The sequence below is a fragment of the Dryobates pubescens genome, chromosome 2 (assembly GCF_014839835.1).
Source record: "Dryobates pubescens isolate bDryPub1 chromosome 2, bDryPub1.pri, whole genome shotgun sequence".
NCBI lineage: Eukaryota > Metazoa > Chordata > Aves > Piciformes > Picidae > Dryobates > Dryobates pubescens.
This window is the reverse complement of record NC_071613.1, coordinates 20,564,278-20,636,366: the sequence shown is the minus strand read 5'-3', so window position 1 is coordinate 20,636,366 and position 72,089 is coordinate 20,564,278.

The following is a 72,089-nucleotide window of genomic DNA, read 5'->3' as shown; positions in this document are numbered from 1 at the left end:
CTTTTGTTTCATTTTAAGACCAAAAAGATGCTCCAGTGGCATCTTACAGGTCTTTCTCAGTTCTAATCACAGAATCACAGAATGTTAGGGGTTGGAAGAGACCTTGAAAGATCATGCAGTCCAACCCCCCTGACAGAGCAGGATCACCTAGGGCAGGTCACACAGGAACACAGCCACATGGGTTTGGAATGTCTCCAGAGAAGGCAACTCCACAACCTCTCTGGGCAGCCTGGTCCAGGGCTCTGTCACCTTCACACTGAACAGGTTTTTCCTTATGTTCACATGGAACCACCTCAGCTCCAGCTTGCACCCATTGCCCCTTGTCCGGTCACTGGACATCACTGAGCAGAGCCTGGCTCCAACCTCCTGACACTGCCCTTCCCATCTTTATAAACACTTTTATTCCTGCATGTTCATTGCAGTGTTGATACTTGAAGTCAGACTTCTAAAGCAGAAAAAGTAGCATCAGAAATGACATTTACAACTATGGGCAAATGAAGCCACAAAGGCCAATTCCTCTTTTGTATGCATCAGGACAGCAACTGAAGAGATGCTCTGTTTGAATGCAGTGATTATCTGCATGAGCACGATGTCAATTGATTTGTTGATGTATATCTATCTTTTATGTGTCAGTACACGCTGCTGGAATTGGCTACATGATCCTTTTTGTCCTAGTGATGGAGTTTGAACTTTTGGTTATAAAAGGCATAATTCTGTAACTGTAAGCAGTAGTCAGCGATATGGACAGTGATTTGTCAGTGCCGTGGACAGTGGGATTGAGGCACTCTCAGCAGGTTTCTGGGTGACACCAAGTTGTGTGGTCCAGAGACACATTGGAGAGAAGGGATGCCATCCAGAGGGACTTGGACTGGCTGGAGAAGAAAGGCAAAGTTTACTTTGTGAAGTTCAACAAGGCCAAGTACAAGGTGCTGCTCCTGGGACTGAGTAATCCCAAATGCAAATCCAGGCTGGGCAAGGAGTGACTTGAGAGCAGTGTGGAGGAGAAGGACTTGGGGGTGTCAGCTGATGAAAAACTCACCATGAGCCAACAACAGTCACTGGCAGCCCAGAAGGCAGCGATGTCCTGGGCTGCATCCAAAGCAGTGAGAGCAGCAGGACAGGGAGGGAATTCTGCCCCTCTGTTCTGCTCTGCTGAGACCCCGGAGTACGTTGTCCAGTTCTGTTGACCTCCAGCATAAGAGGGACATGGTGCTTCTGGACAGAGTCCAGAGGTGGGCCACAAAAATGATCAAAGGTCTGGAGAACCTCTTCTACGGAGACAGGCTGAGGGAGTTGGGGCTCTTCAGCCTGAGAAGAGAAGGCTCTGGGAAGACCTTAGAGCATCCTTCCAGTACCTACAAGAAGGGGCCTACAAGAAAGCAGGGAAGGGACTTCTAACAAGGGTTCGTAGTGATAGGATAAAATGGAATGGATTGAAGCTTGAGGAGGGCAGATTGAGACTGGAGATTAGGAACAAATTCTTTCCAGTGATAGTGGTGAGACACTGGAGCAGGTTACCCAGGGAGGTGGTGGATGCTGTTTCCTTGGCATTGTTCAAGGCCAAGTTGGTCTAGTGGAAGATGTCCCTACCCATGGTAGGCAAGTTGGAACTAGATGATCTTTCAGGTCTCTGCCAACCTAAACCATCCTTTGAATCTATGAATCTCTATTCCAACATACCATATATTAGGGTATCTTCTACTCTCCATACTCTGTCACACACATTATAATCACTGAAGAGGCAGCCATTTTAAAACAAGGTCTGTAGTAAACTTTCTTAGGAAAAGTTAGGTGAGGGGATACTTTTAATTCCTTCTTTACTGTGTTCTCAGGAAGAGATATGCAAACAAATCCTTTAATTAGCTCTACTGCTTATTTTTGATATTTGCAGCAGTCTCTCTGAGTGTTATGCAAATTTCTGCTGAGTGAGCCAGTCTACAAATAATCCAATTACAACACATTATCTATTTATTATGTCAGAATTTAGATTTATTATGCCCTGCTTGCCAACTGCTTCAATAGTATGCAAATAGAAGCTACAACCAAACCCTAACTCAATCATTCCTTTTTTTTTAATTCTTTTTTCTTCCCCAGGCAACAGAAAGATCATTAAGTGATAATAAAAGATAGATATAATATTAATGCACTACACAAGTACAATAATCAGTAAGAGAATTATTTCTCTATGTAAGAGCAAAACCAACATCACTGATTCATTGCTTTTCTGTGTAAACCACAGGAAAGCCTGGGGTTCCTGAGGAAAAAAAAAGAGGTTTCCATGTTCCATTTGATGATTTCTGTGGCTTTGTGCTACCTTGCCTAGGTCAGGGGGTGAAAGGAGGGCTGGAAGGAGCAAATGATGATTTGAACAGTGCAGGAAGGTTTAGGACTTCATTTGTGCTCCTATTTTAGGAGCCTTACTTGCACATATTACAGAGTGCATCATACCAGGACCAAGCTTAAATCCCTTCTTAGAAAGAACACAGTATTCTTTCCATGTGCATCACTGCCATACAATACACTTCACAGAATCATAGAATGCTGGGTGTTGAAAGAGACCTCTGAAGATCTTTTAGTCCAACTGCCCTGCTAGAGCAGTATCAGGCAGGCCTTGAAGGCCTTCAAGGAAGGATATTTTACAGCCTCTCTAGGCAGCCTGTTCCCATGCTCTGCCACCCTCTAAGTGAAGATTTCTTTCCTTATGTTTACATGGAATGTCCAGTGTTCTAGTTTGTGTCCACTGCTACTTGTCCTGTCACTGGATACCACCAAGAAGAGTCTGGCTCCATTCTCCCGACAATCACCTTTTAGATACTGATAAGCATTAATAAGATTCTCCTTCAGTCTCCTGTAATTTCACTGTAGTTTACCTACTCAGACAAAAAAACCCTCTGACAAATAACCAATTTAATGTTTCTTAGAACACACTTAGCTGACATCTTTTAGCTGGATATACTCCCAACTTGGGGCACAGTGAATTAACCACCGTGCAGAATGACTGCCTTGCAGTGCTTCTCTCAAAAACTGATCTCATTTCAAAGTACCAAACAGAATCATAGAATCTTTTTGGTTGGAAAAGCCCTTTAAAATCATCAACTCCAACTATTCTCTGATTCTACCAAGCCTGGTGCTAAACCATGTCCCTCAGCACCACATCTCAGCCTCTTTGAAACACCTTCAGGGATGGGGATTCAATGACCTCCCTGGGTAGCCTGTTCCAGTGTTTGAGAACCCTTTCAGGGAAGAAGTTTCTTCTAATGTTCATCCTAAACCTCCCTCGATGTCCTATCACTTATTACTAGAGAGAAAAGACTGACCCTCATCTCACTCCATTCTCCTTTCAGGTAGTTCCAGAGAGACTTCCTAATGAAAAGTGAAAACCAACAACAAAAACTCCTTAAACAAACAACAACAAAAACTCAAACAAACAAAAAACAACCAAAAAGCGCCACAATGGGAAGCCCAGCACTGGACCCAGTACTCCAGAAGTGACCTCACTAGGGCAGAGTAGAGGGAAGGAGAAGCTCCCTTGACCTGCTGGTGACACTTTCCGTAATGCACCCTGGAATGCCGTTGACTTTCTGGGCCATGAGTCATTCTTGGCTCATGGGGAACTTGTCCATCAGCTCTCCAAGATCCTTGTCTGAGCTGCTTTCCAGCAGGTCAGCCCCTCACCTGCACCGGTGCAAGAGGTTCTTCCTCCCCAGGTGCAGAACTCTAGACTTGCCCATGCCCACAGAATTGTGGGGATCCAGTTCCACATCATCCAGCACATAGCCTAAGCTCATACTCATTTAATTTTTGGTGTTCTCCCTGGAGGTTAGGTCATCTCAATGCTTACTGGCAAGCCCTTCTTTAACTGGGAAGCTCAGGCTGGCATTACATTATGTGGCCATGATTAAAATTCCTGTGTTGAGTCCAATCACAAGAAATTTAAGTAGGGAAGTGAAGTCTTGACAGGTTTAATGGTCATCTGAAGCTACTGTGATTTATTAGCTTGTCCCCTGAAATAAAAGGTTTAAGTTGATTGTACCATTCAATAACAGAGCAAGTGACATAGTCTGTCTCAAATTTACTGAAGTGGCAGTCAGAGCAGGACCTTCTTAAGACCCTGTATACGTGCTGTCTACTGAACACTGGTGGAGCAGAGCTTGGGACCAAAGTTTTCTGGTCTCAGGAAGAAATGCAAGGCAATACCTGCCTAGACAGGACAAGCTTCAGCTAGAGTATGGCTGTCTGGTGAGGGGCTGCTGTGGAGTTATGCAGATAGGCTCAGCACCTCTGATACAAAGGAAAAAAGAAGGATTTTCACCAATAAAGAAAAAAAAAGGCAAAGATTAATTTTTGAAAGCTGTCAACCAATCTTATCCCAGAGTTATCTGTAAATGGATCTCCATTGGGTGTTACTTTTATTTGAATAGTTTTATTTTAGCCTACATGTTGTGCTCATGATTTGCAGTGTGGCACTTGCTTTGTGAATGTGGCTAAGTGCTCCCTGTTCTTTGGACAAGTCCCCAGGTAGAGGTTTTCAGGAAATACTTGTGAAGGCTTCTTGTTCATTAAAGTCTTTGTCACTGTATATTAAGGTATTAATTAAGTTATCCCAAGCACAAATCCAGGCTGGGCAAGGAATGGCTCAAGAGCAGTCTGGAAGAGAGACTTGGGGGCGTCAGTTGATGACAAACTCAGCAGGAGCCAGCAATCACTGGCAGCTGTGTGCTGGGCTGCATCCAAAGCAGTGTGAGCAGCACACACAGGGAGGGGATTCTGCCCCTCTGTTCTGCTCTGCTGAGACCCCACCTGGAGCACCACATCTAGTTCTGGTGCCCCCAGCATAAGAGGGACATTCTGGAGAGAGTCCAGATGTGGGCCACAAAAATCATCAGAGGGCTGGAGAACCTCCCCTCCAAGCAAGCAGGGATGTGACTTTTTACAAGGGCTTGTAGTGATAGGATGATAGGGAATGGATTGAAGCTTGAGGAGGGCAGATTTAGACTGGAAATTAGAAAGATGTTCTTTCCAGTGAGGGTGGTGAGACACTGGGGCAGGTTGCTCAGGGAGGTTGTGGAGGTGTTCAGGGCCAGGCTAGATGAGGCCTTGAACAAGCTGGTCTAGTGGAAGGTGTCCCCGTCCATGGCAGGGGGGGTTGGAATGGAACTAAGTGATCTTTAAGGTACCTTGCAACCTAAACCATTTTTTGAATCTATGAATCTGTACCTTCATATAGTTCAGAAGTAACTGCCTGCTTGAGCAATCACTTAAAACGAATTAAATGAGCTAGAGATTCACTAACTCACAAGCTATTTACATACCTTTGTCAAAATAGCTTGAGAAATGTACTAGGAACGCCACTTCCTCATGTCTGTTTCATAGTTCAGTCTCAGTTGGTGCTCTGATTTCAATGAATCCTTTGCATGGCTGCTCAGAATTGTAGTGAACTCCTTTTCAGAGCTTACTCACACTCAGCCTCCCCTTTCCTCATTTTATTTCAGTAATTTTTATGCACCACAGTAAATAATTGTTACCTCTTGCATTAATGCCCCTTGACTACTCTGAGGGTTGTTATGGTTTTTGCTTGGTAATCACTTTGCTTAATCTCTGTTTTGTTAATTGCACACTTTGATTCTTTCACTGATTTTATCTTTTACAACATTTCTTTTTGTTAAACTCCATTTTTTAACTTGCTTTCTGGAGATGTATTGTTCTACACTGTAAAGAGGAATTCACCACAGCATTTCCATGTCCTTGCTTCAGCTCGTCTGCTCCCAAAAAAGGTGTCTAAAGCACCTTTTGTTTTCCCTGGCTGTATCATTAATTCATGCCTGCATATGTTATTCCTTTCTATCTTTCACTATCATATCCTGGATTCTCCTCTTTCAGTTGCTTTCCTCTCACAGTTTGTTTGCATTCTTTGATGCTCTTCCTTTCATTATTTTCTGGAAAATTTAATCTTGGGTACCTGTTGTGTTGTCTCTTTTCTCATGTGGTGTTCCAGATTTTTAATTTAGCATCACCTGTGCATTGCATTAGAGCACTGAGAGGTTTATATCTGTTATATAATGCTGTTATGAGAGCTTTGTACTTTCAGTGACTAGTGGATTTAAGTTTTCACTCTGAGCTGTAATTCAGTGGAGTCACTGTAGCTGGACTCTGGCAGCTGTAATATAAAACCCTATTCTGGCCATAAAAGTCTGCTGCTGAACCCAGCTAGGTGCAGAGTTTCAGCCTGGGATTTTGCCTTTTGCATGGGTGTAAACTCACTCTTGGCAGATCAATGAATACAGATGAATGACCATGCCAAGGGGATTTCAGCAGGAAGCCTCTGAGACTGGCAATTGCACCCAAACTGGTTGCTGCTTCCTTTATTTGATCTTGGTAAAGCTCTTAGAGGTTCCTGGTTTCATAATGAGAGCTTATGGAAAAAAAGAAATTATGAAAAGAAGGAGAGGGGAGAAGGGGAGAAGGGGAGAGGGGAGAAGGGAGGGGAGAGGGGAGAGGAGAGGGGAGGGGAGGGGAGGGGAGGGGAGGGGAGGGGAGGGGAGGGGAGGGGAGGGGAGGGGAGGGGAGAGGAGAGGAGAGGAGAGGAGAGGAGAGGAGAGGAGAGGAGAGGAGAGGAGAGGAGAGGAGAGGAGAGGAGAGGAGAGGAGAGGAGAGGAGAGGAGAGGAGAGGAGAGGAGAGGAGAGGAGAGGAGAGGAGAGGAGAGGAGAGGAGAGGAGAGGAGAGGAGAGGAGAGGGGAGGGGAGGGGAGGGGAGGGGAGGGGAGGGGAGGAGAGGGGAGGGGAGGGGAGGGGAGGGGAGGGGAGGGGAGGGGAGGGGAGGGGAGGGGAGGGGGAGGGGTTGAATTTTATATTGGATGTAAGGAACAAGTTCTGTACCATGAGGGTGCTGGAACACAGCAGCAGGTTGCCCAGGGAAGTAATTGAGTCCCCATCCCTGGAGACAGTCAAGGTCAGGCTGGACAAGGCTCTGAGCAACCTGATCTAGTGGATGTCCCTGCTGACAGGAGGGGGGTTGGACTAGTTGACCATTGGTGGTGCCTTCCAACCCAAACCATTCCATGATTCTGTCTCATGGGTTTTGGGTCCTGAATGGGAAGTAGAAATGTGGACTTTTGAAATCTGCCCTTTTCTGGTTGGTGAATTCTGTTTTACATCTATTTGTTGAGGAAGAGTGTTGAAGGTTGGCCATTAAAGATGTTGTGGTACAAGGGGTGATAGTCACAAACAACCGAATCAGTTTAAACGGCAGCTGCAGTTGTCAGGATGGTTTTTAATATTAGTTTTTCAGTCAGTCTGTTTTCTTTTAAAACCCTGAAGATATCTGTCCTGTCATTGAAAACTAAGATAGGGAAGATTAAGAAAGTTTAAGGCTTGCTCTGAAAGAACCAGAAGCTGTCCAAAGACAGCACAGCATACTGCCCTCTGTGTGAACAGAGAAACAAGGCAATGAAAATGGTTCCTTATTGTCAATTCTTACCACTCTATTTAAGCTAATTCCATTTGATACTGCACAACCAAGACAGTATTTCTGCAGCTGTCAGACCAGAACATGTGAGTGAAGTCGTACTGACAGTGAGTCAGAAACCTCCATTCTAGCACTTTGTATTTGATTAAAGGTTTGAGCTTTTAAAGCTAAAGTGCATGTTTTATCTAACACAGTGGGGGCCCCATTGTCAAATGGTCTGGGGAACTGTGAATCGACAGCTATCATCAAAACAGCACAAATCCACCAGCAAGAGCTCCTAAAAGACTTGGTCCTGTTATTAGAGCACCTAGTGGAGTATAACTTGTTATTTCTTCTTACATTTTTGGCATTTTTCTTACAGCCATCAGCCCCTTGGAAACAAAGGCTCTGGAGAAAGGAAGCACAGGGAGGTTTTCTAGGGCATGAAAGGCCTGGTCAGAGAACCTTCTTAACTGTTTCTTGTGCAAAGTAAGAGTGGAGACAAATTTATCCTGTTAGCCTAGCTCAGTAGCTTGCACACAGCAGTTTTTAGTATGTGTATAGAATCATAGAATTGTTTAGGCTGGAAAAGCCCTTCAAGATCATTAATCCAGCCACTAACCCAACACTACCAAGTCTGCTCTAAATCATGTTCCTGAGCACCATATCTACATGTCTTTTAAACACTTCCAGGAAGGGGACATCTACAACCACTCTGGGAAACCTGTTTCAGAGTCTCACCACCCTCATACTGAAGGACTTCTTCCTAAGATCCAGTCTAAATCTACTCTCCCTCAGATTAAAATCATTCTCCTTATCCTGTCTCTAGACACCCCTATGAAAAGTCCCTCTTCAGCCTTCCCGTAGGATCCCTTCAGGTATTGGAAGGCAGCTCTAAGGTGCCCCCAGAGTCTTCTCCAGGCTGCACAACCCCAGCTCCCTCAGCCTATCCTCACAGCAGAGATGCTCCAGCCCTTGGATCATGCTTGTCACCCTCTTTGGGACTTGCTCCAATATCTCTGTGTCCTTCTTAATGCTGGGGCCACCAGAACTGGACACAGAATTCAAGGTGGGGGTCTCACCAGATCAGAGTAAAGGGTTCACAAAGCAATAATGGAATAATAAAATGATTCACAGAGCAATTTCTTCTGTGGGTTTTCTTTGTCTCTGCTTTCTAGCCCTCTTTGGCAGTCTGGGTAATTAGGAAATATTTCCTGCTTTGTCAGTCCAGATTTATTTGTTCTCTGCTGGTATTACCCCACATGGCTGGAATACAAATCATCCACCAGAAAAAAATGAGAAGTGATGAAGAGGAGGGTGATTAATGACCTAACATTTTATTCCACCAGATAAAACAAGAGAGGTTTCACTCCGTTTGCCTTCAGATGGTGTTTCGTATTCATTTCGCAACAGTTAGAACTCAATCGTATCAAAAGTGGAAATTCATAAACCTACAGCAGTTTGTGAATGTGAATGATTGATTGCATACAGCCAGAAAACTGTTGAAAAGATAAACTAATTCTGTGATGAACAACGCATTTCAGACTCAATTAATTATACAGTACATTTCGTTGCAAAATATTAAATGCCTCCAACAGTCTTCTGCCTGAGAGCATCTGGGCTTTGTAATGAGACAAAAGTCTTGGGCTCAATCAGCTGTCTGCAGGAGAGTTTAGAATGACTTATGTCTGAATTAAAGAGAGGTTTAGGGCAGTGATTTCCTGGCAGGAAATTAATAATGAGCTAAATTAGAACATGCCTAGAGAAGATTTAAACAACTTATCTAGCAGTGTCTGTGACAGGCTGTCATTTCCACCCCCCACCCCCAGTTCTACTATTGTCTTGTAAATAACTGAAATTATTAGGAGGTTGCTAGTGCTCTGTGACTCATTTGGCAAAACCAGGCTCATTCATGCCACCGTCCAAGCAAAAACAAAACCAAAACAAATCCAAAAGGAAGTAGGCAGTAATCCTTGAACAGAAGATGGAAAATCTGGAGAGCATGTTCTGGTAGGGCACAGGGTGTCGTGGTTGAGCATGGCAAAACACAGGCCTGAGGCAGCTTTTCCTGTTGCTTTGTGTTTCGTTCAATCAGTCCTCATATCAGAGCAGATGTGTATCCTCTTCAGGCTGCAGAGGATGAGAAGATTGAACCAGAGGGAAATAGCTGATGTCTCTGGCTCCTTCAAAAATAGTGTTGTACTCAGTCACCTTTGGTATGGAGATTCACAGGGAGTGAAAAAGAATTAAAATAGAAAGAGAGCTGAGGAGAGAACCTAAAGGTTCAACATCCAAATGTCTCAGCTGGGGTAATGAGTGCTTTCCACAAGCACATTGTCATGAGGTTCTGTCTGCCTGCGCAGGCTGTGTCATAGATTCATAGAATGGTTTGGGTTGGAAGGGACCTTAAAGATCACCTAGTTCCAAACCCCTGCCAGGTTGTTCAAGGCCTTGCCCAACCTGGCCTTGGACACCTCCAGGGAGGGGACATCCACAACCTCTCTGGGCAACCTGTTCCAGTGTCTCATCACCCTCACTGCAAAGAATTTCTTCCTAATCTCCAGTCTAAATCTGCTCTTCTCAAGATTCAATCCCTTCCCTCTCATCCTATCACTGCAAGCTCTTTTGCAAATTCCCTTCCTGGCTTTCTTGTAGGCCTCCTTCAGGTACTGGAAGGCTGCTCTAAGATCTCCCCAGAGACCATGTCATGCCAAGATGAATTCTTTCTGAGCTTTCTCTTATTTCAGGTCACGTTACTCTCCAATTCTTAACATTTAATCTCAGTTTTACACCTTTGGGGAATGAATTGGAGAGAGTGTGAGTTGTTAAATGATGGCCAGTGACACTTAACTGCCTGCTGCCTGCTGACAGGTCCCCTTCAATTAAAGGGATAAAACAATACAAGCTCTTATTATTCAACAACATAAAAAAACCTTAACCAAACTTCCCACTATAAGCAATTTCCCCAGGGAGGCAGAGTGAAAAGGGAAATTCTTCATATCAGCTTCACAGTGGAACAGGAACTGTATAACCCTGCCTCAGAAGTTCCTAAGACACTAAAATCACAGAATCTCAGAATATATCTGGTTGGAAGAGACCTCAAAGATCATCCAGTCCAAACCTTGACCCTGCACTGATGTCCCGTTTTCTGCTCCCAAAGACTGAGTTAACTTCTAACTGGAGCAGCTTCATGGAACATTTGGTCTTCCGAAGTGTTGTAGCCTTGGACAGACTGGACAGATGGGAAAAGATGATCCTAATGTTCATCAAGGATAAGTGTAGAGTCCTGTACTTGGGAAGGAAGAACCCCCTGCATCAGCACAGGTTAGGAGCTGACCTGCTGGAGAGTAGATCTGCAGAGAAGGACCTTGGAGTCCTGGTTGGTATTAAATTATCCATGGCACAGCAATGTGCCCTTGTGGCCAAGAAGGCAAACTAGTGTACTTGGGTGCATTAAGAAGAGTGTGTCCAGGAAGTTGAGGGAGGTTTCCTCCCCTGCTACTCAGCCCTAGTTAGACAGTGTCTGGAATATAGTGCACAGTTCTGGGCTCCTGAGTTCAAGAGGGACATGGAACTACTGGAAAGAGTCCAACAAAGAACTACAAGGATGAATAAAGGCCTTGAGCATCTCTTATGAGGAAAGGTTGAGAGATCTGGGGCTGTTTAGCCTGGGGAAGAGGAGGCTGAGAGGGGATCTTATCAATGTCAACAAATATCTGAGGGGTGGCTGTCAGGAGGAGGGAGCCAGGCTGTTTTCAGTGATGCCCAGTGACAGGACGAGGAGCAATGGACATGAACTCAATCACATTGAATTCCATCTTGACATGAGAAAAAAATTCTTTGCTATGATGGTGCCTGAGCCTTGGAGCAGGCTGCCCAGAGAGGTTGTGGAGTCTCCTTCTCTAGAGGTCTTCAAAACCCACCTGGATGTGTTCTTGTGTGACCTGCCCTAGGTGGTCCTGCTTTGCAGGGGTGTTGGACTTGATGATGTCCAGAAGGCCTTTCCAACCCCTAACATTCTGTGATTCTGTGTTGGTGTGATTCCCCTGCACTGCTGTGTCCTTGTGCTGGAGTAGAACTAACTCCCAGGGGAAAGCCAGAATTGTGGCAGCAGGCAGGAGCATGCCCAAAGAAGAAAGGTTCCCTAAAGCCTCTGCCTGGCAGGTTGTGCTCACAACCCATTTATTTAGAACTGAATTTCAATCCCCAGGGCTGCTTGCATTTTGTACACAAATGGATCCCATAGGAGTTAAGAAGAAAAACTTTTGCATCCCAGAGGAATACACAACACACTGTAATACCAGTCACTTTACTTCAGGAAAAATAGATTGGCTAAATATATCAATGCCGATACCCTGCAAAAAGTAGTTTTGCTTTCAGGGTGTTCCAGAGAAACAAAATAGATCTTGTACAGTGTGGATCTTTCAGGCCTATTCGTAGCAATTTAGATTGCAGGAGCTAATTTTCCAAGCATCAGCATCTTTCAAAGGATGAGGAAGACAAGTAGGTGTTGGGGAAAAGTTACTGGAAGGAGACAAAAAATGTTGATGTTGCTACAGCCCTCTCTGTAGTCCAGACATGTTTAATTCAGTGCTGTAATAACTGAGTAGTCCATTCATGGAGAACTAGCGGAACAGTAGATAAAAGTAATGGATCTGTAAACATCAAAGCTCTGTTTGAAAACTGGGCTGGAAGTTGTCATTCACAGATTCACAGATTGCATTGGGTTGGAAGGGACCCTTAAATGTCATCTTGGCCAACTCCCCTGAGTCAGGAGGGACACCTTCAACTAAATCAGGCTGCCCAGGGCCACATCAAATCTGATCTTGAATGTCTCCAGGGATGGGGCCTCAACCACATCCCTGGGCAGCCTGTTCCAGTATTTCACCACTCTCATTGTAAAGAACTTCCTCCCCAATGTCCAATCTAAATCTGCCCTGCTCCAGTTTCAAAATATTGCCCCTTGTCCTGTCACCACAAGCCCTTCTAAACAGTCCTTCTGTAGGTCCCCTTCACATACTGAAATGCAGCTCTAAGGTCTCCCTGGAGCTTTCTCTTCTTCAGGCTGAACAGCTCCAACTGTCTCAGCCTGTCTTCATAGGAGAGGTGCTCCAGCCCTCTTTGTGGCCCTCCTTTGGACATGCTCCAGCAGGTCTCTCTTGTGGAGAATTAGGGATGCAATATAATAGTAATGGAGATAGTAATGGAGAATTAGAGCCAGAACCAAGGTACAGGAGTGCTTGCATTGTCTATTTCACTGGTGTTCAGTGGTATCTAAACAGGCTTGGTGCACTTAGAGTATTATTTACAGTCTTTACTGTATTGTAAAGTTAAGTGAAGGTTACTTAAAATATGACTGACTTCTTCAGGATTCTAGAAATGCAAATAAAATGAAGTAAATGCTTCTTGTTTGTTTATTTGTTGGGGTTTTTTTTCCTCTTCTCAGGGTTATGCAGACTTGTTTTGATACTTAATCTTTCTCAGAAACGTTTGCTTTCCTCTTAGCAGATAATTAAAAGTATTTCTACTCTGTTTTCTTTGTGGGAGAAAACAACAATAAATATCTCTTATAAAGTGCTTCAAAGGCAGGCAGTAGCACAGCAGTTGTATGGTGAATGCGGCTACAATTACTAGATTCAAAGCTCCCAAACCCTTTGCTGCCATGTTCCTGCCCCTTTCTAAAGGGGAAAGAAACTAACTGCATGCATTGCATGGTGTTGGAATAAAGGATAGAGCAGAGGGACATAGAGATTAAAGGACACTTTTCCATGTGAGCTGGATCCAGTAGTTTTTGGATGCTGTGTTTGAAGACTCTGCTCCCATACTGGGTGGTTTCATCAAGACAATGTTTCAGACAAGCAAAGTCTAAAAGTAAGTGACATGAATAGGTTGGGGACTGACCTGTCAGAGAGCAGCATTGGGGAAAGGGACCTGAGGGGTCCTGGTGGACAGAAGGATGACCATGATCCAGCAATGTGTCCATGTGTCCATGTGTCCATGGCATCCTGGGGTGCATTAGAAGAGGTGTGCTTAGTGGGTCCACAGAGGTTCTCCTCACCTTCTACTCTGCCCTGGTGAGGCCACATCTGGAATATTGTGTCCAGAGTTCAGGCATCATCTACAAAAAGTAGTTTGATACCATGAAATTTGAAAGAAGGTAATAAACATTCTGAGTACTTTCAGACTCATAGAATTGTTTTGATTGGAAAAGACCTTTAAGATCATTGAGTCCAACGGTTCTCTAAGTCTGATGTTAAACCATGAAACCATGTCCCTCAGCACGACATCTCTGCCTCTTTGAAACACTTCCATTGATAGGGATTGTACCACCTGCCCAGAAAGCCTGTTCCAGTGTTTGAGAACCCTTTCAGTGCAACCTGAGGCCATTTTCTTTCTTTGTATCATCTGAAACTAGGAAGAAGAGACCAACTCCCACCTCACTCCAACCTCCTGTCAGAGATTGTAGAAAGCAATGAGGTCTCCCCTCAGCCTTCTCTTCTCCAGCATGGGTTAGTTGTTTAGGTGGTGTTGGATTGGTTGGTGGGTTGGACGCTATGATCTTGAAGGTCTCTTCCAACCTGGTTTATTCTATGTATGTATGTAAACAATCCCAGCTCTTTCAGCCTGTCCTCACCAGACCTCTTCTCCAGACCCATCACCAGCTTTGTTGCCCTTCTCTGGACACACTCCAGCACCTCAATGTTCTTCTTGGGGAGCCCAAAACTGAACCTAGTACTCAAGGTGCCACCTCCCCAGTGTTGAGTCCAGAGGTACAATCTCTTCCCTCCTCCTGCAGGCCTCTCAATTGCTGATCCAGGCCAGGATGCCTTTGATCTTCTCAGCTACCTGAGCACACTGCTGGCTCATATTAAGCTGGATGGTGAATGACACTCCCAGGGTGTTTCTCTGCTCAGCAGCTTCATAGGGTTCTTGTGACCCAAATGCACTTCTTGGATGTCTGCTAAATAACTCCTCTCTTTTTTGGAAGTTGTCTATTTAGTTGGCTTATCTTAATACAAAGCTTTGGTGTTTGGTCTGTTTACAGGTTTTGTTTGGTGTTTCTTTGTGCATCTTAAGATCTTCTTTGTACCACCCAGTTTTCAGGAGCAATAATGATTGCTTTTAAATCACCATCCCCCAAGCAAGTGAAGAGGAAGGTTGTTTGCTTTCTCTTCTACTGCCCTGTTATGTAGTTAAGCTAAAGACGGCATTGAAGAGTTGAAACATTTAGATCATTATAGCAAGTCTGAAATTACAAAAGCTTACTAGAATTTATTGCTCCCCAAATACTTTTGGTTTTGTGTTTGTTTGCTTGTTCCAAACTGAACTTTGTCTTTAGTGACCGTGTAAAAATGCTATCCTGGTCATAGTGGTACAGTTTACCTAAACTGAAATATTTATGTAGTTTAAGATCTTTAATTGCTGTGATCTTATTAGTGTTATGATGTTAACATGCCAGTGTTTGATTTGCAATGTGAGTTGTAACTGAGATGTGCACAGCTTCAGAGCATCTCAGTGACCTCATGCTTCTAGTCTGGCCATACCAGTTGGCAGCAGGTTTTGTCCCCTTTCAGGAGCTCTGTAACCTCTCCTATTTAGGGCAGCCTGCACAGTCACTAGAAAGCTGGTTTTCAATTACCTTCCTAACACTGCTATAGATTGAAAACATGGATTAGCTAGACAAATGATTCCAAGCTAATTAGTTAAAAATAGATTCTCTTTTTCCAGATACTCTTGTAGTTCCCTTCAGCTATTTAGCACTTTATAATGAGCAGTATTACACTAGTGGGCCACCTTTTAAATACATTGTCTCCTTAAAAATCAATAAAGACCTTTTAAAAAAATTCAATAGTCAACACCCATGACTTTCACAGGTGACTAATTCAATACCATCAACATACCAACTGATTTTAATTCTACAAGTGAAAGCAAATTGTTGCTGTTTGCTAGAGCACTTCTATTAAAAGTGCATCCATGAAAATTAGGGACTGTCATTATAATTTTTAGTTTTGCTTATGCAAACCTTTTAGAGAATGCTTTCTGCATTTACTAGAACAGGCCCTGTTAGAATACAAATTACTCTTGAAAATGAAATAAATCATTCCCAAAGTAAATCTTCAGCAGCACCATAAATTTCTGTCGATACAGCAGCACGGTTACAAGAGAATCAGCTGTGCAACAAGATACATACAGAACTGGTGTGCATCCAAGTAATGCTATAAACTAGGGCCAGCCCCAGGCACAAATCCAGGCTGGGTGCAGAGTAGGTTGAGAGCAGCCCTGAAAAAAAAAGCCTTGGAGGTGCTGATTGAGAAAGAAGCTCAACAGGAGCTGGCAGTGCGCTCGTGCAGCCCAGAAGTAGGCAAATTGTGTGCTGGTCTGCATCAAGAGGAGTGTGGCCAGCAGGGTAAGAGAGGGGATTCTGCCTCTTTACTATGCTCTGATGAGACCCCACCTCAAGTACTGCATCCAGTTTTTGTGTCCCCAGCATAAGAAGGACATGGAACTGTTGAAGCAACTGCAGAGGAGGGCTACAAGGATGATCCAAGGGCTGGAGCACCTCTGCTGTGAGGAGCTGGGGTTGTTCAACCTGGAGAAGACTCTGGGGGCACCTTAGAGCTGCCTTCCAATACTTGAAGGGATCCTACAGGAAGTCTCGAGAGGGACTTTTCATAGGGGTGTCTACTGACAGGACAAGGGGGAATGGTTTGAATCTGAGGGAGAATAGATTTAAACTGGATCTTATGAAGAAGTTCTTCAGTATGAGGGTGGTAAGACTCTGGAATATTTCCCAGAGTGGTTGTGGATGCCCCCTCCCAGGAGGTGTTTAAGGGCATACTCTATGACACATCAGTCAACCAAGTCTAGTTGAGAGGAATCCCTGCCTGTGGCAGGGTGGCTGAAGTAGATGATCTATGAGGTCCCTTCCAACCTAAGCCATTCTATGATTATATGATATAAACTTAGCAAGCAATGATATGTTAAATGATTCCTCCTGTATGTAGACTGGGAGCAACACTTGGGGACTAAGTCCACTATTAGTAAGTTTGCATATGACACCAAGTTGGGAGCAGGTGTTGATCTGTTACAGGGTAGAAGGGCTCTCGAGAGGGACCCTGACTGGCTGGACAGATGGGCAGAGTCCAACATGATGGCATTCAACAAGTCCAAGTGCCAGGTGCTGCACTTTGGCCACGGCAACCCCATGCAGAGCTACAGGCTGGGGTCAGAGTGGCTGGAGAGCTGCCAAACAGAGAGGGACCTGGGGGTACTGATTGACAGCCACCTAAACATTAGCCAGCAGTGTGCCCAGGTGGCCAAGAGGGCCAATGGCATCTTGGCCTGCATTAGGAATAGTGTGGCCAGCAGGAGCAGGGAGGTCATTGTGCCCCTGTACTCTGCATTGGTTAGGCCACACCTTGAGTACTGTGTCCAGTTCTGGGCCCCTCAGTTTAGGAAGGACACTGAGAGACTTGAACGTGTCCAGAGAAGGGCAACAAGGCTGGGGAGAGGCCTTGAGCACAAGCCCTGTGAGGAGAGGCTGAGGGAGCTGGGATTGTTTAGCCTGGAGAAGATGAGGCTCAGGGGAGACCTTATTGCTCTCTACAACTACCTCAAAGGAGGTTGTAGACAGGTAGGAGTTGGTCTCTTCTTCCAGGCAACTAGCACCAGAACAAGGGGACACAGTCTTAAGCTGTGCCAGGGGAGATTTAGGCTCAAGGTGAGGAGAAAGTTCTTCACAGAAAGAGTTATTTGCCATTGAAATGTGCTGCCCAGGGAGGTGGTGGAGTCAGCCTCCCTAGAGGTGTTAAAAAAGGGATTGAACATGGCACTTGAAGCCATGGTGTAGTTAGTCATGAGGTGTTGGTTGATAGGTTGGACTTGATGATCTCTGAGGTCTTTTCCAACCTTACTGATTCTATAATTTTATGATACTATAGCCAGACTTGATCTAGTCCCCCAGATAGTAGAGAAATAATAGCATTAAACCAGAAAACATTGAAGTTATAGTGTATCAAAGAGATGTGGCCCTTGAACTGAAATTCATGTTTCTGAGAGTGGTTTGAGGAAGTTTAGACCTGTATGAGTGTCACCACTTGTAGACCGAGAGAATGACAGGAGCTGTTAGCTAGCACTGTTGATGTCCTGTGATCCCAGCAAGGTCACTCAGCCTAATTTTTGCAAGGACTGCTGTGGAAATATTGCTCCATTTTGAGGACTGAAATCAGATGGTAGAATGCTTGGGGTAAGAGGGGACTTTTGGGCAGACACTGTAATAACTTGGCACAAGCAAGTATTGATGTTCCTGTTTCTAGTAAAGCTGTGGGGACAGAAGCTACTTCCTTGGAATTTACAGGAGGTGCTCTGCTTTGTCTTTAACTGGAGCAAAGGCTGTTTCCCCTCATGTTCCTAAGGAAAAGGCTCTGAAATCTACAAAGTAACTAGGCCTGGTTGGTTTTGTAGTGAGAGTTTGAATTTCTACACACTTAGGTTTATTAGATGCAATACATCACTGTGTCCTATTATCTTACCTACCGAACATCTGCTTATTGTTGAAATAAGTTTTTCCAGTTCTCTTATTGGCCTTCTCTTAATACATGATTTTCAGTTGATGATCTTACTGAAGTCCTCTTACTGAAGTAACAGCATGCTATGCTGAAATAAAAGGATGAGGAAGGGGATACTGCCCTTCCATTCTGCTCTGGTGAGACTTCCCTTGGAGCACTGGGTCTAGTTCTGGTGTCCCCAGAATAAGAGGGACATGGAGCTGTTGGAGCAGAAGAGACCATGAAAATTATCAGAGAGCTGGAGCAACTCCCCTGTGGAGACAGGCTGAGAGAATTGGGGCTGTTCAGCCTGGAGAAAAGAAAGCTGTGGGGAAACCTTAGAGCAGCCTTCCAGTACCCAGCTACAGGAGAGCTGGGGAGAGGCTTTTACGAAGGGCTTGTAGTGATAGGATGAAAGGTAATGGATTGAAGCTTGAGGAGGGCAGATTTAGACTGGAGATTAGGAAGAAATTCTTTACAGTGAGGGTGGTGAGACACTGGATTAGGTTTCCCATGGAGGTTGTGGATGTTCTCTCCCTGGAGGTGTTCAAGACCAGGCTGGAAGAGGCCTTAAGCAAGCTGGTCTAGTGGAACGTGTGGGTGGAACCAGATGATCTTCAAGGCCCCTTCTGACCTAAACCATTCTATGAATCTATGGAAGGAAAATCATAATTCCCATATAATCAAAGGAATGCTTTCTGTAAAATATTTACACAGATCACAGAAATTTCTGGTAACTATGGGTGTAACAGACCTGGCAAGTACAATATTTTTGTTTGTTGCTTAATCATATTTCATTTCCGTTAAAGGGTGTCTGAAAAGTACCCCAGGATTGTAGAGATAGGGCAAGGGGCAATGGTTTGAAACTGGAGCAGGGTAGATTTAGGTTGGACATCAGGAGGAAGTTCTTCATAGTGGGAGTAGTGAAATACTGGAACAGGTTGTCCACAGACATGGTTGAGACCTGGTCCCTGGAGGCATTCAAGATCTGACTTGCTGTGCCCTGGGCAGCCTGATCTAGTTGGAGGTGTCCCTGCTATGTGCAGGGGGGTTGGCCAAGATGACCTTTGAGGGTCCCTTCCAATCCAATGCAATCTGTGAATCTGTGATTGCAACAAGATTCAAATTTAGAATTTGTCAGGAAGATGGATTAGATTTGTTGTACCATTCACTATTCTCACTACAATTATCATCACCAGAATGAATTCATAATATGCCGTTTCCTATTCATTACAGATGTTGTCATTGTGGAACGTACAAGGAGCATTGAGATGCCATTCACATCCCACACACCATGACAGTACTGTAAATCAAACCATCTTGACCTTTCCAGTGCTCACTTATTTGATATGTTGGTCAGCCTTGTTCCCTGTTTACTTGCAACTGGTTGAAGGTGCTATTGGAAAAGCTTTGCCTTCATTTAAGATACTGAACTTACAATAGGCCTAAAGGGGAGTTAAGGTGGCAAGGGCTGGCAGACCACATGGGAAAATCTTTATTGAGTCATGTGTATAATATTTGTTCAACTGACCCCTAATTTTGGGTGCAAAACTTGAAAGCACCAGGGGAAATTAAAGACTGAGCAGATAAAGATGAAATTTCTGGGTTACTGGATATTCTCCAGCTTATTGTTTCAACTGGATGATAAAAACATTTGAAATGTAGAGGCAAACCAAAAATGTGGAAAACATTGCTCATAGCCTTTTTTTCGCCCTTTTTTTTTTTTTTAATATCTCTGAAAGCAGTCTAAGTGAAAGTATCTGTAGTGCTTTGAGCCTTAGCTGGGAGTTAAAAGCCCAGATGGGGAAAAGACTGAGAATCTCTCGCCCACTCCCCTCTGGTCCCCCCAAACAGAGAGGGGAAAAAAAAGGGTAAGGAGCAAATCCACTAAACAATAATCTGGAGTCGTCTTGGAAGTAGAGAGGTGAAGAATTTTCTTTAAACAATATATATATATAACACAATAACAGGAAAGGTTCACAAGGGGCAAGGAACAAGGATGGATGGGAGGGGGACAAGAAAGAATAATACAAAATCAGTCTTTCTCTGAGGAGGTGTGGAGGCAACAGGGAGAAGGATCAGGTCCGGCCACATGGCTGAGGAGCAGGAGGGCAGCTGCAGCAGCTCTCATCCAGCAGAGGCAGGAGCCACAAGGAGGGCCAACAGCTACGATGTCCTGCTTTTTATACCCTAGCTGGGCAGGGAGGGGGGAGTGGAACAGACTCAGCTTCCTAGGGGAAAACGCCCTGCAGGGAGGGTAAAGTACCTGCAAGCCCTCCACCCTGCTTTGGTTTTTTTTTTGTTTTCAGAAAAGGGCATTAACCCACCACAGTATTTCAGATACTTTCTTATTCAGGAACTGACACATTCATGTTTATAAAGATGTGAAGGGGGAGTGTCAGGAGCCAGGCTCTGCTCAGTGATGTTCAGTGATAGGACAAGGGGCAAAGGGTGCAAGCTGGAGCAGAGGAGGTTCCACATGAACACGAGGATAAACTTTCCAATTGTGAGGGTGACAGAGCCATTGAGCAGGCTGCCCAGAGAGGATGTGGAGACTCCTCTGGAGATATTCCAAACCCACCTGGACATGTTCCTGTGTGAACTGCCCTAGGTGATCCTGCTCTGTCAGGGGGGTTGGGCCTGATGAACTTTCAAGGTCTATTCCAATCCCTAACATTCTGTGATTCTATGATAATTAATTGTCCTAAAGAACCTAATTTCCCACCACAATCTCGCTGAGGTTTGCTTTTAATTTAGAAGCTGTTATGCTGCAAGTAATTCTCAGCCTTCATTTTGCTCACATTCTTAATGATAACTATTTAAGTCCAGTATCTCTCCAGCACGTGGAAAAAAAACCACTGCACTTCAACACTTTCACTTTACACAAGTACAAATCAGACTGAAAAAGCTTTCACAGAGTTTAGGTTTAGCTAACTTACCAACATTGGTTGTAAATTATCTAATTAGGTGGTTCTCAGTTGAAATGATGCACTAAGTTGATCATACAGGAATTGGGCTCACTCACTGGGCAGATGACTGAATCACTGTTCTTAACACCAGCTACCTTCAGATTTGTGGATACAGAATGTGAGTCAATCCTCCTGGAGTAATGAGGCTGAGAGAGAAAAATGCCTCACAGCTTAGTAACGCAGAATATTTGGAAGAGGTCAAAATAAACACATCCTGCTTTTAGTCAAAGTGAGTCCTTCCAGGAATTATATGTGCTCTTCATGTAGCAGTGGCAAGTTCAAACCATGCATCTTTGGTTCTTGAAGAACTGAGGTACAGGAGAACCCTCCAAAAAAAACCTAAAATTACTTTTAATCATAGAATGGCATTGCTTGGAAGGGACCTCAGAGATCATCTACTTCAACCTCCCTGACATGAGCAGGGACACCTCTCAAGTAGACTTGACTGGCCAAGACCTCATTCAATCTGCCCTTAAACACCTTCAGGGAGAAGACATCCATAACCTCCCTGGGCAAGCTATTCCAGAGCTTGTCCTCATAGCAGAGGTGCTCCAGCCCTTGGACCATCTTTCTGGCCCTTTTCTGGACTCACTCTAACACCTCTGTGTCTTTCTGATGCTGGGGACACCAAAACTGGATGCAGTATTTGAGGCAGGGGTCTCATCAGAACAGAGTAAAGGGTCAGAATCCCCTCTTCTGCCCTACTGGCACACTCCTCTTGCTGCAGTCCAGCACATATCTGCCTTCTGGGCTGCATGAGTGCACTGCTGGCTGATAGTGAGCTAAGACCCAAGTCTTTTTCTCCAGGGCTACTCTCAACCCACTCTGCATCCAATCTGGATTTGTGCCTGCAGCTGGCCCAGCCCAAGTGCACTTTGACTTGTTGAAACTCATGCTGTTTGCACAGGTCCACTACTTAAGCCTGTCAAGATCCTTCTGTGTGATGGTATAGTGTATAGTGTGTGGTGAGAGGATGCTCAGCCACATAAGAGATGCAGGCAAAGAGGTGATGGAGCGGAAGGAACCTTTTTAAGCAAGGAGACAGGGGATTCAGAAATTAATAACTGTTGAACACAAGTTTGTCAGAGTAATTCCTCTGCATCTTAGCAGACCTACTCCCTTCTTGAGGGCTTTCCCTGAGCTTTCTACTGATGAGAGTGCTGCATTGCCATTACAAGCCACGCTGAAAGGGCAGAGGAGCAAACTGAGGAGGTGACAAGTCATTACCCTTATTCTAGGAGATAATTCATTTCAGTAGTGACAGTTTTAGTATGCACAGATATGGGAAGATCCCCCCTCTCCCCCCATTTAATCAGTGTTTTCTTCTTAAATGGTGACATATTTCTAACATTCAAAGAGTAAAGAGTTATCTACTTGCAGAAAACAAATCATAGCTGCTGTCAGAGGCCTCTCCCTCAGATGGCTTTGTATCAGCTACACTCAGCACTCCAGTGCATGACATGACATCAACCTTTGATGTGCACTGAATTGTACTGGAACAAAAAGGCTTTGCATGGGAAAGGGAATCTGGGGTCATACTTCATAGGTGCTCTTCTCTCCGTACCTTTGGGATATCTGGATTGATGGGCTGACATGATCTGTGTGAGTTTTAACAAGGCCAAGTGCCAGGTCCTGCACTTGGGTCACAACAACCCCATGAACACAGGGCAGAGTGGCTGGAAACTGCCTGGCAGAAAAGGTCCCGGGCGTGCTGGTGGACAGGCAGTTGAATGTGAATCAGCCCAGGTGGCCAAGAAGGCCAACAGCATCGTGGCCTGGATCAAAAATTGTGTGTTTAGCAGCAGTAGGGACATCGTCGTGTCCCAGTACTTGGCATTGGTCAGGCCACAGCTTGAGTACTTCGTTCAGTTTTGAGCTCCATAATGTAAGAAGGACATTGAGGAGCTAGAGCTTGTCCAGAGAAGACAATGAGGATGGTGAAGGAGTGGCTGAGGGAGCAGGGGTTGCTTAGTCTGGAGAAAAGGAGCTGAGGGGAGAACTTCTCACTCCACTAGTTCTTGGAAGGAGGCTGTAGCCAGGTGGACATTGGTCTCTTCTCTCCAGCAACTAGCAGTAGGGCAAGAGGAAATGGCTTCAAATTGCACGAGGGGAAGTTTAGGTAGGCTATTAGGAAAAAAAATTCCCCTCCCTGTGCTGCTGCTCACACTTCTTTGGGTGCAGCCCAGCACACAGCTGCCCTCCGGGCTGCCAGCAACCATTGCTTGCTCATGTTGAGTCTTTCATCAGCTGACACCCCCAGGTCCTTCTCCTCCAGGCTGCTCTTGAACCACTCTTCATCCAGCCTATTTCTTCTTGCTGCTGCCTTTTCCTAGAACTCCCAATCATTACTGCACAGCTTCACAACATCACATTCAAAAATAATAGCTAAGAATACTTTGTTCTGAGATTAGGCAAGGTCCTGGGGTGAACATGAACTTGCATACAAAATGGACCTGCAAATCATGTGGACAAATCATGGAGCAAACCAGGTTAAGCATCCAAAGCCTCCTTTTATTTTATTTATAACTCAGAAGCCTTCAGCCAGGCTAGGTTAATTATGTAAATGGTACAACAAGATGACTTGGCTTCTGGTTAATTTTCCTCCATGTTTCAGGTCAGTAAATAGGTTTGGGTTTGATATTTTTTTCTTTAATGCATTATTATCTTCAATTTACTTATTGTTTCCTGAGGTCTGACAGTTACTTTAGTGGGTCTAAACAGACTGCACCTGTGTTGTGCTTTTTCTTAGCTAAATTGCTGTGGTATAGCAAATTGCTAGTAAAAAAATTGTGTCATGTATGACCAAAGCTTCCAAGAGGGCTGGAAGGAGAGGAAAAGCTTGCAGTTCACTTCTCATTTTTCTTGAAGTGGGAAGGGATGCCATCCAGAGGAACTTGGACAGGCTTGACAGGTAGGCCTGTGCTCTTTCTCGATTCCATGGGTGGTGGTGCATGGCCGTTCTTAGTTGGTGGAGCGATTTGTCTGGTTAATTCTATGTTAGAGCAGCCTTCCAGTACCTGGTATGGGACTGCAAGAAAGAAAGCTGGGAAAGGACTTTTGACAAGGGCTTGTAGTGATCAGGTGAGAGGGAATGGATTGGAGCTTGAGGAGGGCAGATTTAAACTGGAGATTAGGAAGAAATTCTTTCCAGTCAGAATGGTGAGACACTGGATCAGGTCACCCAGGGAGTTTGTGGATGCCCCCTCCCTGCAGGTGTTCATGGCCACATCTGATGAGGCCGTGAGCAAGCTGGACTAGTTGAAGTGTCCCTGCCCATGGCAGAGGTTTGGAACTAGATGATCTTTAAGGTCCTTTCAAACCCAAACCATTCTATGAATGTATGAATCTTCCTCTGTAATGGATGTACCTGATCTTTCCCCAGAGGCAGATTTCTTCACTGCCTCCTGTCTAGGATGCTATAGAAACTGCTTCTGTCTTTGTCACACCGTGTTAGTGTACACATACATTTGAGTGCATAGCATCAAATAATACAGCAAGACCTATCAGTAACAGCAACTGTTTCAGGGAGGGCCCTCTTCTCCTGGGTCATGTTCTGTCTGCTTAGATAGCAGCTGCTGCATTAGCAGTGGGAAGCAGTGTAGTGAGTGACTGTGCTCTAACCAGCTTCATTTACTCTCTACAACTTCCTGAAAGGAGGTTGCAGCAAGGTGAGAGTCAGGCACTTCGCCCAGGTAACAAATGACAAGATGAGAGGGAAGAGTCTCAGTTTGTACCTGGGGAGGTTTAGGTTGGATAATAGGAAAAATTTCTTTACTGAAATAGTGGGTAAGCCCTGGAACAGGCTGCCCAGAGAGGCTGGGGAATCTCCTTCTCCAGACTTTTAAAACCTGCCTGCAAGTGCTCCTGTGCAACGTGCTGCAGGTGATCCTGCTTTAACAGGGTGGGTGGACTAGGACCTTCAGAGGTCCTTTCCTACTCCAGCCATTCTGTGATTCTGTGACTTGGTGGTTTAGAAAAGGACAACTGAGGCTTGTTGTCTTTGTCAGCTGGAAGCTCCTTTAATGTATCTTCTTGAGTTTGGCTTGCCAGTTCAGAATTCTCTTTTTTTTTCCCCTTGGAGATCTCCACTGTTGTTCAGCATTGTCACTGCTGAACGGGAGCAGCCTGCTCACTGCTCTGTGAACACTGAGCAGTGCAGCTCTGAATACCTGTGGTTGTATGTGTGAACATACCTACATCCTCCACAGTAGGTAGTGTGATAAAAAAGTCCAAGCTGAGGTGGATCAGCTGAACATGAGCCTGCAGTGTGCCCAGGCAGCTAAAAGGGCCAATAGCATCCTGGCCTGCATTAGGAACACTGTGACCAGCAGGAGCAGGGAGGTCATTCTGCCCCTGTACACTGCACTGGTTAGGCCGCACCTCGAGTACTGTGTCCAGTTCTGGGCCCTCAGTTTAGGAAAGATGTTGACTTGCTGGAACGAGTCCAGAGAAGAGCAACAAAGTTGGTGAGGGGTTTGGAACACAAGCCCTGTGAGGAGAGGCTGAGGGAGCTGGGGTTGCTTAACCTGGAGAAGAGGAGACTCAGGGGTGACCTTATTATTCTCTACAACTGCCTGAGGGGAGGTTGTGGTCAGACAGACGTTGGTCTCTTCTCCCAGGCAGCCAGTACCAGAACAAGAGGACACAGTCTCAGGCTGTACCAGGGGAGGTTCAGGCTAGATGTTAGGAAAATGTTCTATACAGAAAGAGTGATTTCCCATTGGAATGGGCTGCCTGGGGAGGCGGTAGAGTCTCCATCACTGGAGGTTTTCAGGAGAAGACTTGATGGGGTGCTTGGTGCCATGGGTTAGTTGTTTAGGTGGTGTTGGATTGGTTGATGGGTTGGATGCGATGATCCTGAAAGTCTCTTCCAACCTGGTTTATTCTATTCTATTCTATTCTATTCTATTCTATTCTATTCTATTCTATTCTATTCTATGAATCCCTGAAGCTCAGTTAAGACCACTGTGCTACTTAATCTGGAGGGGCAGAGGAGCAGAGATAGAGCAGTGATTAAAGTCACATATCTTAATTTGAAGCTGAGAAAGAAAGTTCTTGAACTTGATGGAAAATCTTTTTCTCCTTATTACCCAACCCCTTTGGGATAGCCTATTACCTTAAAACCCCTGAATTTAGATTGCTGCTGGAGCCCTTTCAACCTGTCTTGCAGCAGGGTTCAGCAGGGAGATGGAGAGCTGGAATATTATCTGTGTAATGAACATGAAATTAAATTATAGAAGAAGAAATAAAAATGTTGGGTTCTCTAATTGGTGGGGGAAGGATCTATTTCTGCTAATGATACAATCTCCTGCAGAATGTGGATGCTTAAAGAATTTGTTGAAGAAATCAAGCTCACAATTCTATAACACTGTAAAGTTTTCTACACACAGTGTGTGGGTTTTGCTATATTTTTCCCTTATTAAAGATCATATTAAATCAGATTAATGCTGATTTGTTTTATTTCATAGGACTGTTCACTTGACAGTTGGTAGAAGTCAGCATATTTTTAAAGCAGTTCAGGGAATTGTTTAATTCTCTACTTTAGTCTCTATAATTTATTCTCTGTTTCAGTCTCTATACTTCATTTTCTGCAATTGTCTAATTCTCTGTCTTCAAAATAAAAAGGCATTTTTTAGGAGTCATTGATGAGAACAGAGACTATCAGACTGTGATTTAGCAGGCTTTTGATTACTACCTTTCTTATCAAGAGTCAGTCTTCTGGTTTGTTGGATTTTGGTGTTTGTTTTTTAAGGAACACCATCTAGTGTGTTCCAAATTAGTGATGAACAAGATAATTAAACCCCCCAGGCTCCAAGAGCCCTTTTTGTTTGATGTTACCTACCCATCAGTCAAGAGCAGCAATTGTGTTCATCTGCTCTCATGTTACACCAATTCTTTTTATCATAGTTATCTGTGTAAAAAGCTGTTGAAATAAAAACCTGAATGCTTGATTTGGGCAGAATGTGTACAGCTTTGTTTAACCTATTTATCATGGCCTGTTGATGCATCACTGTACTAAGCAAGGCATAAAATACCAAAGGAAATGCTAAATGAGGGTCTTTTAATAACTAAGTTTTTAAATTTCTTGAATTAAACATGGCAACATTTCTTCCCTGGATGAATTAATGCTTATCCATGCAGAAAATGTTGAATGTAACATTATTGAAGCAATTTAAAAGTGGAATTAAAGATTCCTCATTGTGTCAGGTATCTGACTTGAGGCTAACATTTTAATCTCAATGGTTGTTACAGTGTTTGCCATTCAGAAACTCCCAGAGATAAAGCTGAAGGTTAATTCATGCAGAATCAGGACTTGGTTCCTTGTTGATAAGTGTGGTTTGGTATCAGGGAACTGCAAAAGATGCTAATGGAGTTACTGTTTGCCTTAGCATATTAGGCATCAGTTACACTTGTTGGAGTCAATGTTTCCAGCTTTCGCATTTCAGATTTAGTTCTGGTTTGATGTTGTTTTCAGAGCTGCCATACTGACCACAGAAGTGTTTTGGAGTTAGGTTTGTTTTGGTTGGTTTTGGTAGTTTTTTGGTTGGTTTTGGTTTGGGTTTTTTCCTCTTGTAAGCAGACTCACAGATTTTATTAGAACCATAAGCAAATATTTTTATACCAACTGATTGACAAACTGGGTCCTGGGGAGAGCTTCCTTAAGAAAACAATGGATTTCACTCTTCAATTTTTTGTAGCAGACCTGATTCATCTCCTAATTAAATAGGAGCAATTGCTTCAGGGATATGGAGCTGCTGGAGTGGGTCCAGAGGAGGCCATCAGAGGGCTGGAGAGCCTCCCCTACAGGGATAGGCTGAGAGAGTTGGGGCTGTTCAGCCTGGAGAAGAGAAGGCTCTGGGGAAACCTAGAGCAGCCTTCCAGTACCTGAAGGGGCTGCAAAAAACGCCAGGAAAGGATTTTTGACAAGGGATTGTAGTGATAGGAGAGGGAATGGAGCAGGGTAGGTTTAGGTTGGACATCAGGAGGATGTTCTTCACAATGAGAGTAGTGAAATACTGGAACAAGCTGCCCAGGGATGTGGTTGAGGCCCTGTCCCTGGAGATATTCAAAGGACTCACTCTGGCCCTGGGCAGCCTGCTCTAGCTGGAGGTGTCCCTGCTGAGTGCAGGGAGGTTGGCCAAGATGACTTTTGAGGGTCCCTTCCAACCCAATGCAATCTCTCACCACTCAACCCCCTCATCCAGATTGTCAGTGAAGATATTAAAGAGGATGGGGCCCAGCACTGATCCCTGGGGGACACCACTGGTGACTGGCCGCCAGCTGGATGTGGCACCATTCACCACCACTCTCTGGGCTCAGCCCTCCAGCCAGTTCCCAACCCAGCACAGAGTGTTGCTGTCCAAGCCACGAGCTGACAGCTTAGGCAGCAGTTTGCTGTGGGGGACGGTGTCAAAGGCCTTGCTGAAGTCCAGGTAGAGCACATCCACAGGCCTCCCCACATCCACCAGATGGGTCACCTGATCATAGAAGGAGATCAGGTTGGAGAGGCAGGATCTGTCCTTCCTAAATCCATGTTGGCTGGACCTGAGCCCTTGGCCATCCTTCAGGTTGCCTCCAGGATAATCTGTTCCATCACTTTCCCTGGCACTGAGGTCAGGCTGACTGGCCTGGAGTTTCCAGGTTCCTCCATCCGACCCTTCTTGTGCATGGGGACCACACTGGCCAGTTTCCAGTCATCTGGGACCTCTCCAGTGAGCCAGGACTGGAGGAAAATGATGGAGAGGGGCTTGGCCAGCTCATCTGCCAGCTCTCTCAGCATCCTAGGATGGATCCCATCCAGTCTCATGGACTTGTGAGTGTCCAAGTGGCTCAGCAGGTCCCGAACTAATTCCTCATGGATTTCTGGGGCATTACACTGCTCCCTGACAGAAAAGAAACCTCATCATGTGATTATGAAAGGGCTATAAATATGCTAAAAATCTGTATTTAATTTTTTTGGTAATGGAATATTTATTAGAAAGTGGCTGAATTTCAGCAGATGGAGGATTGCACGGAGCAGCAGCGCCAGGGCTGATCAGTAATTACACATTCTGACAAAACACTTTCAGATTCCCAGTGTTAGTTTCTTGCATTCAAATCATCTTATTTTAATCTCCTTGAACAAAACGTTGAACAATAATGAAGGAGCAAAAACTCACAACCTTTTACAAAGGTCTGAGCTTTAATTTGAGTTAATGTTTGGCTATAGTTATAGCAAAGCTTTAATTACTGATTGCTCAAACTACATAGAACTGGCAAGGAGAAAGGTCATGGAAGGTTTCCTACTCTCTTGAGTGTTTCTCTATAGAAGTCTTAACTCAGAGGGGAATGTAAGCAGTTGTTCTCCATATTTACTCTTCTGACCTCACTCAAAATGAGTGCTGTATGCTTCTAGTCTGTCTGAAAGTAGACTTAGAATGACTTATTTCCAGGATTGGAAAGACCGTGCTCCAGGTAATCTCTTCTGGAAGGCTAGAGGGTGAGTTATCTCCATTTCAGTGAAGTCTTTTGCTTCTTCCAGAAACTATAGGAACTCTTAGTTAAGAATATAGGAGAGAAGAGTACAATTATATAAGATAAAATGAGGGGCAATCATTTGAAACTGGAGAAGGGTAGATTTGGGTTGGACATCAGGAAGAAGTTCTTTACAATGAGAATGGTGAGACACTGAAACAGGCTGCCTGGGCATGTGGTTGAGGCCCTGTCTCTGGAGATATTCAAGGTGAGACTCAGTGTGGCCCTAGGCAGCCTGCTCTAGTTGGAGGTATCCCTGCTGAATGCAGAGAGTCTGGACAAGATGACCTTCAAGGGTCTCTTCCAACCCAGTGCCATCTGTGAATCTGTATCATTTGTAGCTGTGACAGCACAATCAGTCTTGATTGACATTCAAATCACAAGAAAATTTCAGTTCCAAAGAGGCAGGAACCAGCAGCAAGACCTGATGACACAGGTAAGGTACTAACAATTGTAGCAGCTTTTTGTGGTTTTATTTCATGAGACAATAAAAATATTTTAGAGATACCTAAACAGGTGGTTAGACAATAAAAGTGATGCATGTTTGGAATAGTTACTTAAACACAAAACAGATTTAATAGAAAAACTGAATGGAGTTTTTTCCTCCCTAAACCTAGAAAATCTAGGGAATGAGTAACTTGCACAGGGGATGGGAATCAGCATGTAGACATAGTATGATACACTAAGCAAATATCTGAGTCTGGCCACTGAACTCATACAGAAGTGCATAAATAAATTCCAATTGATTCAGAAAGTATTCATAAAAATAGATCTTGGAAGGGAAGATAATCTAAAATGAAACTGGTTTAGGATGTTAAAGGCAGGCAAAAGGACTAGACTGACTGGAGAAGGGATGATGTTATCCTGCCAGTGTTACCTGATCTAGGTCAGAGATTCACAGAATGGTTTAGGTTGGAAGGAACCTTGTAGATCACCTAATTCCAATCCCCCTGCCATAGACAGGGACACCTTCCACTAGACCAAGGTTGCTCAAAACCACATCTAACCTGGCCTTCAAAATCTCCAGAGAGGGGTCATCCACAACATCCCTAGACAACCTGTTCCAGTGTCTCACCACCCTCACTGGAAAGAATTTCTTCCTAATCTCTAGTATAAATCTGTCCTCTTCCAGCTTCAAATCATTCCCCCCCATCCTATCACTTACAAGCCCTTGTAAAAAGTCCCTTCCTGGCTTTCCCGCAGTCCCATACCAGGTACTGGAGGGCTGCTCTAAGGCTGCTGTAAGTTCATTCAACAAATTATATTGTCATAGATGAAGACAAACCAGTGGAGCATGCAAATGCTTGTCTCACAGCGTCTTATAACAAGTGTGAGAGACTAAATCTTGTCTCTCTTGATGTGACTCAAAAAATATAAAATCATCTTTGCTGCTTGCCTAGACAATAGCTGATATGTATTGGGCAGACACCACTGGAATGACTCTCTGGAAGGTGCATAGGTTTGCTCACCAGACTGCAGCTGTCCTGGAAATGGGCAGAGGCTAATCGATACTCTCTGGAATATAAATACCTAAAAACTGTATAAAAGAACTGAGCAACTACTGGCTCAGGAGAAGGAAAACACAGAGAAGGAAAACACAGAACGAAGAGACCTCGACATTGCCACTGAGAAGGAAAACACAAGAGAAGGAAAAGACCAGGGCAATGCTGCTCTGAAGAAAAATGGAGAGAATACCAGGACAGAGACATCACCATGTAGCCTGGAAGAAGCAGACCAAGAGGAACCCTCTCTCTGTGTCCTAAGTTCTGCCTGCTGCAGCTCATGGAGCTGAAAAGGCTGCTCGGAGCACAGCAATGACCTCTCCTCTACAGCCAAAGCTGCAGCACCCTTCCTTCACAGACCCAAACTGTCTTGGGGGGTGAGGGGTGAGGGGTGTGGTAATATAATTCCTTTCCTCCTCTCTCCCTCTTCTTTCTCTCACTCTCTATTCTCTCTCTCTCTCCTGATCCATTCACTTTATTCTGTTAATAAATAGCCTCACTGTTGATATTTTGGCCTCGTTTGTGCCTCTAATTTCCTAACACGGGAATATTCAAAAGAACTGAGTCTCTTTCCCTCTCTAGACCGACACAAGAAGTCATAAATCAGACATTTCACCATACATTTGTGTTGACTTGTGCTTTTTTGGCAGCTCTTCACCTCTGCCCTGCTGAACAGTATTTACTGCTGTCACAAGCCTTTGGAAGTTCAGATGTAATTCCAAACTGAATCTTCACTTAATCACGGATATGGAATGTTTCTTTTAGATTTGTTTAAAAAAATCAGATTAATATCTGCTACTAAACATAGCAGGGCTATCTAGAAGGACTTCCTTTCTTATAAATCTGAATCTTAGGCATCTGCCATGAATTTAAGCTGGTTCTGAAAGAAGATTAAATTCATTTTTATCACAAATACGACTTTTTTCCAGCACCTTTGGGAGCAGAAAGGCAGATGAAAAAGTGAACGTGATGCAAGCACTGAAAAGACAAGAGGCACACACACACAAAAAAGGGAGATGCTGAATTTACTGTCTGGCTGTAATGAGGTATTGCTTAACAATTAAGTTAAATTATGCAGCTGTTTCCTAGTATATTGTGCTACTGCATCTGAGAAATTATAATTTTCTGATTGGAGAATGTTATGTGGAGGAAACTGTAGCATTCCCCGTTCCTGCAACAATTCATTTTGTGATTAAAAAAGGAAGCCAGTATTTTTGCAGCTGGCAGGAATGGGCAATAAAGGATGACAATCCAAGGAGGCCTGTTAGTCACTGACACCATAAAATGATCCCAAACAAAAGCTGCAGAAGAAAAAAAAGAAAAAAAACAAACCACAAAAAAACAACTTGAAAAGGTACCAGTGACACAGAGCTGCAGCTTATGGGTTTCTGTGGAGAAGTGACTTTATAGCCCACGAGTAGCAGAAACAGGTTTGAATGTTTCAAAGTGAAATGCTGTCATGTGTTACTTCAAAGAGAAGTACTCAGGATTTCGGGGAACTGTTAACTCAGTGCTTTAAAACAAAAATTGTGCATGCTTCAGGGATATAAATCAGCTTGAAAAACCAAAACAGCCCTGAATTTGCTAACCAGGAAGTCTGAGTAATATTTAACTTCTTAAAAATGTAGCTGGAATGGAGATTATTCATTATTATAACATGGAACTTTTGGAGTGGGTCTGGAGGAAGCTATGAAGATGATCAGAGAGCTGCAGAACCTCCCCTGTGGGGACAGGCTGAGAGAGTTGGGGCTGTTCAGCCGGGAGAAGAGAAGGCTCTGGGGAGACCTTAGAGCAGCCTTCCAGTACCTGAAAGGGGCCTGCAAAGGAAAGCCTGGAAAGGACTTTTTACAAAGGCTTGTAGTGGTAAGATGAGAGGGAATGGATTGAAACTTTGAGAAGGGCAGAATTAGACTGGAGATTAGGAAGGAATTCTCATCAGTGAGGGTGGTGAGACACTGGAACAGGTTGCCCAGGGAGGTTGTGGATGTCCCCTCCCTGGAGGTGCTGAAGGCCGAGTTGGATAGGCCTTGAGCAAGCTGATCACTTTAAGGTCCCTTCCAACCCAAACCATTCTAGGCTTCTATGATTAAGTGAAAATTGAAGGTTTGGAAAAACTAAATAGTGCTGGAAAGTAAATCAAAGGAGATGTGGAATGGGCTCATGAGGGATATGGCTACATAAAGCAAAGAGGAAATTAGGCTTGCTAATGGGAGCAGGTGGCTGCGTTTTAATTATTTCATTTTTGGCCATCTTGAATTCTTGAGACTGTTTAAAATTCCGGTGTAACAAATTCATAAATAAATCTCTATTAGCTATTGTCTCAACTTATTTATGCAAAAACATGACAAAAACAGCAACCCAAGATGAAAACACATAATAGCTGTTGAGGAAAAAAAAAAAAAAGAAAGCTTTTCAATTAGAATCCCTACTTCAGATGATCCTTTTATTCTGATCATCTGGTTTGCGTGATCCTTTTGTTTTAGTCAGCATTTCCTTTTAGAAAAGGTTGAATTGGGGGAAAGTATAATTTTATTTCACATTTTATGAGTCTGAATAAGATAAAATGAGATTGTGCCATACTTCATGACCGTGCATATTTAAACATTTGCTATAAATACATTGACTTATTTTGTTTTAATCTTGTGACAAAGCACTGCCTCGAAATGATAACGAAGAAATGAAAGAAAATACCATTTTGAATCATTTTTGCTCTTGTTTCTACCAGTTGTTCCATACAGCCAGAGCAGATTTGGCCTTCTAATTTCTTTGAGGGATCTAATTCTTTAAGCTACTTCTGTACTGACTTTTTTTTTATTTAATATATTGAGTTACAGTATAATTCCTCAGCAAAAAACTTAGCCTATGATCAAGTGAGTTTCAGGATATGTTTTCACTCTTGTCTGCTGTGTATCTAAGCTGTAGTTTCCCCTTAGCAGAGGGAAGACTTTGATGAAAGATGTTTCCCCATTTCTCATGGAATGATTAAAGACCTTTTACCCATGGAACAAAACTTTTTGGTTGGTTGGTTTTTGTTTTGGTGGAGTTTTTTTCTGCTTGAAAAGGATGAAAATTTGAGATATCCTCCAAAATACAACAATTACTCTTCTGGTATAACCTTGAAGGAACTTCAAATCAAATTTTTTAAAGGGGACACACTCAGTTAAGGAGTTAATTTGAACTGCTTGATACTGTGCATAGCTGCTTGGCCAACTTCCCCTTTTCTTCATGGTGCTCACATCTGTTCTTGCCCTAGGATTCTGCACATTTAGCTACACGAATAGATACAAATGTCTAGAGCATAATCAGCTTCTAAAGTAATGCTGTTTGTGTGTTGATAGTATGAGAAGTATTAAGGAAACTAATTATATGCTAAGCTCAATTCTGAGTAAACAGATATCCTAATATTTTTGCAAATTGCTTGTCTAGAAGCCATATAATAACCACTTCTACACTTAGAAGTTTATACTTCTTCAAGTGGGAGGTTACTGCAGAAGCTGTCACAGTTTCTTAACTAGAGTCATAAATATTCTGCTGTAGTCCACACAATATGAAATCATTCGTTGCCTCTCCCCTGAAGGTAAATTCTTCATTTTCTTAGTTATAGCAGAATGATAAATTAGAGCTTAATGCTGTCGTGCCACTAAGCTCCCCAAGACTTTTTATAAGCGACTCTCCAGTTAAAAAAATAACAAAAATAGGCTCATTACTTTGGTCAAAACAACTCCATGAACATTACAAGCTTGGGGAAGAGTGGTTAGAAACTGCCCAGTATAAAAAGGCCTGGGCATCTTGGTTGACAGCCAGCATGTGCCCAGGTGGCCAAGGCGGCCAGCAACATCCTGGCCTGGATCACATGGCCAGCAGGACCAGGGTAGTAATTGTCCTCCTGCACTTAGCACTGGTGAGGCCACACCTGGAATACTGGATTCAGCTTTGGGCCCCTCACTACAAGAAAAACACAGAGGTGTTGGAGCAGTTCCAGGGAAGGGCAATGAGGCTGGTGAAGGGCCTGGAGGACAGCTCCTGTGAGAAGTAGGAATAGTGTGGCCAGCAGGAGCAGGGAGGTCATTGTGCCCCTTTACTCTGCATTGGTTAGGCCACACCTTGAGTCCTGTGTCCAGTTCTGGGCCCCTCAGTTTAAGAAGGACATCGAGACACTTGAATGTGTCCAGAGAAGGGCAACAAGGCTGGGGAGAGGCCTTGAGCACAAGCCCTACAAGGAGAGGCTGAGGGAGCTGGGGTTGTTTACCTGGAGAAGAGAAGGCTCAGGGGTGACCTCATTGCCCTCTACAACTACCTGAAAGGTGGTTGTAGCCAGGAAAGGGTTGGTCTCTCCTCCCAGGCAACCAGCACCAGAACAAGGGGACACAGTCTCAAGCTGTGCCAGGGGAGGTTTAGACTCAAAGTGAGGAGAAAGTTCTTCACCGAGCCAGTCATTCGTCATTGGAATGGGCTGCCCAGGGAGGTGGTGGAGTCACCGTCCCTGGAGGTGTTCAAGAGGAGATTGGACGTGTCACCTGGTGCCATGGTCTAGTCATGAGGTCTGTGGTGACAGGTTGGACTCGATGATCCTTGGGGTCTCTTCCAACCTTAGTTATACTGTGATACTGTGATACTGTGAAGTGACTGAGGGATCTGGGATTGTTTAGTTTGGAGAAGGCTGAGATGAGACTTCATTGCTCTCTACAACTCCCTGAAAGGAGGGGGGTGTTGGTCCCAGCTAACTGTGAGAGGATGAGAGGAAATGGCCTCAATTTGTGCCAGGGGAGGTTTAAGCTGGATATTAGGAATAACATTTTCACTGAAAGAGTGGTTAAGCCCTGGATCAGGCTGCCCAGGGAAGTGGGGATTGCCATCCCTGGAACCGTTCAAAAGATGTGTAGATGTGTCACCGAGGGACATGGTTCAGTGGTGGACTTGGCAGTGTTAGACTCAGTGTTGGACTTGATAGTCTTGGAGGTCTTCTCCAAGCTAAATTATTCAAATTCTGTGATTTATTTAATTTCCTTTCCCCAGAAGTTTGAAAATTCTTGATTCCTCCTTGGGTCTTTATCTTCTTTCAAACAGACCAATTAAAAGTTCTTAACACAATTCATCAGCATACATTCTCTGAGTTTCTCAAGCAGTTCTTACCAATGCCTTAGGCTTTAAGGCTGAGGCAGTTTTACAGTGAACACACAATTCTAAGGAAATTCCCAATACATAACAGCTCTTTGACAGATTTGCATAGAAGTGATGGTGTGTCATAGTCTAGGAGACAAAGCCCTTGAAATAGGCTTAATTTTAAGTTAAATAGGTGAAGCATCAGCCTGAGAAGCAAAGATGTTAATGATAAGAATAAAAGCCAGTATTACTGTGATTCTGATCTCTGCTCTGCTCTGGTGAGACCCCACCTGGAGCATTGCATCCAGTTCTGGTGCCCCCAGCACAAGAGGGACATGGAGCTGCTGGAGGAGGCCACAAGTATGATCAGAGGGCTGGAGAACCTCCACTGTGGGGACAGGCTGAGAGAATTGGGGCTGCTTGCCTGGAAATAGAAAGGCTCTGGGGAGACCTTAGAGTGGGCTTCCAGTACCTGAAGGGGACTACATGAGAACTGGGGAGAGACTGTTTAGAAGGTCTCATAGTGATAGGATGAGAGGGAATGGACTGAACTTTGAGGAGGGCAGATTTAGACTAGAGATTAGCAAGAAATTCTTTCCAGTGAGGGTGGTGACACACTGGAACAGGTTGCCCAGGGAGGTTGTGGATGCCCCTTCCCTGGAGGTGTTCAAGGCCTTGGATGAGCCCTTGAGCAAGCTGGGCTAGCGGAAGGTGTCCCTGCCTATGGCATGGGGGTTAGAACTAGGTGATTTTTAAGATTCCTTCTAACCTAAACCATTCTGTGAATCTATGAATTTATGAACTACAGACATTCAATACTTACCTACATGTGTAGAGGTAGAGCAAATGTAGCCATTTTTTGTGTGAGGGACTAATTAATTTTATTAGAGAGTAAGTAAATTCAGCTGTGAATGTTTGAGAATCTAATGACTTCCAGAGATTCAGAATGAATTCAGCAATAAAAGCTAATTAGAAGGGAAATGGATGCCTAAAATATCCCTGGTGTGCATGAAGAAGGAGTACAAAGACCATTCATTGAAATTAAAATTTAACAGTAGCCTAATGCTGCATGACATAAAATTCCATCTGTTGTGCAGAGCCACTAAACAAAGAGACATAGGGAATAGTGTGTGGCTCCTCAGCTCTGCAGCTAGCCAGCGAGTCTGTTTTAATGTCAAAGCACTCCACACAAGGAGAAATCTGATGTTCAGAAGAGTCAGTTTAGGGCAGTGATGATTTCTGTAATTGCTAAATTAGAGAGAAAATTCTAAAAGTGCTGCTGCATTAGTGAGATGTTTTGTTTTTAATGAAGTAGGTGGGGTTTCTTCCTGCCTTGTTGTGTTTTGTCTTACCCTTACATGTGTAGAACAAGTACCATGCACTTCAGTACACACAGGCTGTCAAATCTGTGTTCAGACCATTTCCCACAGGTGCCTGAGGGGCAGGGGCATCCATCTACCTTTCAGGCTTCAAACAGAATTGAGGAGCAAAATCAGTGTCCTTCTGTTCAGCATGTAATCTGAAAAACTCTGGAAGTTACTGTGTGAGGTTGTAGGGTCAGTGCTGAGACCAGTGGTGTTTAGCATCTTTGGCAGCAACATGAACAGTGAGATTGAGACATCCTCAGTAAGTTTGCAGATGACACCAAGCTGTGTGATCCAGCTGACACTCTGGAGAGAAGGGATCCAACCAGAGGGACTTGGCTTGAGGGGCGGGCCCAAGCCACCCTCATGAAGTTCAACAAGTACAAAGTCCTGCACCTGGGTCAGGACAATCCCAAGCACAAATCCAGGCTGGGTGAGTAGTGGCTCAAAAGCAGTGTAAGACCCCTGTTTCAGCTTCAATCCATTTCCCCTTCTCCTATCATAACAACCCCTTGTAAAACTTCCCTTCCCAGCTCTCCTAAATCCCCCTTTGGGCACTGGAAGGCTTCTCTAAGGTCTCCCCAGAGCCTTCTCCGGGCTGAACAGCCCCAAACTCTCTCAGCCTGTCCCCATTGGGGAGGTTCTCCAGTGCTCTGATCATCTTTGTGGCCTCCTCTGGACCTGCTCCAACAGTTCCATGTCCTTCTTCTGTTGGAGACCCCAGAACTGGATGCACTGCTCCAGGTGGGGTCTCAGCAGAGTACTTTGTTGAACTTCATGGGGTTGGCTTGTGCCCACCATTCCAGTCTGTCCAGGTCCCCTTGGAAGGATCCCTTCCCTCCAGCATGTCAACCAGACCACACAGCTTGGTGTCATGCACAGACTTGCTGAGGGTGTCTCAGTCCCACTGTCCATGTCACTGACAAAGATGTTAAACAACACTGGTCCCAGCACTGACCTGTGAGGGACTTGTCACTGGTTTCCATGATGTCATACTTGCATTTCTTTGTTAGGTGGACTGGAGATGTGCAGCAATCTAAAAGGGTCTTGTTTGTTATCTGACATCTCAATTAGCTTGTATCTGGAGGTTTTGTAATTCTTGAGGCATTTCCAATGGGATGATTTTATTTCCAGGCTTCTGTGTTAGACTGGAACAGCTTTTCAGCAACACATGATGTAGCACAACATGACTGTGGACTGTGATTGTTACCTAAGGCTAACTGCATGCTGAATTTTGCCATAATGTCCAATTAGATGCAATTTGAGGTTCAGCTGGTGCATTTTCTGAATGCTTACATGTGCATTAGTAATTCATCACCTCCATTCTGAGACATCTCTCAATGCAGACTTCAGAACTACTTCAGCTCACATGCAGTGAAGGAAAATAACGGGTTGCACAGAGGTGAGTTGTCAGCCTGTTGTGTGGACTGAAAGAACAAAAGCTCTTCAGAGAACAAAGTTATTTAAAGAGAGATCAAAACAATGATGCAACTTGTTTACAGGAGAAAATGCAGTGGGCCAGGGGAGTGGGAAGGGATAAGAACTAGAACCAAAGAGAAAACCAAAGCCAAATTCAAACCAAATTCATTGGAGGCTCCAAGCCTGGAAGTTTTCAAAGCCAGTTTGATGGGGCCTTGAGCAACCTGGTTGTGTAGCAGGTGTCTCTGCCCATGGCAAGGGCCTTGGAACTGGATGATCTTTAAGGTGCCTTCCAACCCAACTGTTCTATGATTCAGCAGTTTTAGGGAGATTTATCTGAAGCTAATTAACCATTAGAAGAAGCAGCAAGAAAGTATATGGGGATGACCTCTCTTTGTTTTACTCTAAGACCAAGGTTCAGTGCTTTATTTTTCAAGAATATGCAAAATATAAATGTGAATGAGAAGAGCAAAGAAGGTTTCACATAGAATAGAAAACCACAAAAACCCCAGGCCTTGCTATGCATATTTCTTGAGGGAGCCGGTAGTAAGAGCAACACTAGTGGTAAACATTGGCATTAAAATGTAAAGAAACAAGAGGTGTAACAAGCCATTGCCAGATTTCCTGCCACTCTTGAACAAGCAGAAGCTAGGTCATTCAAATGCAGTATGTTCTATGAATTACAGAACAGACCAGCTGGCAGCCGTGGCAGGAGGTGTGATAAAACAGCCTTTCTTGCAACTGCCTGCTCCACATCTTGCAATCCACTCTGCATACTTTGGTCCATCAGCTTGGAAATCTCCTCTCATTGATCTTACTCTGTGTATTTGAAAGCTATAAAGTACTACAGTAACTTTACAAGGAATCTGTTAATGAGAAGTAGTGCATCTCTTAAGGCACTGGTAGCTCAGCACTTGAACACCCATCATTCACTAAGCATACTTGTAAGAACAATTTTCTTGATGGGCAGCAGTTCCCAATATTTTATAGAATCATAGAATTGTTCATGCTGGAGAAGACCTTCAAATTCATCAAATCCAACCATCAACACAATGCTGCCAAGTCTGCTGCTAAACCATGTCCCTTTACTTCCAGGGATGGTGACCCTACCACTATCCTGGACAACCTGTTACAGGGCTTGACAGCCCTTTCAGGGAAGAAACTTTTCCTAATGTCCAAATTGAACTTCCTCCAGCTTAACTTGAGGCCATTTCCTCTCATCCTATCACTTGCTGCATTTTATTTTTTAAATCATTGTTGGATACTTAAGATCTCATTGAAGTCCATTATATCTGGGATGATGGCAGCAGTTCAAGTTTAACATCACATTTGAACTTCAAGCATTCATCAGAGCAGCACCTCAAGGATGTATTTGTTCAACTTCCCCATTTTGAAATCAATTTTTTTAACCTTTTTTTTTTCTGTTTTTTTTTTTTTAATCTCTTGTTCTGCTGAGAAAGTACTATTTTCTGTGGCCATAAAGTGAAAACTATGCGGCATTTCACACACACAAAACCCCCCAAATAAACCCAAAGCATTGGAAGCACCAGCCTGAGTTGACACTTCTGTTTTGCCCAGAGAAAGCAGCCTTTAGGAAGAGTCACTCAGAGAGGTTCTTCAGAAGATCAATTCCAAACAAAACCTCCCTATAGACATTTATTTTCTCCAGCTACATCTATGGCTAAATTTGGTATACTCCTAAAAGTGATTGAGATTTTATGCCCATGTTTTAAGGCAACTGAGAGCCCCATGGTTTAATATTTTTAAATGTTATTTCCTGAAGCTGTTGTGTTTGACTATTCTTCCAGGAATCAGTTTTTGAGGGTACACAAGCAACTCAGTTTTATTGTAGCCCATTCCATCCCTTAAGAAGCATAATTTCAGCTGCCATGGAAATGCTAATTAAATCTGCAAGTTTTATTTTGCCATTTTAGCTGTGCCTTGACAACCAATTGCTAGTTTTGTCAGGCATCAAAGGGGCATTGAATTTTTGGAATAGAAATGCAGTGAGACTGCATCCCAGCAAGGCATGGAACGCTCTTATCTCTACTGATGGCTTGCTAAATGGTACATCGATATCACAGAATCCCAGCATGGTGGGGGTTGGAAGGGACCTCTGGAGATCATCTTGCCCAGAACCTCTGGCAAAACAGGGTCACCCACAGCAGCTTGCCTAGGATCACAGTGTCCAGGTGGGTTTGGAATCTCTCCAGAGAAGGAGATTCCACAGCCTCTCTGGGCAGCCTGCTCCAGGGCTCCAGCACCCACACAGCAAAGAAGTTTTTCCTTAGATATCCAAGGATATTCACACCTCCTTCATCCTCTGAGCACTGTGCTTGCCAGTAACCAGTTTGAACTGAGGAAGGAGAAACACCCATGCTCCAGCCAAAGCTTTATCAATTCATCCATAGGGACAGACTGCTGGAGGAATCCTGGGTCTCTCATTTTCAGCTGAGAGGGTATTTGGCTTCTATTCAACAGCATAACATTGTTGACTCGTGTTCATCACTGATGCAGAACAAACCTCACATCTCTTTCTGTAGAGCTGCTAGCTACTTGATCCACATCCTGCATTTGGAGAGCTAATTATTCATGCTTAGGTGCAGAACCTTGCCTTTGTCCCCACTGAATAAACATCCCGTGCTTTTCAGCTGCTTCCCCATTTTGTCAAATTCATTTGCATACCTGTCTTGTCCTCCGGTTTATTTGTAGTCCCTACAAGTTTTTCCATCCACAGCTTTAAAAACTCATTGAAATTTCACAATTCTACACTGAAGACAAAGGTCTTAATACTTGGTACTCATCCAAATCTTGAAGTGCAGTGCAATCAGGAAACACACTCAGTCCTTACACCACAGACCGTCACGCTGCCAAACTTAGAGTTGTCTGTTCCCAAGTGTTGTGAGCGCTCGGGGACTCTGTCAGTTTAAGAAGATGAAAGAAGCACGTCCTCTGCATTCTGTAATTTACACTAAAGGATGCCAATGTGAAATAATTGGTAACTTGGGATCAGTTTCTTGGAGGAATGACAGTGGATTTTACCAAAAGCAGAGGTCGCATTGTAGGCAGAGAGGTGAAAAATCTCTGGTCATTAGTTTTCAAAGCTTCCTGCAGTCTGGTTTTTGGATTTCAATGCAATTTAGGATATTTCTGTAATTCAGATGTTTCACGTTGCCTTGCCATCCCTGTACAAAGCATCTGTGTTACTAACAGCAAAGACAATCTCTGGAGGATCTCTTATTAAAAAGTTATTGCCATCAAAGAGTTGTTGCCATTCCCTATGAGAAGTTCTCTCTCCGTGCCCAAGGAACGTTACCAGAGTGTCTCTGCTTGCTGCTGAAAGAGCTTTTCAGAATTTTTTTTTTTTTTTTTAAACTATATGAGGTCTCCTCTCCTCCCAGTTTTCAGTTGGCCTTAAAGGAAATGACATCTTTGAAGTTAATTTCTTTTTAATAAGGCCCTAGTAGCTGGTGGAGGCTTTTTATTTGTATTTTCAAAGAATGACCTCAGTCAGAATTTGAGATGAATATTAGAAAATGTATTTAGAATTCACCTTTACATCAGTATCTTGCAGTTCAGTGCTACCTAGAGTGGATTTCCATGAGCCCAGGCCAGCATACAGCTGAAGGACTCTGAAGGGAGTCCTGTCCTGCAGCTCAAGATCTCTACAGCTCTTTCCTACAAGGCTGTTTTTCTCTCTGGCCTGAATTTCAACCCTCAGCAGGGGTACATGTGTAACAAATGAGGCAAAGGCTAAAGCAGTGTATACTCAGCATAGAAAGAGTTAAAGATCAGCCATGCCAGAAAAAAATCTACATTTCACATACAGTGAACTTACTTTATTTTGTTTTTTACAACTGTCAGTAAGGTCACCATGGGGGACAGTGCTCAGTGCTCCTGAGATGACAGTTAGCAGATATTGCATCGAGCAATCCTCCCAGCACTCATATGCCAAACTGATAGGGGATGGGTTCATCACAAGATTTAATGAAGTTCAAAGTACTGTCACTGGCAGTAATGTTTTTTAATTATTCTGAGCCACAGTGAATGAAACCATTAACTAGACTTGGGATTGCAGGAATTTTGGGTCGTTTAGTAAATTGCTTTGTGATATTTTTGTTTCAATAAATACATGTTTGTGTGCTGAAGGAAAGGAAATTATGTTCAGCCTGCAGAAAAGGACTTGGGAGTTCTGGTGGATGAGAAGCTGTACATGAGCCAACAATGTGCACTTGCAGCCCAGAAGGCCAGTGGCATCCTGGGCTGCAACAAAAGCAGGGTGGTCAGCAGATGGAGAGAGGTGATTCTGCCAGTTTGCTCTGCTCTGGTGAGACCTCACCTGGAGTACTGTCCCCACCTCTGGGGCCCTCAACATAGGAAGGCATAGACCTGATAGAGTGGGTCCAGAGGAGGACCATGAAAATGATCAGGGTGCTGGAGCACCTCTGCTAGGAGGACAGGCCGAGGGAGCTGGGGTTGTTCAGCCTGGAGAAGGCCCTGGGGAGACCTAATAGTGGCCTTCCAGTAACTGAAGGGGCCTACAAGAAGGCTGCAGGTGGTAGAACACTGCAACAGGTTGCCCAGGGGGTAATTGAGGCTCCATGCCTGGAGATATTCAAGGTCAGGCTAGACATGGCTCTGAGCAACCTGATCTAGGTATCCCTGCTGACTACAGAGGGTTAGACTGTTAAGTCTGGAGAAGAGAAGGCTAATGTCTGTAAATATCTGAGGGGCAGGTATCAAGATGAAGGTGCCAGGCTCTTTTTGGTGGTGCCCAGGAACAACAGGTAGAAACTGGAACAGAGGAGGTTCCAGCTCAACATGAGGAGAAACTTCTTTATGGTGACAGGACACTGTAACAGGCTGCTCAGAGGTGTTGTGGAGTCTCCTCTGGAGGCTTTCAAAACCCACTTAGATATGTTCCTGTGTGACCTGCCCTAGGTGATCCTGCTCTGGTAGGGGGGTTGGACTTGATCTCTAGAGGTCCCTTCCAACCCCTAACATTCTATGATTCTCTGAGTCCACCAAAAATCAACAGAACAATTTGCTTTATTCATTTCAGAGTTGATATTAATAATAAATTGCTTTAGAAGAAGGAAGTCCTTGCACCTTATGTATACATTGGTAAATACATGTAATTAAAGAACTGCAGTGAGATTAGATTGTGTTGAATTGCACTGTTCCACCACTGGCAACTTGTCACAGTTTAATTACTACAGGGAAGAATCATAAACACAGGAGGGGAAAAAAATAAAAGCTTGTCATGAATAGTGGTGCACTTTATTTGTTTTGTTCATTTTGTATACACCTTAATGTTACTTCTGCTTTTGTGGAAGGTTCTTCAAAGGAAAATGAATTGTCACTTAAAAGGATATAATGGCTTTCAGCAACTACAAGCATAAGCAGAATTATAATAGTATCTGTTTCAAGTCTTTAGTAACAGCATTAGCTGCAGCGAGAAAGTTTCACAAGGCTTAAAACTATGATAGTGGTAGTGCACAGATAAATAATAACATAAAATAAAACCAAAATCCTCTCTTTTCATCTCAACTAAATGTATTTATTTAAAGCTTCTTGAACAGTGAGGGTTAAAGATCACTCATCAGTTTCCTAGCTGTTCTCAATAACGCAAGACTGGGTATCTCAGAGGAGGCTTAGCAGGGCTGGGAAGTGCTCTAGGCCTTTTATTCAGAGACCACAGAAGCCGTTATGGCTGTTTCCATATCTTTGGGATTTTCATTGTTTCTGTTGTGTATGGGAATGGACTTCAGACCCCTGAAACCAGTAGAAGACAAGCAGTGTGAATGGCTTGTAGCCATGGTCCAGAAAAAGTTCACTTCATTTCTGTATTAGGCATTGGAAATGCATTCTTCTCTCTTGCTGTGTCTGTCTCTTTCTAAGCAGATAAAAGAAGCTTCTTTCAAGTGCTGGGTCCTGTGTTTGGGTAAAACAACCCCCTGTAATGCTCCAAGCTTGGGGCAGTGGCTGGAAAGCTCTCTAGCAGAGAAAGGGGTGTTGATTGACAGCCAGCTAAAGACAAACCAGCAGTGTGCCCAGGTGTTCAAGAAGGCCAAAAGCATCCTGGCTTGGATCAGCAGTAGTGTGCCCAGCATGACTAGGGCAGTGATTGTCCCCCTGTACTCATCTGTGGTGAGGCCATACTTCCAGTATTGGGTTCAGTTTTGGGCCCCTCACTACAAGGACATTGAGGTGTTGCAGCATGATGAGAGAAGGGCAACAAAGTTTGTGAAGGGTCTAGAAAGCAAGTTCTCTGAGGAGTGACTGATGGAACTGGGATTGTTTAGTCTGGAGAAAAGAAGGCTCCAGGGAGACCTTAGAGCTCCATTTCAAGATCTTAAGGGGACCTACAGGAAGGCTGGGGAGGGACTGTTTAGAAGGGCCTATGGTGATAGGACAAGGGGAAATTGTTTGAAACTGGGGCAGGGGAGATTCAGGTTGGACATCAGGAGGAAGTTCTGCACAGTGAGAGTGGTAAAATACTAGAGCAGATTGTCCACAGATATTGCTGAGACCCTGTCCCTGGAGACATTCAAGATCTGAGTTGATCAGACCTGGGCAGCCTGATCTTGTTGGAGGTGTTCCTGCTGAGTACAGGGGGGTTGGACAAGATGACCTTTGAGGGTCTCTTCCAACCCAATGCAATCTGTGAATCTGTGAGTCTGAGGGAAGACCCAATTGCTGCCTACAGTTCCCTGAAAGGATGTTGGATCTAAGTGGCTGTTTGTGTTTTCTCCCAAGGAACAAGTAATAGTATGAGAAAAATGGCACCAGCCAAGGTTTAGGTTGGACATCAGGAAAAATTTCTTCCCTGAAAGGGCTGTGAAACCCTGGAGCAGACTGCCTGAGGTAGCGTTTGAATCATCATCCCTGGAAGCGTTTAAAAGACACATAGAAGTGCTGCTGAGGGGCTTGGTTTAGCATCAGACTTGGTAGTGTTGGGTTACTGGTTGGACTCTCACTTTAAGGTCTTCTCCAACTTAACTGATTCTATTATTTGCATTCTATAACACAGAGGAGCCCCCCACTTCAAAGCTGAACAGTTTTTCACTCTGTGGTACCTATTTAAAGACTCATTCAGCTGCCTTAACAAGATGATCTTCTCTGCCATCGGCTGTGAATTGCTGTTGGTCAGCCAGGCCATTAGCTAAGGCAAAACACACAGCAATTCAGCTTGACAGACTTAATGAGGGTGCTGAGGCTGCTTAATTTATCAGCCCCTAACATTAGGACACTTCAGCAAAGCTCCAGTGTTATGAATGTTATGTGCTCAATCTTCTGACAATACATAATGATCTCATCATTGTGATGCCTCTAAATAGAATAATCTGATCAATTCATTAAGACCACAGAGGTCTGAACACAGTAAGTAATCCCATTGTTTACACTCTGAGCACTGAAGACTAAATTAATTTCTGGTGTAATTCCATACACTTTCATGGAGTGGGTCCATGGATGTTTTGAGACTAAGGAAAACGAGTCCTTTAATTCAAGGAATTCTGAAACTCTACCCTGACAGTTCTCCTTCCTCTGCTCTGCTCTGGTTAGACCTCACCTGGAGTGTTGTGTCCAGCTCTGGGTTGCCCAGCACAAGAGAGACATGGACCTGCTAGAGTGCGTCCAGAGGAGACCACAAAGATGATCAGAGGGTGGGAGCACTTCTCCTTTGAAGACAGGCTGAGAGAGTTTGGGCTGTTAACCTGGATCAGAGAAGGCTCCAGGGAGACCTTAGAGCTGCATTGCAACATATGAAGGGGACCTGCAGGAAGGCTGGGGAGCGACTGTTCTGAAGGGCTCTTACTAATAGGACAAGAAACAATGGTTTGAAACTGGAGCAGGGGAGATTTAGGTTGGATATCAGGAAGTTCTTCACAGTGTGAGTGGTGAAATACTGGAACAGGCTGCCCAGGGATGTATTTAAGGCCCTGTCCCTGGAGGTGTTGAAGATCAGACTGGAGGTGGCCCTGAGTAGCCTGATCCAGTTGGAGATGTCCCTGCTGAGTGCTAGGGTGTTGTACAAGATGACCTTTGAGAGTCCCTTCCAACCCAATGCAGTCTGTGAATCTGTGATGGAGGTGTATATCACTGGAGATCTGTATGGAAGATCTACATGCTGATTTTGAATCACTTAAGGAGTACAGAGGAAAATATGCGACTGATCTGAGCCTGCTGGAGGCACACCAGTCAGTATTTGTCTGTGGGACTTCACCTTGGTAATTTTTGATATGTTTTCTAGAATTGCATACACAATAAAACTGTAATAGGCCAAGATGTACTTCGAACCTAGAGAACATGACTCAGTCTTTTTATTTATCTGTGATTTCCTGGAAAACAAATGGTGAGATGCACTAGGAAAATCCACTCTAACTTGGTGAATCTTCTCTCCTGCAGGATGCGCTTCTGTGCATGACTAATCAGAGCAGCTCAGTTAGGCTCCTGCTCTTAATTTCTTCTAAAGGAACACATCTCTTTCAATGACTGCAGAGAAGGTAAGAAGTTATAATACTACTACCTTCAGTCAACCTACTTCTGTTACTTCAGACTTGATGTTTTTCTACCTCGAGGATAGGAAGCTGGCAGAGACCTCTCTGAGGTTTCACAGACCAGGAGAGCATTTTAATCATTGGAGGCTGCTAATTGCTTTATGGGGCTTTATTTGTTTGTTAGTTTGGAGGTCACCATGTAGCTCTTCTGCCAAACTCCACAGCTGTCTGCAGCAATAACACAGTTCTGCTCTCCTGGAGCAGTAACTACTTGCAGCAGTTACCCTGCAAGTGATAAAATTGATTACTTGTCTAAGCACCTTGTAATATTTTAGGGAAATTATCATCCTGATCAATGTTACTGGAGTAATTATCAAGGGGTAAATTAAATCTGAGCAAGCTTTAGTTGAAGATCTTCAATTGTTTAATGCAGTATTTGGAATTGGTTGAGGCCTTGATCAAGCTGCTCTAGTGGAAGATGTCCCTGCCCATGGCAGAGGGGTTGGAACTAGATGATCTTTAAGGCCCCTTCCAACCACAACCATTCTATGAATCTATGAACTGCAGTTTAGCCATTTTTGTAAGGTGTAGGGGTTTGGGTTTATTTTATCTCACCAAAAGGGTCACAACATTTGAAGACCACTGTTCAAAAAATAGTAGAAGTTGTTCATATTCTTCAAAGAAATAAAACTCTTGTCATTAAGGCTGTTTCATAGAAGAGGGGTTTAGATAAAACTTCTCCAACCAGCATGTTGTATTGATTTTTCTCTGCAAACAGAGGTTGGTGAAGCTCTGACAATTTCTCTGCCAGTGTAGAGAAATAAAGCACTGAAGTTTGGTAGTCCTTAGTGGAGGGAATCCCTTTTGACAATTCTGCCGGTTGCAGCATGAGTCTTTGACTATTCCCTTCCACATTGGTTCAGTTAGAATCAACTTTACAATTACTGAGCTGGAGCCATGCTCACTGGAGAGGTCCAGATGACTGGAAGCTGGCCAATGTGATGCCCATCCACAGGAAGGGCCAGAAGGAGGAACCAGGGAATTCCAGGCCTGTCAGCCTGACCTCAGTGCCAGGCAAGATTATGGAACAGGTCGTCTTGAGTGCAATCACACAGCCAAGGGATCAGGCCCAGCCAGCATGGATTTAGGAAGGGCAGGTCCCGCCTGACCAACCTGATCTCCTTCTATGATCAGGTGACCCATCTGGTGGATGTGGGGCAGGCTGTGGATCTAGAATACCTGGACTTCAGCAAGGCCTTTGACACCGTTGCCCACAGCAAACTCCTGGCCAAGCTGTCAGCCTGTGGCTTGGACAGCAGCACTCTGTGCTGGGTTAGGAACTGTCTGGAGGGCCAAGCCCAGAGAGTGGTGGTGAATGGTGCCACATCCAGCTGGCAGCCTGTCACTAGTGGTGTCCCCCAGGGATCAGTGCTGGGCCCCATCCTGTTCAATATCTTTATTTATGATCTGGATGAGGGGATTGAGTCCATCATTAGTAAATTTGCAGATGACACCAAGCTGGGAGCAGATGTTGATCTGTCAGAGGGTAGAAGGGCTCTCCAGAGGCACCTTGACAGGCTGGACAGATGGGCAGAGTCCAGCATGATGGAAGTTTAGGCTGGATGTTAAGAAGAAATTCTTCACAGAAAAAGTGATTGGCCATTGGAATGGACTGCCCAGGGAGGTGGTGGAGTCACCATCACTGGAAGTGTTTAAAAAGAGACTGGATAGGGCACTTAGTGCCATGGTTTAGTTAATCAGATGGAGCTGGGTGATAGGTTGGATTCGTTGATCTCAAAGGTCTTTTCCAGCCTGGTTAATTCTGTATTCTGTAACTCCTTTCTCTCCTCTGCTAATCAGAAATACAATTTAGCAAGGTTTTGAAAACCTTTCCTTTTGGAGGAATAACTCTTTGTCTGCCCATCTATTCATGTCTGTATCAATAAGCAACTTCTTCATCAAATAACTAAATTTGCAGCTTAACTGAGTTTCTTAACCAAATCACTGAACTTTTCCAAGAAACTAGATAGAAAACCTCTCCTGTTTCCCAGTGTTGCAATACATCTGGGGCAAGCTGCACTTGACATTTATAAATGTACTAGAAGTGCCATGATTCTATGCAAGAATATCTAGCAATGGATTCATGATTATATTGCTCATCTCTCGTCATTACTGACTGCTCCAGAAATAGCTGGCATTAGTACTTCTTTATCCACAAAGCAGCCAAATCTCAATGGCTTTTCTTTATAAATCCTCCCCAGGGATCTGCAGACTTCAGGTGAGGAAGGGTTGTTTTCATAGCAACCACAATTAGTTTTTATTGTCCCTTGTACATTATCTCATTGCTCTAGCTTGTCAGAGAAACTGTGAGGAATCGAAACGTGGCAGATCCACGATTACCATGCTTCAGAATTACTCATCATTTGCCAGGTTTAACAGAAAGCTCCTGTTGTAGAAGTGAAATAGAAGCAAAACATGTATCAAAATGGGACTTTTATAGATATTTCCTTATATTTTGGTGAATAGATTTCATTAGCGAACTTTTCCACAAGCAGCTTCCTTTCAGCATTCATTCACAGATTGATTCATAAAATGGTTTGGGTTGGAAGGGACCTTTAAGATCATCTAGTACCAACCCCCCTGCGATGGGCAGGGACACCTTTCACTAGAATAGGTTGCTCAAGGCCTCATCCAACCCAGCCTTGAACACCTCCAGGGAGGGAGCATCCATGACCTCCCTGGGAAAACTGTTCTAGATGGCCACCCAAACTAAGTAAAATATATGATCTCATCTCACTGTGGATCATTGGAGACTTTCCTTAATTCCTTTTTCCTCACGTGGATGTGGTGTTAAGATCTGGGTTATGTTTCCCATGCCTGGTTACAGAATGTGCTCATTCAGATATTTCATTCTTGACAGATCAAAATTAAAATGTCAATCCTTGCAGCGATTTTCCTTTTCACTAAAAAGTGACAAGGATGGAAGGCTATCCAAATGAAATAAGTAAGGGATTGTTGGGGTTTTTTTTAGTGAAACAAAGGAAAAAAGGAACAGCTCAGAAGATAAGATTTTATTTGAAGTAAGCCCCAAGATGGCTTAGATCCTTTTTTCCTACTTAGCATTTCCCCCTCAGGAATAGCATTGTAGCAGGCTTTACCAGGGGCAGTGTAACTGCAGGACACTAGCAAGTGAGAATATTAAAACAAAGAAGCTGACATATTGCTTCCTCATCACACAAGGTTGAAAGAGAAAATCTAGTACCTGAACTGGAATCTTTGCATTAGAGATCCTTGGTTTTGTACCAAGGCCCCTCTCAAATTGTGTGTTCAAAAGCAAGGTGTTAAATTCTCTCTGTTCTGTATAAATTAGCAGTTTCCCCTATTTTACAGATTCATACACAAGCAAAGAATGCATTGGGTTGGAAGGGACCCTCAAAGGTCATCTTGTCCAACCCCTCTGCACTCAGCAGGGACATCTCCAACTAGACCAGGCTGCCCAGGGCCACATCAAGTCTGATCTTTACTGGGGCCTCAACCAGATCCCAGGGCAGCCTATTCCAGTGTTTCACCACTCTCATAGCAAAGATCTTCCTAAATATACCCTGCTCCAGTTTCAAATCTCTCAGCTTGTCTTCAAAGGAAAGGTGCTCCAGCTCTTTGATCATCTTGGTGGCGCTCATCTGGACCCAGTCCATTGTTTGCATGAAAAGACACGTTTTTTTCTAGCCAAGCAGCATTAAATAGTGTCTGAACACTGTCATCCCTAATGAAAGGAATTATTTTTTTCCTGAAGAAATGTAGCCCATTTTCTTCTAGAATGCAATGTCTACTTCATCTCAGCAAAGACTTTCTCCCTGGGAAATGCATTTTAGACCTGCTCTGGTAAAGGCTGCCTTTTAAACACACCCTAAGAGGTTATTCCAGTGTGATATGGTAAATCATACAATCAGGTTGGAAAAGACCTCTAAGATCAAGTCTAGCTGTCAGTTTGATTCCACCATGATGTTAAACCATGTCCTGAGGTGCCACATCTACACATTATTGAACACCTCCAGGGAAGGTAACTCCACCACCTCCCTGGGTAGCCTGTTCCAGTGTCTGACCACTCTTTCAGGAAAGAAATTTTTCCTAATATCCAACCTAAACCTCTTCTGGTGCAATCTGAGGCCATTTCATCCTGTCCTATCACTAGTTACTTGAGAGAAAACACCAATCCCTGACTCACTCCAAAACTCCTTCCAGGGAGCTGCAGAGATGCATATTTATGCACAGATGAATGCATGTTTAATTTAGAGAATACCCAGAACAGATCATGATAAAATGTTTCACAGAAGGTGTCATTAAAATGTCACCTATTGCTCATTTGTAATATGTTTGTCATTGTAGGCTGCATATTTAGGTCAGATTAAATGACAAGGAAAATAATGACTCAGATATCAGCAAGCACAGTGTTTGTTCTACACCAAATGCAAGACTTCTGTTCCTAACTAAGGAAGGTTTTGCATACAGGAATAATTTTAAGTTAAAATTATAGGAAAGAAGAAAAAAAGATAAAAGTATCACAGCTTTGGTTCTGATTTAAAATAACTCTTCCTGTCAAAGAGGCATTGAATGGGGATTTACTTAGCTATGGCACTCTGCTTCCAAGTGTATAATGATGTGGGATTTTTATCATGCCAGCCCTTCTCTATAGAATTGCAGAATAATACAGGTTGGAAAGGATAACTAGAGGTCATCCAGACCTTCTTACATCATTTATCTGCTGGAGACTTAATCATATATAACCCATTCAACAACATACACCATTGACAAAGATTGCAGAGAAGGGGGAATGTGCCCTTATTTTCTTCTTTAAATAGTTTTTCTCATTTTTAGAACAGTTCTTAGTCAAATGTTGCCCTGGGGTGGCTCTCATACTGCATAACACATTCACACCAGCAAAAATACCCTAGTGGGACTTTTGGAGACCAGTAAATCCCAACTGCTAAGTGTAACAGTGCTGGTGGGATGACTTAGTAGATTGATAGAATTGCTTGGGTTGGAAGGGACCTTAAGGATCATCTAGTTCCAACACCACTGCCATGGGCAGGAACACTTTCCACTAGTCCAGCTTGCTCAGGGCCTCATCCAGCCTGGCCCTGAACACCCACAAGGAAGGGAATTCCATTATCTCCCTGGGCAACCTGTTCTAATGTCTCAACACCCTCACTGGAAAGAATTCCTTCCTAATCTCCAGTCTAAATCTGCCCTCATCAAGCTTCAATCCATTTCCTCTCATACTATCACTACAAGCCCTTACAAAAAGTCCCTTCCTGCCTTTCTTGTAAGCCCACTTCAGGTACTGGAAGGCTGCTCTAAGATCTCTCTGGAGCCTTCTCTTCTCCAGGACGAACAGCCCCAACTCTCTCAGCCTGTCCCCACTGGGAAGGATCATCTTCATGGCCCCCCCTCCGCGTCCACTCCAGAAGCTCCATGTCCCTCTTATATTGGATTCAGTGCAAAGGGGCAGAATTGGATTCAGAGCAGAGGGGCAGAATCCCATCCCTGTCATGCTGCTCACACTGCTTTGGATGCAGCCCAGCACACAGCTGCCTTCTGAGCTGCCAGTGACCATTGCTGGCTTAGGGTGAGGTTTTCATCAGCTGACACCCCCAAGTCCTTCTCCTCCAGGCTGCTCTTGAGCCACCCCTTGCCCAGCTTGGATTTGTTCTTGTGATTGTCTTGACCCATGTGTAGGACCTTGGACTTAGCCTTGTTGAACTTCATGAAGTTGGTTTGGGCCCATCTCTCCAGCCTGTCCAAGTCCCTCAGGATGATATCCCTTCCCTTCAGCATAGAATAGCCTCATCTTTTCTTGAAATAGCCACAAGAGAGAGGATTCATTTCAGCTAATCACTGTGAGTTAGATACACTAGGTAAGATTTATTTTTTTTAATGGAATTTCTAGGAGTTCAAAAGGATAAATTAATTGGGGCAAATATTTGGCTTATTGGCACCTGTTTGCAGGCAAGATGAAGATATATTTTCCTTCAATGTCACTATTGACCTCCCCTTCGTTTTGGTCAATACTTAGTTCTTGTCTCAATTAGTCTCAATAGATACCCAAAGAAAGATCAATATTTATTAATTAAAATGACTGAGAATTATGTGCATGTGGGGAGCCAAGTATGAATTCCCTGGATTTTTCTATTAACAGCTTATTTACATTTCGTAAAAGCAACAAAAGCAGCTGCAATTGTCTGTGCTCTTATCTATAAAAGTTACTGTTTGCTCTTTGCATGGTCTAAGAAATCTGGTCAGACTGCCCAGTGGGTAAGGAATTCGTTATCAAATCCAAAGGGTAGTGGTCAACAGCTCAATGTCCAGATGGAGATCGGTGACAAGTGGTGTCCCTCAGGGGTCTGTACTGAGACCAGTGCTGTTCAATATCTTCATCAATGATATTGACAGTGAGATTGAGGCACCCTCAGTGAGTTTCAAGCTGAGTGGTGTGGCTGATAAGACTAAAGAACAAGATAGGTGCCATTCAGAGGGACCTAGACAGGCTGGAGAGGTGAGATGAGGAAAATCTCATGAATCATAGAATCAATAAGGTTGGAAAAGACCTCAAAGATCATCAAGTCCAACCTGTCACCCAGCACCTCATGAGTACTAAACCATGGCTTCAAGTGCCACATCCGATCCCTTTTTGAACACCTCCAGGGACGATGACTCCACCACCTCCCTGGGCAGCACATTCCAATGGCCAACAACTCTTTCTATGAAGAACTTTCTCCTCACCTCAAGTCTAAACTTCCCCTGGCACAGTTTGAGACTGTGTCCTCTTGTTCTGGTGCTGGTTGTCTGGGAGAAGAGACCAACCCCCTCCTGTCCACAACCTCCTTTCAGGTAGTTGTGACAGCAATAAGGTCTCCCCTGAGCCTCCTCTTCTCCAGGCTAAACAATCCCAGCTCCCTCAGCCTCTCCTCACAGGCCTTGTGCTCAAGGCCTCTCCCCAGCCTCGTTGCCCTTCTCTGGACATGTTCAAGAGTCTCAATGTCCTTCTTAAATTGAGGGGCCCAGAACTGAACACAGAACTCATGGGGTGGCCTAACCAGTGCTGTGTACAGGGGCACAATGACTTCCCTGCTCCTGCTGGCCACACTATTCCTGATGCAGGCCAGGATGCCATTGGCCTTCTTGGCCACATGGGCACACTTCTGGCTCATGCTCAGCCAGCTGTCAAGCAGTACCCCCAGGTCCCTTTCTGCCTGGCTGCTCTCCAGCCACTCTGACCCCAGCCTGTAGCACTGCATGGGGTTGTTGTGACCAATGTGCAACACCCAGCACTTGGACTTGTTAAATGCCATCCTGTTGGACTCTGTCCATCTGTCCAGCCTGTCAAAGTCCCTCTGCAGAGCCCTTCTACCTTCTCACAGATCAGCACCTGCTCCCAGCTTGGTGTCGTTTGCAAATTTACTAATGATGAACTCAATCCCCTCATCCAGATCATCAATAAAGATATTGAACAGCATGGGGCCCAGCACTGATCCCTGGGGCACACCACTAGTGACTGCCCTCCAGCTGGATGCAGCACATTCACCACCACTCTCTGGGCTTGGCCCTCCAGCCAGTTCCTAGCCCAGCACAAAGTGCTGCAGTCCAAGCCATGGGCTGACAGCTTGGCCAGGAGCTTGCTGTGGGGAGTGGTGTCAAAGGCCTTGCTGAAGTCCAGACAGACTACATCCGCAGCCTGCCCCACATCCTGCAAGGTCATCCACCTAGGTCAGGGCAATCCTCACTATCAGTCCAGGCTAGGGGATGATGAGATTGAGAGCAGCCCTGCAGAAAAGGACTTGGGAGTGCTGGTGGATGAGAAACTGCACATGAGCCAGCCATGGGCACTTGCAACACAGAAGGCCAATGGCATCCTGGGCTGCATTGAAAGAAGTGTGGCCAGCAGGTCAAGAGAGGTGATTCTGCCCCTGTGCCCTGCTCTGGAGAGACCTCACCAGGAGTACTATGTCCATCTGTGGCATCCCCAAAACAAAAAGGGGCAGCCTTCCAATACCTGAAAGAAAGCTAGGAGGGGACTTTTTACAAAGGCTTGTGGTGACAGGATGAGGGGCAATGGCACTGAGCTGCAAGAGGGCAGATTTAGACTGGATATGGGGAAGAAATTCTTTCCAGTGAGGGTGGTGAGACACTGGAACAGGTTTCCCAGGGAGCTCATGGATGCTCCCTCCCTGGAGGTGTTCAAGGCTGGGTTGGATGAGGCCTTGAACAACCTGTTCTAGTGAAAGGTGTCCCTGCCCATCGCAGGGGGTTTGGAACTAGATGATTTTAAAGGTCCCTACCAACCCAAACCATTTTATGAATCTATCAGTCTGTGAATGAATGCTGAAAGGAAGCTGCTTGTGGAAAAGCTCACTAATGAAATTTATTCACCAAAATATAAGGAAATATCTATAAAAGATTTTTTCCCCCCTCCATTAACAGGCTGAATTCATTGGTTAAATTATTTGTTGCCAAATAAATGTGTTGCTTAATGATGCACAGAGCAATTAACCTGTCACTTTGCACACTAATTTACTAAATCCTTTCCAATCTCCATTTATATTAAGCCTTTGCTGTTAATTTGAAAAGATTCGGTATTTAAATAAATATATTTAATGCTTTCTAATAAACTTTTCAAAAGAAATCTGCCTCAGAACCTCATTGATATCAGAGAAATTAATCTGATACTACTCTTGAAAGTATTGTTATTGTGTAAGGAATCTTTGGAGATGATAGGGTCCAACCCCCTCTTCAGAGCACAGTCAGCTAGAGTAGGAGATGCCCAGGACCACGTCCAGATGAGTTTTGACTATCTCTAAGGATGGATAGAGACTCCACAACCTTGCAGAGGTGGTCAAAGACTTGCTTTTTATTTTCTTTTTTGAAATGGAATTTTCAGTTTGTGCCCCCCCTCTTTCCTCTTGCCAGCATTTTTGTGCATGGAGATACCCTCAAGCCTTTTCTTCTTGAGACCGAATACTGAAGTTCTTTACTATGAGGGTGGTGGAACACTGAAAGAATTTGTCTGGGGAGGTGGTGAACTTCCCATCCCTGGAGACATTTAAGGTCAGGCTTGATGGGGCTCTGAGCAACACAATCTAGTTGGGGATGTCTCTGCTTACTGCAGGGAATTGGATGAGATGACCTTTAAAGGTCCTTTCCAACCCAACACGTTCTGTGTGTCAATGATTCCCAGCTCTCTCAGCCTTTCTGCCCACGTCAGATGCTTCAATCATTTCAGCATCTTTGCAGCCTGTTTATGGACTTGGCCCAGCTTGTCCTGGCCTGCCTTGTACACTCCAAGGATGTCTCAGCAGTGCTGAGTCAAGGGGGAGGGTCACCTCCCTTCACCTTACAGAATCATAGAAAGGTTTGGTTTGGAAGGGACCTTAAGGACCATCTACTTTTAATCCTCCCTCCATGGGCAAGGACACCTTCCACTAGACCAGCTTGCTGAAGGCCCCATCCAACTTGGCTTTCAGCACTTCCAGGCTTGGAACCTCCACAATTTCTCTGTGCAATCTGGCAGTACTCTTCTGAAGGCAACCCAGGATCCTGTTGTTGCCCTTACTTCTCAACTTGTTTGGTTCTAAATACTTTAGTCAAAATGCAGAGTAGCACAAAATGAATTATCTAAAGTACACAGCCAAGCAGGGAGCCTCCTGATGCTTTTCCAGTGGAACCAGGTTTATCCAGAGAGGGTAAAATGCTTCCTTGTCATGTCTGCCACTACCTACAGTTTAAATATGATATTTAAAAGAAATCAGACATGGCATTTTGATAAAGAAGTTGATAGGAGGAGGGGGAAAAAATGTTTGTGTAGCCTTGCTTTATCTTTCAGACAATATTTGGGACTTTTAGAAGCAGTGGTGATGCCTGCTTGCTAAAGAACACACCCGAGCCTGGATTTCAAATGACATTCCAGATAAAAATAATAAAAAACCTTCTGCTGTGATAAAGATGCCTGTTCTTTAAACAGAGATATCCTTTCTGAAAGCTGGGTGATAAAATGTCTAAGATAAGATTCTGTCATTCCTGTTTACCCTACTAACCAGTCAGGTTTAGTATTACAGCTCCTAAATGCAATGCAATACCATGAGGGCATTTCTGACCCAGTGCAGATGATGATTGTGCTTTTGAAGCAAATCTGTGCTTCATCTCCACTTTTCCCTGATCCAAGTCACAGAATGCTGCCAGAGTATGACCCTGATTCCTTTCAGCTGAAACAAAGCTGGAAAATACCCTGAGAGAACACCCAGTGCACACTAGCCCTTAAAAATATCCAGTCCCTGGGACCAGAGCAGAGATCATCCAGTTTTAAGAAACAAACAGACTGTCACCAGGGCAGAGTCTGGTTGTCAGCTGTTTGTTGCTCATGGCTAGATAGTGAGAGTCATATAGTGGCTTGTGTTAGAAGGGACATTTAAAGGTCATCTAGTTCCAACCCCCCTGTACTCAGCAGGGACATCTGCAACTAGAGCAGACTGCTCAGAGCCCCTTCCAACCCGACCTGGAATGGTTCCAAGGATGGGGCTTCTACCAGTTCTCTGGGCAACGTGGGCCAATGTCTCATCACCCTCACTATAGAAAATCTCTTCCAACTAGTCTGAATCTCTCTCTTTTTACTCCCTGTCCTGTCACAAGAGGCCCTGCTAAAAAGTCTGCCCCCATCTTTCTTTATAGTACTGAAAGCCCACAAGAAGATGCCCCCTGTGTTGCCTTCTCTTCTGCAGGCTGAACAACCCCAACTTTTTCAGCTTGTCCTCATAGCAGAGGGGCTCCAGAAATAGTAGGAAGTCTAAGTTTGGAAACAAAAACTTCTTCTCCTCTGTTTTACTCTAAATACAGCAAACATAACAGCATTTACAGAACCAAAGAATTAAAAGATTAACAGTTAGCAAATTAACTCTTTTTATATAATGCACTTTGTTTTCATTCCCTTAAGGAGCTACCACCTAATAGAGCTATCCAAATAAATTACAGAGAGTTTTCAGTCCCAGGTAGATACATGTTAAGCATGTTGCCTCTCTTAGATGGCTGATTTTGAATGGATCTTTTAAAATTCGCTTCAGACAGCAATTAGCCATAGACTGTCAACAAGGAAAAACAGGGCTGTCATTATTAACTCACAGGGATGTGTTGCTGCTCATAATCAGATACAGAGATGATATCCCAGTTTATAATTTCATAAAAATGCTCAACAAAATTACAGCCTTGTAATAACTTGATGGCAGTTTTATCTTTGCTATTATCTTTGTTGCTAGTTAATATTGGCATAACATCTTCCTGTAAAAATTGTTGTCTTTCTAATCAAATGTCGTCCGTGGCAGGGAGAGAAGCAGCAGTGCATGCTGGAAGTGTTTGAAGAGCCACAGCCAGCAGGTTGAGAGAAGTGATTCTGCCACCCTGCTCTGGTGAGACCTCACCTGCAGTGCTGTGTCCAGCTCTGGGGTCCCAAACACAAGAGAGACATGGGCCTGCTGGTGTGGGTCCAGAGGAGGGTCACAAAGATGATCAGAGGCCTGGAGCATCTCTCCTACAAAGACAGGCTGGGAGAGTTGGGGCTGTTCAGTCCGGAGAAGAGAAAGCTCCAGGGATCCCTTCAGTATCTGAAGGGGCCCTACGGGAAGGCTGGGGAGGGACTGTGTGTAAGGGTCTGTGGTGACAAGACAAGGGGCAATGGTTTGAAACTGGAGCAGGGGAGATTTAGGTTGGACATCAGGAGGAAGTTCTTCACAAACAGTTGTGAAATACTGGAACAGGCTGCCCAGGGATGTGGTTGAGGCTGCATCCCTGGACACATTCAAGACTAGACTTTATTGTGTCCCCTGGGCAGCCTGCTCTAGTTGGAGGTGTCCCTGCTGAGTGCAGGGCGGTTGGACAAGATGACCTTTGAGGGTCCCTTCCAACTGAATGCAATCTGTGAATGTGTGAATTTGAATATAAAATAACAAACCAAACCCACCCACTGCTCCCCTCCACCCCCCCACCCCCATTATTATTCCAAAGCTATTTCTGGGCAGCATCTGGCCACCTACATCAGAGCCCTCCTTGGGCAATGAATTCTGATGCAGAATCAGAACACTTACAACAGGATTGTTTTTACCCAGGCTACTGCTGTCACAGGTACTGAGTGTTCCCAGAGTGCTGTGACTTGCTAGCAGATGGTGTGAGTACAGCAAAAGAAAGTGGGCTGAAAATCCTGTTCAGACAGTGGGCTGGGACACTGCTGAAGGCTGGGACCAGGCTGGGATGTTTTAGAGGGCTCTGAGGACTGTTCAAAGGTATTCATTGGGCTTTTTAGTTCTTTTGCTTTCTTCTGTGGCTCCCACATTCTAGAACAATATTTACTACTGTGCACTGTGCTACCATATCATAGAATGGCTTAGGCTGAAAGAAGCCTCAGAGATCATTTACTCCAACCCCCCTGCCATGGGCAGGGACACCTTCCACTAGACCAAGTTGCTCATGGCCTCATCCAGCCTGGCCTTGAACACCTCCAGCGAGGGGGCATCCACAACCTCCCTGGGCAACCTGTTCCAGTGTCTCTCCACCCTCACTGGAAAGAATTTCTTCGTAATCTCCAGCCTAAATCTGCCCTCCTCAAACTTCAATCCATTCCCTCTCATACTTTCACTACAAGCCCTTGTAAAAAGTCCCTCCCCAGCTTTCTTTTAGGCCCCCTTTAGGTGCTGGAAGGCTTCTCAAAGTTCTCCCTGGGGCCTTCTCTTCTCCAGGCTGTACAAACCCAACTCTCACAGTCTGACCCCAGTTTTGCAGCCTGGGTTGTCTTAAAAGGGAAAAAAAACCAAACAGAAGAAAACCAGAAGAGGTTGTTCCAGATATTCACAGATTATAACAAACAGAAAACATGTAGTTTTAAAGACATCCTTAGAAGTTATTTTTAAGTAATTTTCTCCCTATTTAAATTATTTTGAGGTACACTGCAAGTGATGCAATTTCAGTAAGTCTTTGTGAGGTTGGCATTAGATGATGGTGGAAGAACAAGAGCCTAGTGATGGTACCAAGCACAACAGTCCTACTAATAGTCCAGAAGAGGAAAGCAAAAGATGAGACAGAGAACAAAGCAATACCCATTAAATATGAGATGTGAGTGATTGCACCATCACATTTTCCCTCATTCTTGTGGTTATTCAGTATTTCTTCTGCAACCTTCCTGAACACCAGCAGCAGTGAGCCAACAGAATCTTCTATTTTGTCTTATTTCAACCAACCCCACTGTTTTATTTCACCCTCCTTCCCCAGCAGGGCAGCCAGCAGTGCAGCTGCTTTTCTCCAGTGTGGTGAGTCCTCACCTGGTGTCCTGTGTCCAGCTCTGGAGCCCTTGGGACAAAAAGAACATGGACCTATTGGAGGAGGTCCAGAGGAAGCCACTAAAATGATCAGGGGGCTGGAGCACTTCTGCTGTGAGGACAGGCTCAGAGAGTTGGGGTTGTTCAACCTGGAGAAGAGTAGGCTCCAGGGAGTCCTTCTGGTGGCCTTTCAGTTCTTTAAGGGTCTGAAAAGAAAGATGGGGGCAGACTTTTTAGTAGGGCCTGTTGTGACAGGACAGGGGGTGATGGTTTGAAACTAGAAGAAGGAGATTTAGACTGGATACTGAGGGTGGTCAAAGCCTGCTCCAGGTAGGCCAGAAAGGTGGTAGATGCCCCATCCCTGAAACCATTCCAGGTCAGGTTGCTTGGGGCTCTGAGTAACCTGCTCTAGCCGCAGATGTCCCTGCTGTCTACAGCAGAGTTGGAACTAGATGACTTTTAAAGGTCCCTACCAACCTGTGATTCTAAATTCTATGATTCTAAAATGGGCTGTAATGGCAAAGGATAAAAGTGGTAACACCTCCAACTGCTGATCATTGCCATCCCTGCTTAGTTCTCATTACTGCTTTGCTGAAGCCATGATCCTCAACATTCAATGCATTGGTAAGAAGATAAATTGGGGAAAAAAATAGAGTCTGGTTAGAAGGCACCTGGATTAAATGTACTGGTGTGATTATATCTGATAATGACTTAGATTTGTGTAACCTGTGACTGACTAAAAGAGGGTAATTATTATTCCAGCCAGGAAAAATAAATAAGTATTCAGCAGTATTTTTCAGACCCTCAGACTGAAAGACCCATTGTGTGGCCACCACGGAAAAATCTGAATAAATATTGTCCCATTCTCTTAAAAATGAAAGAGAATAATATGCTGTAAAATGTGGGAACAACAGGGCATTGAGAGAAGGAGAGAAAGAGACAGCAGATGCTGTTTTCCAGACTAAATCTCCTCTGATGCACTCCAGGGACCTCATTTAATCAAGCATCATTCTCACACTTCATCACGTATATTATTCAGAAATGATGAAGAATTCTGGGAATAAATTAGTCATTTATTTCAGGATAAATGGCTTTGAAAATTTATTATTATTCAGGCTATTTTGAAAAATTTGGTTTTTCCTTTATTTCTCCCAGAGGCTCCCAGCTCAGCTTAATCAGAAACTGCTACTTACAGAGGCCCAAAGATTGGGACCCTGCCTCTCTTTGGGACATACCTTCTCCTGTCATTGCATTGTCTCTACCTCTGCTTATCAGATTTAAAATGCTTCTTTCAAGGCACTCAGAACACTATCCATAAAAATACTCTGATAAAAAAAACACCCAATTTTCCCCTCTGTCTATGTGTATTAGCCTAAGAAGGGCTCTGCACCCACATCCTTTCCTTTTTCCTTCATGTCTTGTTGACTATTGCATTCCCTGTCCTCTTACATTATCTACTGCTGTTTACCTGTAGCTCTTGACTTGTCAATTTCAGAACACTGCAACATAACTTGACACTGTCCAGGTAAATAAATTCAGCACTTTGTTGAAGAGCTTATATAGGCTGATATTTCTTCAGGAAAAGGGATCTGTCACATTTAATCACCTACAGTGGTGCCTCATCTCACATCTTGGGGGTACAACCATAAGCTGTTTGCTAGACATCTACTATAATGTATTAGAGTGTGGCTCTCATGGCTTGGTCACAGATTCATTGAGTCATAGAATATTTAGGTTGGAAGGCATCTTAAAGATCATCTAGCTCCAAGCCCCCTGCTATGGACAGGGACACCTTCCACTAGACCAGCTTGCTCAAGGCCTCATCCATCCTGGCCTTGAACACCTGCAGGGAGAGGGCATCTATGACCTCCCTCAGCAATCTGTTCCAGTGTCTCACCACCTTCACTGCAAAGAATTTCTTCCTGCTCTCCAGTCTAAATCTGCCCTCCTCAAGCTTCAGTCCATTCCCTCTTGTCCTATGACTAAAAGTCCCTGTAAAAAGACCCTTCCCAGCTCTCCTGTGATTTTCCCCCCTCCCCCTACCACCTCAGGTACTGGAAGGCTGCTCCAAGGTCTCCCTGGAGCCTTCTCTTCTCCAGGCTGAACAGCCCCAACTCTCTCAACCTGTCTCCATACAGAAGATTCTCCAGCCCCCTGATGATCTTTGTGACTTCCTCTGGACCTGCTCCAGCAGTTCAATGTCCTTGTTGTGTTCGGGGCACTAGAACTGGATGCAGTGCTCCACATGGGGTCTCAGGAGACTCTAGGTGGGGTGTCGTGTGGTTCAGTTAGCTACATTCTGGGTTCAGTTAGCTAAATGAGTAGATGTCACAGAAATGCAGCTTTCCCTCTTGTGTTTGAATTTCCTCTTTGTCTTTCTCTCAGCACAGCATTTCTCAGAGCTGGTTTTCTTATTCCTCTTGGGTTTACAGCATTTTTGATGACTAAAATATTTGTATTTCTGAATCTTGTCCACTCTAAAAATACCCAGTTTATTACTTTTTTTTTTTTTTTTAAGTATACATCCTAAAAATAGCAAACTAAATTCACTCTAAATGTTGAATTAAACTGAGACCAGTATTAAATGCTAACATTGTGGAAGGATTTGTAGCACCATTCTGGGGAATTATGGGATTTCACAAACATGATGTCCTGCTGCTGTGCACAAAAGTACACAGCAATAATCTGAACTTTCATACCTGAGCCAAACAAAATCTACAGCCTCTCTGTGTTAGGATGGAAGTCAAACTACATTTTCTTTTTATTGCCCTTCACCTGGTTGAATTTCCAGTCTCAATTCATAAAATACCTGAATTAATATGGCCAGCCTCTTGGTTCTTGCCTTTATGGCTATATGCCCATAGGTCTTTTTTGATTCCCAAGCTACCACCAGCTCTAATAAAGGTGTGCTTCCTGTAAGGACAATTCCCTCTCTGTATTTAGTCTTAGGCCTCAGTCTTAAGACTCTCAGCAGTGGGACTCCTCAGGGAAATGGCTTTTGGGCTGCATCAGACAAAGAGGGATCAGAGAACAGGATTTGTAGTCACTGATCTTCACTGACATGAACTGCCTGATCAGCCAAGGCCGAGGATTGCTGAACTTTCTTTGTCCACTAGAATTTATAATGGAATATGATATATGAGACAAAACCATAATACATTAATCTGGAGTCAAAACACACCGAGTCTGTCAAAACATCAGCATTCTGTGCCTTCTGCTTTTCCCTTCGACTTGGATTTCTGAGAATCTTTTGACCAGCTGCAAAGAAAACGTACACACCTTGCTGACTGGAGTTGTGAGAAAGTGAAGCAGGCAATTTTGCATGCCTCAGTGAGTTTGCAAGCTGGGTACTGTGTCAGTCTGCTAGAGGGTAGGGAAGCTTTACAACAGGATCTGGACAGGTTAGACCGATGGGCCAAGGCCAATTGTATGAAGTGCAACAAGGCCAAGTGCTAGGTCACACACCTGGGTCACAACACCCCATGGTAAGCTACAGACTTGGGGATGTGTGGTTGGAAAGCTGCAACTTGGAGAGGCACCTGGGGCTACTGAATTATTGTCAACTGAGCATGAGTCAGTGGTGTGTCCAGGTGTCCAAGAGCGATAACAGCATCCTGGCTTGTGTTAGAAACATGGTGGCCAGCAGGGACAAGCAGGTGATCATCTCCCTGTACTCAGCACTGGTGAGGTCACACCTTGAGTGTTGTGTTCTGGGCCACTCACTACAGGAAGGACATTGAGGTGCTGGAGTATGTTCAGAAAAGGACAAGGAGGCTGGTGAAGGGGCTGCAGCACATGGCCTATGAGGAGCATCTAAGGAAGCTGGAGTTGTTCAGTGTGGAGACGAGGAGGCTGAGGGGAGACCTTATTGCTCTCTACAGCTTCCTGAAGGGAGCCAGGAGCAAGGAGGGGGCAGCCTCTTCTCCTTGGAGGCGTGCAACAGGACCAAAGGAAATGGTTACAAGCTGCACCAGGGGAGGTTCAGGCTGGATATTAGGAAATACTTCTTCAGTGAAAGGGTTCTCAAACATTGGAATGGTCTGCCCAGGGCAGTGGTGGAGTTGCCATCCCTAGGGGTGTTCAAGCAGTGTGTGGACCTGGTGCTTAGGTGCATGGATTAGTGGTGACCCTTCAATACTGGGTTGAAGGTTAGACTGGATAATCTTGAAGGTCTCTTTCAACTTAATATATTCTGTGATTCTCTGATTCTGTTCTCAGTGTGCACAGCTCCTCTCACTTACCACTGCCCACTCAAACATACCATCCCCTTCTCTATTTAAAATCCTGGATGGTGGTTTTGTGAGCATTCCAAGGCACTTTTGTGCTGTTCCCAACTGTATCACGCTGAGTCTAATTATCAAATGTAAGAATTATTAGCACTGTGTACACCTAATGCTCTTTCACTTAACAGATGGCTTATAAATATCGAGGACAACTTACTAGCCCTGCAATGATTCATCCCCCAGCTCTCTGAACACATGGTTACCTTGTGCTGAGCTGGGTTAATAGCCCATTTTTAGAAGGTTTTCTGTTCTTTAAGCAGCATTTGCCACCAGCATCTTTTTCATAAGGGATGAAAACCACAAACATAGATCTGTGCTTTGAGCTTCCAGTGGCTAGTCTTTCTTGCTTTCTGTGTTGCTACCTCCAATTTTTGTGTAACTTTAGCTGCATTGCTTGTTGGAATGATATCATTCTTCTGATGAAGAGTCACATCCCGTCATAAGTCTAGAATACCTGTCAGAATGTCCAACCTGTGAATCCCTTTGTGCCTGCCATTCCACGCTCATCTTTGCATTTGCATGTTGCAAGTCGTTTGCTTCCTGTTTTCTTCCTTTCTTTTTCTTGCTTTCTACCTCATTTTTCTTAAGTTATCTCACCACCTGTCTGTAGAATCATAAAATTGTTTTGGTTGGAAAAGATCTTTAAGATCATCCAGTCAAACCATTCTCTAACTCTACCACATCTGGTGCTAAACCATGTCCCTCAGCACCACATCTCTGCCTCTTTGAAACACCTCCAGGATGATGTTCAATCACCTCCTTGGGGAGCCTGTGCCAGGGTTGGAGAACCCTTTCAGTGGAAAAAAAAATACTAATGTCTAACCTAAACCTTGAGCCCATTTCTTCTCATACTATCACTTGTTACTAGGCAGAGCTCCCCACCTGGCTCCAATGTTCCTTCAGGGATTAGTAGACAGCAACATCTACCCTCAGTCTCCTTTTCTCTGGGCTGAACAGCCCCAGTTCTCACAGTCGAGATGACTTCTGCTCTGGACCCTCCTCTAGCATTGTTGCCTTCCTGCTCTTCTTTCTGTTTTTCCTTCTCTCCTGCTCTCCTGTTCTTGAATAGATCAACCTGCTACTTTCATTTCCTTGGTTTGCCATACCTTACTCAGTCCTGATTTCTGTACCTATTTATTTCTCTTCAGCAAACTGTAGCTTCTGTAGGTTGCTTCATAGCAGCCCCTTTATCCTGGAGTGTGTCAGTTTTAAAATCCATGGTGTATTGATCCATTATTTCAAACAGTTCTGGCCACAAATGAAACAATGATGTGTTTCATACAAAGAAAGCCATAGCCACATTAGAGTTTCTGAAAGGTGAATGTATTTATCAGTGTCATTTTCCTTCCATGTGCTGGAAAAAAAGGAGATGATCAGCTAGGAAAAGCTAGAAAAAATACCTCTTGTATTGTAGCAGGTACAAAGCAATGATGAGCACTGGTTCATTGAATCATTTAGAAACTCAGCTGCAACCCATTCTAAGAGGGCTGAACAAAAAACACTGCAGAAACAACTAAACTAGCTGTGGCTGCAACCCCCCTGACAGAGCAGGATCACCTAGGGCAGGTCACACAGTAACACATCCAGGTAGGTCTTGACTGTATCTAGAGAAGGAGGCTCCTAGTCCAATCCCCCTGCTAAAGCAGGGTCACCCACAACAGGTTGCCCAGGGTCACAGTGTCCAGCAGGGTTTGAAATCTCTCCAGAGGAGGCTCCACAGCCTCTTCAGGCAGCCTGGTCTAGTCACTTCTCACAGGAAGCAAGTGTTTACCTATGTTTAGGAAAACTGCAGGAATCAGGACTCCAATTTTCTCACATAATTATTATTCAGGAATTTACATATCAAACACAACTTAAACCAAAGTGTGATCAGGAGAAAAAGAGAAGTGAAACAGTTCATGGAATGACACTTGAGCAAGGCAGTGAGTAACAAAGTCAAGAACTAGGTCACACTTTCATTTCCTACACCACTGGCTGGTTTGTCATTAAATAGCAGTCCTAACTGGTTTGTTGTGATCCTGTGATATTGGAACAATCAGGGAAAGCAAATGTGTACTCCACAGTGCTTGATACTGGGCAGAAAATGAAATGATGAAGGAGTTTCTCTCTACTAACTGGTGCTTGATACACATGGGCTCTTTGTTAATTAGCAACATTTAATAGCGCTGGGCAACTTGAAATGGAAGCACAGGAAACATATGGGAATCCATCCTCAGCTAGTGTAAACTTGCACAGTTTAATAGGAATTAACAGAACTGCCCAAATTTACAGTGACCAGAGGTCTGGCTACCTACTTATGATCTCATACCCTGCTGCCTATGCCAAAATAGATCCCAGGAAGTTGGCAGTAAGCTCCAGAAATGCTTGGTAAGGCTTGATGCAATTTTGTTTTTTCAGTTTGACTCAGAAATTGCTGGAGTTTCATGCATTCCTCCTCCTCAAGATGATCATGTAACATGATGGAATCAGATTCATAGAATGTCTTAGGCTGGAAGAGACCTTAGAGATCATCTGCTCCAACCTCCCACCTATAGGCAGAGACACTTCTCAACTAGGTTTGGTTGCTCAACCTGGCCTTGAACACCTGCAGGGAGTGGGCATCCACAAGGTCCCTGGGCAACCTGTTCTAGTCTCACCATCTTAGAACTTCTTCCTAAAATGCAGTCTAAATCTATTCTCCCTCAGATTAAAACCATTCCCCCTTGTCTTGTCTCTAGACACCCTTATGAGGAGACTGAGGGGTGACCTTATTACTCTCTACAACTACCTGAAGGGAGGTTGTAGACAGACGGATGTTGGTCTCTTCTCCCAGGCAGCCAGTACCAGAACAAGAGGGCACAGTCTCAGGCTGCACCAGGGGAGGTTCAGGCTAGATGTTAGGAAAAAGTTCTATACAGAAAGAGTGATTGCACATTGGAATGGGCTGCCTGGGGAGGTGGTGGAGTCGCCATCACTGGAGGTTTTCAGGAGGAGACTTGATGGGGTGCTTGGTGCCATGGGCTAGTTGTTTGGGTGGTGTTGGATTGGTTGATGGGTTGGACGCGGTGATCTTGAAGGTCTCTTCCAACCTGGTTTATTCTATGTATTCTATGTATGTATTCTAAAAGTCCCTCTCCAGCTTTCCTGTAGGCTGCCTTCTGGTATTAGAAGGCAGCTCTAAGGTCCCCCTGGAGTCTTCTTTCCTCCAGGCCAAACAACCCCAGCTCCCTCTGCCTGTCCTCATAGCAGAAGTGTTCCAGCCCTTGGATTATCTTTGTGGCCCTCCTCTGGATTTGCTCCAACAGCTCTGGGTCCTTCTTATGTTGGGGACCCTAGAACTGGACACAGTATTTGAGGTGGGGTCTCACCAGAGCAGAGCAAATCCCCTCTCTTGCCCTGCTGGCCACACTTCTCTTGATGCAGCCCAGAATGTGGTTGCCTCCTGGGCTGCTGGAAAAGAGATTTTACTGTCCCTATTTGTTTGGAAGTAAAATGCATCATCCACAAAGCAAGGAAGAATAAATACATCTTGGAAGCAACTTGCCTAGAAGCCCTTGGCTTTTTAAAACTTTGATCCATGCAATGTTTTAAGTGGAGAGAAAAGAATCTTTGATGTGGCTCTTGGCAGAGGTGTGGTAGCACAAGAACATCAAAAAACTCTGTTTGACCCAAAAGTATTGCATGAGTTCTGCATGCAGCTCTGTAGGGTCCCTGTCACAGCTAGGACACATGACAGTGGTCACAGTGACACTGCTTTATGCCAGGATTTATGCTGGGGAGTAGACTTCCTTTCCTACAGCTGCCCTACTGTCCTGCATGAAGTACTCTACCTTCCTGCTCTTTCATTCCTGCTCTTTCACTAAGGTAAAAAATCATTTGCTCTTAGGATAGACCAATAATCCTCATTTTATGTTTTCCTTCCAAAACCTACACATGCAGTTCCAGAGTTTTCTGGGAAATTTCCTTCTCTAAGCTAAAATTTCTCCCACTGCATATTAAATGCCTATTGTATGATCACTGAATGGTGGCATTTGGAAGGGACCTCTGGAGATCATCTAGTCCAGCCTCCCCACCAGAGCATGTTCATTACTGCAAAACCAGCAGGTAAAAATCGAGACTCTAAAAGGAAACCATTTTTATTTTTGCTTAGCTGTACAGATGAAAGAAAGAAGTACGGCAAGTGAGGCACATGTGTTTGTAACAGTGCTTTGCTCACGTGTGCTGTAGATCTCTGTTATTACAGCAGCTTCAGATGTTTCTCCGGAGAGATCAATTATTTGCTCTACTTTCCTATGGTAATGGTGTGTCAAAGTAATTGATGACCTCCAGGCACAAATGGCAGGGAAGTGTGATAATGCACTGTAAGTAGTCAGAAACTGCCGAGTGATGCTGGGGATATTATCCACATTTCAGTGGTAATCCCAGCTCCCTTCTGAGGCACCAGTGCTCAGGGGAACCTCCAGCTCCATCAGTCACAGACCTCTGGCTATGGTCAAGAGTGGTAAATTAGGTCTATGCTTTTGAAAGACAAAGGAGCAGATCCTTAGCTGATGACCCAGCTGTGTAATCTGCTGGACTCGAGGGCAGGCATGCCATCCAGAAGGATCTTGATGGGCTTGAGAAGTGGACCAGCGCCAACTGCATGAGGTTCAACAAGTCCAAGTGCAAGGTCCTGCATCTGGCATAAATCCAGACTGGGTGCAGAGTGGGTTGAGAACAGCCCTGAAGAAAAAGCCTTGGGTGCATTTATTGAGGAGAAGCTCACCATGAGCTGGCAGTGCCCTCATGCGGCCCAGAAGGCAGCCATGTGCTGGGCTGCTTCAAGAGGAGTGTGGCCAGCAGGGCAAGAGAGAGGATTCTGCCTGCTCTGGTGAGACCCCACCTCATATACTGTGTCGAGTTCTCATGTCCCCAGCATAAGAGGACATAGAACTTCTGGAATGAGTTCAGAGGAGGACCACAAATACAATCCACAGGCTGGAGCACCTGTGCTATGAGGATAGGCTGAGGGAGCTGGGGCTCAGCCTGGAGAAGAGAAGACTCTGGGGGGGGCTTCTTGGCTGCCTTCCAATACCTGAAAGGATCCTATAGGAAGGCTGGAGAGGGCCTTTTCATAAGAGTGTCTAAAGACAGGACAAGTGAGAATGGTTTTAATCTGAGGGAGAATAGATTTAGACTGCATTTTAGGATTAAGTTCTTCAACACAAGGGTGGTGAGACACTAGAACAGGTTGCCCAGGGAGCTTGTGGATGACCCCTCATTGGAGGTGTTTTAGGGCAGCTTGGATGAGGCCTTGGGCAACCTGGTCAACCTTGGGCCCATGGCAGGAGGTAGCTGGTGTAAGTAGTTGTTGTTCTTCTGCTTTCCACAAACCTATTTTATATCTTCATAAAGGGAAGCTGTGATTGAGTAGTAAAGAGTTGGTCTAGTTAGTGAAAAATCTAAATTTAAGTGTTCAAAAGCTGATGAAATCTTACATCTGGATATAGCCCAGCTCCTTCTGACCTCTATCATTTCAGTTTCACCCCTTATTTGCATTTAGCATAAATTTGTATTCCAGAACCATTCAGATGACAAGTGTTTAGAAGACAATCGCATTAGAGTCTTGTTTGGCTTGAAGCTGTTGTTGCTTTTCTTAGCTCCAAGTTGTTTATTGCTCTTAAGTTAGCAGACTTTTGTTTGTACATTTCTTATACTTAAAGTGCCATGTGTTGGATTTTGGCCAGGTTAGTGACAGTCAGAAATGTTTTCAGCTGATCGTTCATCATCCTGCTTTACACTTCTAAAATCTTTTGTCCATATCCTGGGCTGCATCCAAAGCAGTGACAGCAGCAGGACAGAGGTGATTCTTCCCCTCTGCTCTGCTCTGCTCTGCTGAGACCCCACCTGCAGCACTGCATGCACTCTGCTGGTGCCCCCAGCATAAGAGGGACATGGAAATGTTGGAGCAGGTCTAGAGGAGACCATGAAGATGATCAGAGGGCTGGAGAACCTCCACTATGGGGACAGGCTGAGAGTTGGGGCTATTCAGCCTGGAGAAGAGAAGAGAGGGAGGCCTTAGAGCAGCCTTCCAGTACCCGATGGGCAACTACAGAAGAGCTGGGGAGGGACTTTTTACAAGGGCTTGTAGCGATAGGATGAGAGGGAATGGATTGAAGCTTGGGGAGGGCAGGTTTAGACTGGAGATTAAGAAGAAAATTATCTCCAGTGAGGGTGGTGAGACACTGGAACAGGTTGCCCAGGGAGGTCCTGGATGCCCTCTCCCTGAAGGTGTTCAAGGCCTGACTGGATGAGGCCCTGAGCAAGCTGGTCTAGTGGAAGGTGTCCCTGCTCATGGCAGGGGAGTTGGCACTAGATGATCTTTAAAGTCCTTTCCAACCTAAGCCATTCTATGATTCTATGAATCTATGAATGTTCTCTTAGCAGATACAGATAGGTCTTCATAAAGTGTTACAGCACACTTAGTATTCTTTGGTGCTCGCAGTGATGGTGGAGCAAAATCAGTTTCAACAGCGACCTTTTCCATCATGGTAAATATGTTCTTTGTGTGATTTATTACTGGCACTAATATTTACGTATTTATGCTTTTTATAACTGTAGTGCTTAGGAACTTTTGTCAGAAAGAGGTTTTTGGCAGCTCTCCCAGACGTTGCCAAGAAAAAAAAAGATTGCAATTATTCATGTAAGTTTTCATAACTTCTTAACATAACTTCTTTCTTTTTTAGTGGATCACATTCAGAATATTTCCTTCAAAGTGGCCACAAAATTCCAGTGATTTTTAATGTAATTTACACAAAAAAGGACATGAAAGTTTTCAGATTTTCAGAATAAGGAAGGATCACAGAATCCCACAATGGTAAGGTTGGAAGGGTCCTCTGGAGATGATCTAAGTCCAGCCCTCTTTCCAAAGCAGGGTCACCCATAGCAGGTTGCCCAGGATTGCAGTGTCCAGTGAGTTATGGAATCTCTCCAGAGAAGGAGACTCCACAACCTCTCTGGTCAGCCCAAACCCACACCCAAAATAAAAGAAGTGAAAAAATAAGTAAAAAATTTTTGCTGGCTTTAAAGAAAAAAACACAATCTACAGTCTGACATCCAAATTTGAGGAATTTGAC